The following is a 72,089-nucleotide window of genomic DNA, read 5'->3' as shown; positions in this document are numbered from 1 at the left end:
AGAGTTTTCCTGGAGGTAGCAGCCAGCGGGGACAGTCTGAGTGCAGTGCTGCTCCAGAAGCAGCACAGTTAGCTGAGACCAGTGGTTTACTCCTCCAGGATACTCACCGATGTAGAGAAGGGCTACTCCAACTGTGAGAGGCACCTCCTTGCCACTCACTGGGTTGTGAAAAGATCATTGATCTTCACAGGCACCTCGCCCATCATCCTCCTCACCCATCACATGCCCACCCAAATGCTCCTAGATGGGAGAATAAAAGATGGGACAGTGAGCAGTGCTCGCATTGCTCGCTGGACTCTGCTTCTCTCCCAGATGGAACTAAGGGTGAAAGGTCTCTGCGAGCCGAAGCTCGTGTTAGATACGAATTTTGGAGTATAACCAGACGGAGAGACGAAACTGCTGACAAAGTTAAAGTTTATTAGAAAATGGCCGGAAGACCTTGTGCACAAGGGAAAGGAGGGAGCCTCCTCAGACTCGCAACTGGCTCTCTAAGGAAATACAGCATACAAGCATTTTATATACCTTTCAATAAGCAACGCCTACTGGTTAGAAAAGTGGGCATACGCATACAGAGTTACTCTCTTATTGGTTGGGTGATTAGTCACTCAATGTCGGGAGCTGCCCTGAAGTGTTCTTTGACATTAAGCATAACACCTAGTTCTTAGACATCTAGGCCCCGATTTTCTGCCAGCCGTCAGGCAGCTTTTCAGGCAGCCGGGGGCCGAAAATCGCCGGAAAAGGGGGTCGCGACCCCACATGCCTGATTCCCCGCCCCGTCCGACTTTCGGACCACCGTTTCTCCGTGACCCGCTTCAGTCCCGCCCGCCGCTGGCGGGACTGGCTGTCGGAACACCAATGAGCAATTATCACCTTGTTTAACTCGATTTTCAGGGGCCGTTGCGATTTTGGGGCTTTCCCCACATCAAACACGCCTGCGGGGAACCCCGCTGACGAAACCTGGCGTGAAGCTTGCCGGCTTGCTTGCTGTCAGCTGCAGGTCATTCGGAAAAGCTGCAATTTAAAGGGACAGCACTTGTATGTTGAAGGACCTTGTTGCTGCAGGCTTGGGGCTACTTCTTCAAGGCTTTGGCACAGCTGTGGAAGGCTGGAGCCTCACACACTTCTCCAATGTGATCTCCTGGGAAGCCTCTCTCACCACCCTCACTCAGCGCTTCCTCAGCGGAGGCATCTACGAGAAGCATGGGACGCCTTTTTTTCCTTCCCTTCTTGCCATTAGAGGACCTCCAGCAGCAGAGGCGGCATCAGCAGAACCAGGAACAGCATGATGAGCACGAGGAGCACCAGGCTGCTGCTCACTCACCTGAAGCTGCACAGGCCAGAAGGGGCCAGCGCTTGGGAGTGGCTTGAGAGCACCTTGCAGCGCTTTAGGGGGCCATGGGGACCCGTATCTGCACTGGCAGTCCTACTCAGAAGGACTTCCATGAAGGCCTGGTTTCTCTGTTCAGTAGATGGCCAACGCTCCTCAAGAGATGTCATTCTCTTATGAGCACTCACCATGTTTTCCGTACCCTGGTGAGTTATCTCCTCCATGGAGGTTGCCAGCCTTTTCATGGTGATGCGTTCCTGCGGCAATGACTCCACAAAGGCTCTGCTCATGGTCGCTATGGACTCCTCCATTCACTCCACACTCGCAGCGACCCTGGAGACAAAACCTGCTAGAAACTCCTGCATCTGTGCATGGAGATCCATCACCTCTTCTCTTGCGGATGGAGTCAGAGGCAGAGGGTCGACATGCAGCGCAGCTGAGCTGGCAGAGTCCTGCGCCCTCCGACGAGGACTCTCCACTGCTGGCCCGAAGTGTGAGTGTCTGCGCTGGTGCTGGGTGCGCTTACTTCTGCTGATGCTGCGCCCTCAGATGTTGGAGCTTCCTCTGAGGAGTCTGGCTGCACAGCCTCTTCCTCCTCCACAGTGGGGACGGGGGCTCTGGATGGTCCTGTGGGGGAGTAGAGGAAGGAGTTAGAGATGTGATGCCAAGGTTACATGCACATTCGAGTTGACATCTGCTGACACCTGCTTCCATGCAGCCTTGGTCTCAGTGGGAGGCCTCTTCCTGCCTGACCTAGGGAAGAGGACCTCCTTGTGGGCCCTAACCCCATCCAATAATGTCTGCAGTGAAGCTTTGTCGAATTTGGAGGCAGCTCGGGGTCTGGCACTGGCCACAGCTGCTGTAGGCGCCTCTGCCATCCTGTATGGTTCGTTTGGAAGCCAACAGAGGAAGCAATGCTTGCTGTGGACCTTGAAAGCACCACGAATGATGACATCATACTGTGGGCCTTCCTGACTGGAAATGGACAATTAGCAAGGCTGCCCACACGCTGGAAATTAATTGGCCACTTGAAGGAAAATTGCGTCCAGCTGGCTGACCCATTTTTTTGTGTGTCAGAAACCCCACATTCGGTGAATCTGACCATTTCCCACACAATCCACAAAATTGGGCCCCTAGCTTCTGTTTGCAAGTTCGTTTAATTCTTGAGAAAAGCTTATTATAATAAACTTTATAATCAGCTTTTGGATGCGAGCAGACATTACGAAGGGAGATAAGGTGTTTGAGGCAAAGATAGAAATGGCCGACTCGCTATGAAATTCAGTTTCCCTTATCTCTCAGAAAACCAGCTGCATTAAACACTGCTTCTGTAACACTGATAACAACATTTTGGAATCAGTAAAGATGGAGACCAAGAGTCTAGTAAATATGCTGTGGTCTGCTATTTCTACAGTACTTAGTTAAAAAGGGTTAATGATGGTCAAGTGTCCCATCATGCTTTGCAGCTACCTAAATACTACATGTATGTTTTTAATACATATATTTCTTAATAAGTGAAGCTAATCATCCTTTAAATATGATTTCTAATACTACGGCCCTCCCTACAGCTTTGCTTAATATATTTAAAGACTAGAGAATTCAGGCTTTGGTTCACAGGCCTATTTTTGCAATCCAACAGGCCCCCTTCCAACCCCCCAAAAGGGAACCTTGAGGCGGGTTGTAAAGTGTGCACATCTACGAGAAGCTGGTATAGCATGCTGGGAAACCAAGAGCGTGAATGATTGAGGTTTCTTCCGGTTACCGGACCTACTTTGTTATACACCTCCCCCCTTAGACCTCTGGTTACTCCAGGAAGGCCACCCATTTGTTGCATAGGGCCTGGTGTGGATCCTGTCGAGGTGGGCACCAGGTATGCATCAGATGAGTATGGTTAATATTTAAATTTAAATTAAAGTGTTTCCCAATTCGTTATACTACCACCTCATACTTCATATGCTTGATATGTGTGATATCAGTCTGATCCATGGGCGTTCCGATTCTGCCCCGCCTGGGGTATCCTCTGTTTCTCTGTTTCTTCTATCTTTCTTGATGTTACCCCACCTGGGGTTTCCTCTACGTTGCTTTGGATCTTCTTTTTCGGTGTGCTCCATTAATTTGTTAGTCATGGGCGTGAGTACCCAATTGGCTTATGTATCAAAGCATGCTAACTACCAGACGTGTGAAATAATACAAACCTAAGGGTGTACTGATATGTGTTAAGCCCAATATCTCACCAGTGTGAGTTGTCCTCTATGCTGTCAATTTCAATATCCATTCTCGAGTTGTCTTACCCCAAAACATAAAAATGCTTTGGGGGCGGGGGGGGGGGAATTCAGTCGCATCATGAGCTCACTGAAACCCTCAAACAACAGGGGAATGTCATATCTGAGTATCCGAATTGCGCCACACAATTGTGCAGCTCTTACTTAAAAATGTGTTGGTTGATCACCTCATACTGGATTTGTTAAGTATGTGTATTGTATTGAACAATTAACACAAAGACTTAAACGTATAACTCAAACAGGTCTTTACTGGTTGGAGGTAGGGACTATACGTAGGTCTTTACTTCATGCCCACAGGCGGGAACTGAGGGGAGATCAGTACCCACAGTACTATTTATACCCCTATGGCCAGGAGTGGTACTGCGTATCACTACGCCCAACAAGTAGTGCAGTCCTGTCCATAGGTTCAAAGTAGCACACATATTACATACACAACATTCCTCCCTTCCTAGCTTTACAGTCATCTCCCCATTTAACATAACGTAATAACATATATACATATATAACTTCAGGTTTACATAACAGAATAACATAGATACATAGATAACTTCATGTCAAAACAGATCACAGATTCAGTCTCTGCGGAAAACAGTTCACAGATTCAATCTCTGTGGTGTAGTCGGTTCACGTTGCTGGAGTGACTCATTCAATAGTCCTTCCATGGATTTAACAGTTTGAACTTCCGAACTGAATTGGCTCCGTTCGGAGGGACCACGTGTGTGATCTGGTAGAGGTAATAATGGTTCAGATGGGTCATCTTCTGTTTCGACTTTTCCTTTTCTGCTTCTTGGAGACTCTCTGGGCTCCACTGTCAGCTGCCAGCTGCATGCGCAGTTCCTCCTTCTCTTCCTCCTTTTTCCGTAGTAGAGCCACCTTCTCCCGATGTTCCGTAGACTTTCGGTGCTCCTCCATGATTTCTGTATGGTGGGAGTCGAAGTTACAAGTTGGGCAGGACAGGACATAGTAATATTCGGTGTCGTCCTGATCTAGGCCAGCGAGAGGGTCTTCTATTTCCTCCATACCCAGCTGGGCGTTAGCCAGCTTTTGTTCCAAGTCCAGACATCTTTCCTGAAGAGACTTCTTCATGCGTACCTCTTCATCCAGCTTTTTCTGGGCTTTCAGCAAGTCGTTTACTAATGACCTCATTTGAGATTTTACTACTTCAACTTCTTTTGGAGATTGATTGATCGGACTATTCAATCCCTCTACCGGAGCAGCTGTTTCAGCGGTCTGTTGTTCTACGTTGACGTGAGTCAGCGTACTTTTGGCATCCAAGGGCTGCTCTGTTGCAGTCATCTCAGTCTGTGTTGCCACCTCAGCTCTTCCAATAACCTTTGAGAGCTCCGAACCCCTTTCGTTTGAATATTGAAGTCGTGTTCAAGTTTTTCCCATTTCAGAGTCCTGTCCTTCAGCATATGCAGGAGTTGGCTGACCGTTAACTCCTCTGACATCAGACGTTTTGTGTGCTCCTGCTCCATTTTCTCCATCAGCTGCTTCTGTTGTCTTTCCAGATTCTCCAACTCTATATCAAAGAACTCTTTCGTTGCATTCAACTCTTGCTTAAAACGGCGAAGCATTTGTTCTAATTGCTGTTGTAGTTTGAAATGGAGTTGAGTTCGAGCCCGGTGTCCCTCAGAAATGGGCACATCAGTAGACTTGCCAGACTCAGAATCCACAGTTAAACTATGTTGTTGTTGCTCAGTGGAATTCTGTGCTGAAACTTTGTCTTTTGCACCTGAGTTGGGCTTACCATCATCCGTTCCAGAGTCTGGGCCGACTATCTTCACCGAGTTCTCACTCGTTATTGTTTGTAGGAAATGCCAGTCCATATTCATTTTCCTAATCCACTCCCGTCCTAGTAGTGGAGAACCTCCTTCAGATATCACATATAAGTCCATTATTTGACTGTCTTCGCCCTTGTGGACCACTGCAACCTCTATTTTCCCGATGGGGTACACTCTTTGCCCCGTGTATGTTTTCAATATAATCCCCGTATCCTGTAGGGGAATATGTTGGAATAACTTTCCGTAATCTTTCTTATTTATGACCGTCAATGCCGATCCAGTGTCCAATTCCAGTTTTACTTGGACTCCTTCTATCTGAAGAGTGACCCAAATTGTCTGGAGGTCTGCACCCTTACCAGCGTTGAGTACTCTTAAGCTAGCCAGTTCATTACAGCTTAAGCTAGCCAGTTCAATACTGCTTGCGTCTGAATCGGACTCCTGTTCGGTCACCTTGTGTACCTTTGCGTATTTCCCTTGCGGTGACTTCTTGTTGCTGGTCTTCTTCCCTGACCTGCATACTCTAGCTATATGTCCAAGCCTACCACAAGTTCTACATTCTTGGTTTTTAAACCAACACTGGTTCTGATCATGCGTTGTCTTTCCACAACGATAACATTTGCCAGAACTCACACCCAATTTGTGTGCACTGAGCTCCGGTGACCGTAGCTGCATTACTGCCGTGCCTCTCGCTGCGGCTTCGTGTGCTGCTGCCATAGTGACCGCCTTCTCAAGCGTCAGCTCATTCTCCTCGAGCAGTCGCTTTTGTGTATCCTGTTTAAATAAACCACACACAAATTTGTCTCGTAGTGCATCTGTCAGTCCCGTTCGAAACTGGCAATATTTCGCTAATTTACGCAATTCCAGCAAATATTCAGCATTGCTTTCATGCTGTAGCTGCCTTCTGTCGTAAAATTTAAATCGTTCCGCTAGCATCAGCGGCGTGGGGTTTAGATGATCTTTCAGGACAGTAACAATCTCATCGAACGTCTTATCCGCCGGTTCATCTGGTGATAACAGGTGTTTCAATTGCCCGTATGTCTTCGCACCCATTAAATTTAATAATGTTAGAGCTTTATCTTGGTCACGAATTTTATTGGCCTTACAATAATTTTTTACTCTTTCAACATATATGGCCCAATCTTCGAGGTCACTATCAAAGGTGCTAATATTCCCGTGTTTAGGCATTGTAGATTTGCAATTTCTCAGATTTTATTTTGTTTACTTGTTATCAAAGATGGCGGCTTCCCGCTCTTGCCGTCGTCCTCCGCCCACAAAATGGCGGTTTTCCCGCGCTTGGCGGTTTTCACCCGTCCCCCGACGCCGTCTCCCTTCAGCCCCCGAGTGCGGCCCTTATCTTCGCCGCGATCGATAGCCCGCGCTGTGCACTGCGGCTCTCGCACCTTGAGCTTCTGCAGCCGCCGCGCCTTTCAGTCCGAGTGCGGCCCTTATCTTTGGTTCCGATCGCTGGCCCGCGCTGCGCCTCGCACTTGAAGCGGCTCCCGGCCTCTGGCTCACCCGCTCGCGCGGCTCTTGCTCGCTCCCTCCCGGGCTCTGGCTTACCCGCTCGCGTGTTTCACCGCGGCTCTTATCAGGGATTGCGATCGCCCTTATCTTCTCCAACTTCCCCAGCCCTGTCTTTGCAGCCAACACTGCACGGCTTACCCCACCACCTAGGTTGAACAAGGAAACTGCAGAAAGACTTCTGTCAGTCGCTGGAAGCTGTCAGGATGTTTGCTGCACTCCAGTGCTCAGTCGCTGATGGAGGCTTCAGAGTCCTAAAGCCTGTCGCTTCTAGTGGGGTGGTGATGTTTGAAACCTCTCTTCAACTGCCGCAGGGTAAGAACCTGACTCGTCGCCAGTGTTAAGTATGTGTATTGTATTGAACAATTAACACAAAGACTTAAACGTATAACTCAAACAGGTCTTTACTGGTTGGAGGTAGGGACTATACGTAGGTCTTTACTTCATGCCCACAGGCGGGAACTGAGGGGAGATCAGTACCCACAGTACTATTTATTCCCCTATGGCCAGGAGTGGTACTGCGTATCACTACGCCCAACAAGTAGTGCAGTCCTGTCCATAGGTTCAAAGTAGCACACATATTACATACACAACAGGATTCATACTGATTTCTCCCATGCTCTGTTACCTAATAACACAATTATTACAGTCACAGTTAAATTCAGTCTTACAATCATTTCAAGTGACATTACAGTTTAACATCTAATCAACAAATCATGGACTTAAAATGTTCTCCAGATCTCTCTTTTACTCGTATCCATCTTGTGGATAATTCTTACTAAACATGATTTCTCCTTAGCCCTCAATTGTCTCAATCCAAATTCTTCAGCCTCAATTTCAATCCCTCTAACAGATACCAGTGTATTTAACTCTATTCTGATTGTTTCATTAATTAGATAGTTTCTCGATGTGTCAATGCTTTAAAGGTTGTCTCGCTCTCCTGAACCACATTAACCATTTCATGTCTTGCTGTTGTCAAGTAACTGAGCAGACTGAGACTCGTTCTTCAGTGCAGATCCACCATACATTCCTGGATGGTAATTACCTCATATGTAACGAATCACATTTGCACACTCATACCTGTATCTCAATATCGTGCCACATGTGCCATCTGACACAAGCCTTTCTCAGGCTTTCAGGTGTCTTATCAAAACATTATAGTCATCTGGAGATCTTTGCTCATCTTCCTCTGCATGGTCCCCATGTCTTGGTTAGTGGCCAGACTATCAAATTCAGTTTTCTTAAAAGTTCATTAAAGGCAGGGATACAAATATCTCCAAGAGAAAGCTATCAATTTACAATTCTTAACTACACTTTCCTGACTTTCACAAGGACATTTTGAAAATTCCCATTCAGTAGTGTAATTTTCCTGTTTCAATTTAAACCCTCAATCAATTTGCTTTAATTACCATTCATATCTCATTCATGAGTCCTGGAGAAACTTTATTGTCCAGTGCAACATTTAAGATAGATCAAACGTTTTCACTTAATCCAAGTTATTAACACTTTTTTATTTATTGCTATTTTAGAGGATCTTTTATTTTCAAAAAAGTATCCCAATATATAGTGCCTTGTAGGGGTCGCAAAATCCCCTCAGCCCCCGAAGATCAGGAAATATTAATCCACATCGTGGACGAAGGCCTGTGTGATTTAAATTGTCTCTGGGTTGGACAATGTTTTAAAACATACCCAGAACCACAAAAGGCTGTGTTAAAAAGCTCGTAAGCTGGGCAGCACTTGGACACTGGAATCAAAGAACTTTGTGAAAATCGCACACTTTAAGATTGTACATTTTATTAAAAGATGTACTCTTGAGTTTTGGACTGTTTAAATTGCCCAGGGCATAAAAATGGCTGAACAGACCTCATGGAAACAGAATTATAAAAAGGCAGCAGAACAGGACAGGCAGGCTGTTAGCATATGAAAAAGCTCAGCGCTACCCTGTAGTGGGTTTGAATGGAGCCCAAGCTGTCAGTCACCCTGTGGTATTGGGTGGGTCCGGTAACCTACAAGCTGCTTGTTTACACTGGGGAGTAGCCCGTTTGAATCAGCCAATCATTGGACAGCAAGCACAATGGGTTGTTTACACACATCCATTCACTGTAATTGACTCTACTACGTGATGTCTCCATGTATGAATGGAGGAAGTTAAAAGCCCTTCTCTTGTGTATTCGGACTTTTTCAGCGCGAAATTGCACACGGACCTTTTCGGCGCGAAAACAGCAGGGACTCCCAGGGTATAAAGATTAAGCCCAGGAAGTCCTCTCTCTCTCTTCTCTTTTACTCTTTGGACTGCAGGTGAGCAAGGCTTCTGACCCACTAGCAAGACAATCTAGTGAGAAGTAAAAGGGTGGTAATTTAAGGGAAATGTTGCTAAGATTGTAAAATTTAAAATTGTAGCCACTTATCCCTCGTTTTTACCATCTGCCTTCCCCTGTTAAGCAATTTTACCGTGATTACTTTGATTGTGTGGTGTAGTTTCTTTAGTTTTAATAAAATTTGCATTTCTTGCATCCAGACCATTTGTCCGTTTTTAATATATCATTAATTATAAGTTCCTCCAGTCAGAACTGGAAGGAGCGTTTAGCGATTCGAAACTGCTGTTTGGAATTGGTCACAGAGCAGTGGCAAAAGGCTGCATGACCAGGTAAATTACCGTAAACCAGGTAAAGGATGCCCCCTACAAATTGACGACTGCGGCAGGACTGGAGGCAGTTTTTGATATGATAAGTGGTCTGGATCTGGAAAAAGCACCAGCTCTTGCTTTTCTTGCTTTCAGTCTGTGGGTAGCCCTGCAGAAGTTAGCGGCAGTGTGTCAGCTGACCTATTATAGTATAGGTGGCTGGGTTAAGAAGGGTGAGATGAGGGTGCGGGAGGAGGTTACAAAGGCCAAGAATTGGGAGTCAGAGTTTGAAAAATGCCAGGCGGAGGTAGAACGCCTCATAAGAGAGGTGAATGAGGCCAGAGATAGTGGGATGAGGGTGCGGGAAGAAAATGCACGCCTCACACTAGAGGTCATGAAATGCCAGGCAGAGATAGAGCGCCTTGTGCAGGAAGTCACAGAGGCTAGGGACAGTGACATGAGGCTACAGGAGGAAAACGCACACCTCACCCAAGAAGCTAGCGAGGTCAAAAGCCACGCGAGGCACAAGATAGAGTTCCTAAAGTGCTAAATTACAGAAGCAAAGAGTAATGAGATGAGACTGCGGGAAGAGAATGCTCGCCTCACCTCAGAAGTAACAGAGCAGGAGGAAAAGGTTAGGGAGGTAAAGGCAGCTTATAAGCTGGCCTGCGACCAAAGGTTTAGTGGAGTAGATCATACCCCATGTAACAGAAAGATAGAGAGTTTGGGTGTGGAGTTACTAAGGAAAGGGATGGTATGTCTCATAAGTCCGAAGGGAAGCCTGTCAGGCAGTACCAGCAGCCCAAATCAAACCGCCCCACAGGCAGCCCCCAGAATAGAGCTGGCTAGGGAATTAGAGATCCCAAGACTGCAGCCCACAGCTCCGAGTTTTGAGGAGCTCTGGCAGCAAGAAGGGGTGGACAATGGGGTGGTAGGAGAATGCCAGCAGGTCCCGCTAGACAGGCGGGGACCAGAACCAGTGTACCCCCTCCGACAACGGAGGCACGGTCCGCCCGTGAACGATAATGACCGAGGGGCTGTTCAGCACACCTATCTGGTACCCTATAATACCCAACAGCTCAGAGGCCTGGTGAAACATATTCCCCTGCTCTCCGAAAAGGGAGATCCCTCAACGCACTTCCAAGAAATAGAACAGGCAGCCTGTGTTAACGACTGTGATGACAAAGAGAAAGCCAAAATGTTGCTTTTCTCTGTAGATAGTAAGCTCTATCAGACCCTTTCGGATGAGGCTAAGAGAGGGCAAAAGGGTTTTGAGGACCTAAAGGAGGAAATACTGGAAGCCATGGGTGCGAACGACGGCAGTCTGTTCGATCGCATAGGGAAAACACTGCAGAAGGAAGGCGAGACCCCACATGCATTTGCAGACAGGCTGTGGCCAGTCTACAACAGCGCGTGTACAGGGGGACAAGATAGGGCACACCTGAACCAGCGGCAGCAGACCCAATGGCTTTGTTGCCTGGTGTCCAATTGCCTGACCCAGATAAAAGCAAAGGCTGATACTTGGTTTGACCACCGAGACCCCCTAGCAACCGAAGAGACTGTAATCTGGCAGCTCACTGTAACATATAGGAATGGTAGGAATAGTGGGACCCCCCAGAAAAAGGGAAAGGTCCACGAGGTTAAACCTGGGGCTCAATACAAGAAAGAGTGGCGTCCGGAGGGGAGCCATCCCTCCCAGAACAAGGTCACTTGTTACAGGTGCGGGGAGGATGGCCACTGGCGCAGGGATTGTGAAAAGCCTGGGAGAGACAATAAAGCCAGGACCCCCGCAGCCCCAACTCAGAAGGCAGAGTGTTCTGGACCGATGGACTTTTTACATGCAGTGAACATTTTATATGCAGATAGCACCCTCTGGTGGTGGTTATTGTGTTAGCAGTTTGTATGCTGGAAAGGTCATCTGACCTTTCTACCTTTCTTCCTGTGTGAGGTCATTTGACCTTTGTTCCTTTCTTCCTGTGAGAGGTCATTTGACCTTCGTTCCTTTCTTCCTGTGAGAGGTCATTTGACCTTCATACCTTTCTTCCTGTGTAACACAGGAAGTAGAATTCCAGGAAGAACCTGGCAGTAATGGAGGATTCCATAAGGGTTTCACAATCCAATGTAATCTGATTTCATATGTTAGGCCAAGCGCAATATCTGTGAGTACCTTTGTTTCTTAGCATAATAGCAACATTGTCAGAGTAGTATTTTGATAACACTAAGTTTATAAAAGGTTAATATTTGCTAGTTATAGAAGTTAGTCCAAATGTTAGTTAGTTATACAATTAGTCTATTCTACTGTTGTAAATATGTTTATATCTTATGTAATATTGAATGTATAGTACTCAGTTATGTACAAAACATACTTTGTCTTTGTTTACAGTTTCACAAATTTGTTCAAGTAAAGCTTCAAAACAGCAAACGGCTTCACGAAGAATTATTTTTGAATAAGTGTTTAACTTGCTGGATAACTAGATAGGAGCACGTCTAGCGTGGCCAGTACAGTGGAAAGATATCAGTGAAAAGATAGCAATACGGCTAGCTGAGAAGAGCGGAGCAGGAGGAACCCAGAGTAAGCCTTAACCTCGTAGAGCACATCTACCTCACATCAACATGTCAGAAGATAATAACGAAAATGCTTTGCAGCAAGTAGAAGACCTTAAACAGGCAGACGAAACTGTAGAACGTGACAATCGGTCTATAAGCTCCGGTTACTACAGATCACAAGTTGGTTCACGGTCATCGGGTGGTTCTAGAGTAAGCATAGCCATCGCCAAAGCACGGGCTAAGCTAGTAGCAGCTCAAGCCAGAGCTGCGCATGCAGACAGTGAAATAGAAATAAAAGTAAGACAGGCCCGTCTCCAAGCTGAATCACAAGCCGAACAGGCCCGATCCCAAGCCAAACACGCCTGACTCCAAGCTGACCTGGCCCGTCATCAGGTTGAATGACAAGCTGAACAGGCCCGTCTCCAAGCCACATTAGACGCTCTGCAGCAACAAAAAGAGATACATGCTGCATTAGCCAAGACACAAGTATTCGAGGCAATTTTGGAGGGAGCTGTTCCCGAGACAGCTTACAAACCTTTAATTCCCGTTCCATGGCAGAGTCCACGACAGCGCACCATAGATTACGTGAGCGACCATGCCGACATACAGTTTACAGGAGAAAGGGATGGAGGCCCGCACATCTCTACAGACGCAAGCACTTCGTATAACATGCCATAAGTTGCCAACCAAGGTCAAAGCAGAAGGCGTGCCTCAAGCCGCAGAGTCTCCCCCAGCAGAACGGAAGACACGGTGCAAAGGAATAGGATGCCAAATAGAGAAAGTCAGAGGCAAATCCCCTCTCGGTTCCTTGAGACCCCCAACAGAGCCCCTAGCCAAGGCAACCCTGGCATCAGTCCCAGCACCTACGACCTTGCCAAATACCTTGCACGCACCCAGCTGGTGACTTCGGGGTTAATCACGTTTGATGACAGGCCGGAGAATTATCGGGCTTGGAAGTCCTGCTTCCACGATGCCATATCGGGCTTAGACCTGTCGGCAGGAGAAGAGCTCGGCCTCCTTATCAAATGGCTCGGCCCAGAATCCGCTGGACAGGCCTGCAGGATAAAAGCGGCCAATGTGGGACAGCTGCCAGAGGGGTTGAAGAAGGCTTCGGCGAGGCTGGAAGAAAGCTACGGCTCACCCGAAGCCATTGAAAGGGCTCTCTTTGACAGGTTGGAGAACTTTCCGAGGTTGACGAGTAAGGAACCCCAGAAGCTCCGTGACCTTGGAGATCGGCTGTCGGAACTCGAAGCCGCAAAGCAGGACGGCTACCTACCCGGTCTATCGTACTTAGACACTTCCAGAGGGGTAAGTCCCATCATTGAGAAGCTTCCATTTAACCTGCAGGAGAAGTGGATAACGTTTGGATCAAAGTTCAAGCTAAAGCACAACGTGGCGTTCCCACCATTCTCTGCGTTCGTTAAATTCATCCGTAAAGAAGCCAAAGCCAGGAACGACCCCAGCTTCAACTTCTTCTCCGCCCACCCAGCACTTGCCAGAAGAGACAAGTTCGACAGACATGGAAAGACACCAATATCTGTCCACAAAATGCAAGTGTCCTCAACTGAGCACACAAAGATTCAGAAGAAACCTGAGGATATGAGCAAACAATGCCCTATCCACAACAAGTCCCATCCTTTAAAGAAGTGCAGAGGCTTCAGGGAGATGTCCCAGGAAGATCGGAAACAATATCTTAAAGAGAGCTCTGTATGTTTCAAGTGCTGCTCTTCCACGAGCCTTCTCACCAAGAACTGCAAGGTAGATGCAAAATGCACAGAATGTGAAAGGGATTGTCACGTTTCAGCACTACACCCAGGCCCAGCTCCTTGGGAGTCAGAGTTGCCTCCTCCCACTTCAGAGCATGGCGGGGAGAGAGAGGGAGCTGCTGGTCCAGAGATTACATCCAGGTGCATCAAGGTGTGTGGAGAAGGAGTGAGCGCAACAGCATGCTCCAAGATATGCCTCGTTAATGTGTACTCTGTAGGACGTCGCCAAGAATCTGAGAAGAAGCCATCTCAGTTGAGCACACTCAAGACTTCCATCTTGGAGAATGGTCATCCAAGCTACCTTACCCCATGCAGTAGGCAGATCCGCGTGGTGTTTGACTCCAGTGCACCATATCAGGGAGTCTCTCTCAATGACGTACTCCTCACAGGGCCCGATCTTAACAACAGCCTCTTGGGAGTGCTTATGAGATTCAGGAAAGAGCCCGTCGCCATCACTGCCGATATCCAGCATATGTTTCATTGCTTCGTGGTGAGAGAAGACCACAGAGACTTCCTCCGCTTCCTGTGGTATCGGGACAATGACCCCACTAGAGACATTGTGGACTACAGAATGCGTGTCCATGTCTTTGGGAATAGCCCATCCCCTGCTGTCGCCATATACGGACTAAGGAGGGCTGCCAAGGAAGAAGATGATGACTTTGGCAGCGATGTGAGAGGGTTCATCGAACGAGAGTCCTATGTCGACGATGCACTGAACTCATTCCCGACCGAAGCAGAGGCCATCAGTACCCTCGGACGAGCCCAGGAACTACTTGCACTATCCAACCTCAGGCTGCATAAGATAGCCTCTAACAGACCAGCAGTGATGGAGGCATTCCCCCCTGAAGATCGTGCTAAGGACGTCAAAGACCTAGACCTCTTCACTGATGACCTCCCCCTACAGCATAGCCTAGGGGTGTCGTGGAACATAGCAACAGACACGTTCACGTTCCAAGTCTTAGATGCCAAGAAACCCTTCACACGAAGAGGAGTGCTCTCTACAGTCAACAGCCTATACGACCCTCTCGGCTTCTTAGCCCCTGTCACCATACAAGGCAGGCTGCTCCTCAGGGAACTCTCCACACGCACTGAAGAGTGGGATTCACCTCTCCCTGAAGAGATGGAAGCAGAGTGGGACAGATGGAGAGACTCACTCCAAGACTTACAGGAGATCCGAATACCTCGCTGCTATTTGTCTTTCTCTCCCTTAAATGCCCAATTCAAAGAGCTTTGTGTCTTTGCAGATGCATCCGCTAAGGCCATTGCAAGTGTGGCTTATCTGAAGATCACCACTCAAGAAGGACAAAGCAAAATCGGCTTCGTCTTTGATAGAGGCAAGTTGGCGCCCCAGCCAGATCTCACCATACCCAGATTGGAATTGTGCGTAGCAGAACGCAACCTACCCCCTCACAGCAGTCTAATGAAGCTGCATCCTATCACCGACACCGACGGACTGTCTGCAAGGTGGTTCTTCTTTTGTCACCAGAGGACTCCAGTGACAAGTAGAGTTCGGACTATGTGGAGTCGTTAACGACCCCAGACAGGGAGTGTTCTGGACCAATGGGCTTTTTACATGCAGTGAACATTTTATATGCAGATAGCACCCTCTGGTGGTGGTTATTGTGTTAGCAGTTTGTATGCTGGAAAGGTCATCTGACTTTTCTACCTTTCTTCCTGTGTGAGGTCATTTGACCTTTGTTCCTTTCTTCCTGTGAGAGGTCATTTGACCTTCATACCTTTCTTCCTGTGTAACACAGGAAGTAGAATTCCAGGAAGAACCTGGCAGTAATGGAGGATTCCATAAGGGTTTCACAATCCAATGTAATCTGATTTCATATGTTAGGCCAAGCGCAATATCTGTGAGTATCTTTGTTTCTTAGCATAATAGCAACGTTGTCAGAGTAGTATTTTGATAACACTATGTTTATAAAAGGTTAATATTTGATAGTTATAGAAGTTAGTCCAAATGTTAGTTAGTTATACAATTAGTCTATTCTACTGTTGTAAGTATGTTTATATCTTATGTAATATCGAATGTATAGTACTCAGTTATGTACAAAACATACTTTGTCTTTGTTTACAGTTTCACAAATTTGTTCAAGTAAAGCTTCAAAACAGCAAACGGCTTCATGAAGAATTATTTTTGAATAAGTGTTTAACTTGCTGGATAACTAGATAGGAGCACGTCGAGCGTGGCCAGTACACAGAGACAGAAACTCCTCCCGATACAGTCGAGTCCGTCGTGGAGTCAATAAAATCTTTCCTCAGGGCCAATCAGGGAAAGGTAGCAGCCATCAGTGGTGCTGCAGCCCCCTCACCCACCTCTGCCTCCCCACTATGACTGGAGCCCGCGCAGCCTGTCCATCTGTGTAATCTCCGGTATGATGAATGGAAGAGACCACTGGTACAGATGGAGGTAGAGAAGGTTACAGGGACTTATCTATTGGATACGGGGGCATCATGCACCATGATCCATATGGATAATCCCATCACCTCACCTCTGTCTAACGGGGTTCCATACATACTATCGGGATTCACCGGTCAGGAGCAGGCGGGGGTATACTCCAGACCCCTCTCAGTCCGTCTGGGCATGCTCCAAACTAAGTGGACGTGCATCCTGGCAAAGTGGAATAAGGAGGAAGGAAAGGGGATCCTAGGGGCCGACTTCATGGTGAGCCATGTGATCCTCGTGGATCTCAGCAACCATTGCCTTTGGGGGGCTAGCACAGACAGGGAAGAAGGTGTAGTGGTCATCCCGGGCAAGGAGTGTAAGGGGACCTTGTGTACTGTGAAGCCCAAAGAAGGTTACGACCTCGGGCTCATGGTAAATGGTGTCCCGGAGGCACTGCAGTCAGTCGTGCAGGCAAACCTCACAGCGTTTGCCACCCATAAACATGACTGCGGGAGGATCCCACGGTTTGAGGTTGAAATAGATGGGGACCCCATGGCCCAACCACAGAAGCAGTACAATTTCCCCAAGGAGGCAGAACCCGACATGGAGGCAGCCATTACCTCCTTAGTTAAACAGGGAGTGTTGAGGCCCATAGCCACTCATGTTAATTCTCCACTTTGGCCAGTTAGGAAACCGAACAATTCATAGAGAGTCACGGTGGACTATCGGGTGCTTAACAGCAATATCCCCGCGTGTGCCCCCACAGTAGAAGCTGTATTCCAGCATCCGCGAACACATTCACGGTGCTGGACATTTCGAATGGGTTCCGGTCCATCCCTTTAAAACGGGAGGACCAATATAAGTTTGCCTTCACCTTTAAGGGACAGCAGTATACCTGGAACTGTCTGCCACAGGGTTTCCACAACAGCCCCAGCATCTTCCACCAATGCATGTAGGATAGTTTAAAAGAGTTCAGTCAGCCCACACAGTTACTACAGTATGTGGATGACCTGCTCTTATTTACCGACTCGGTCGGGGAGCATGGCCCACTACTGGCTGAGCTGCTGGAGCTGCTGCAGAGAAAAGGGTTTAAAGTCAACCCCAAGAAGGCGCAGATCGGTCAGCAAGAGGTTAAATTCCTGGGTCTGACTGTCCGCACAGGAGAGAAGGCCATAGGTAAGGCAAGGAGGGAAGCGGTCCAGGAGTTACCAATTCCCAATTCAGTAAGAGGGGTGAGGTCGTTCCTGGGATTGACGGGGTACTGCAGGGATTTTATAGAGGACTATGCAGCCACAGTGGCCCCTCTGCTCCGTCTCCTACACAAGGGAGTGGAGTGGTCCTGGGATGAGGGATGCCAGGCGGCATTTGTTAAGTTAAAGGGAGACCTGCAGACCGCACCAGCCCTAGGAGCGATAGATGGGAAAAGGGAGTTTTTTCTGGAGGTAGCAGCCAGTGGGGATAGCCTGAGTGCTGTGCTGCTCCAAGAGCGGCACGGTAGGCTGAGACCCGTGGTCTATTCCTCCAGAATACTCACCGATGTAGAGAGGAGCTACTCAATATGTGAAAGGCACCTTTTAGCCACATATTGGGCTGTGAAGAAATCCCGGATCTTCGCAGGCACCTCTCCCATCACCCTCCTCACACACCACACACCCACTCAGATGCTTTTGGATGGGAGGATTAAAGATGGGACAGTCAGCAGCATCCGCATTGCGCGCTGGACCCTTCTCCTCTCACAGATGGATCTGAAGGTAAAGGGCCTTTGCGAGCCAAAGCTTGCGGCCAATATGGTATACCCTGGAACAGCCCATCGATGTTCCATAGATGGGGTATGGGAAGTGAACATAGGTTTACGGGCTGGGATACATCCCACGGGCCGTGAGATCTATGTAGACGGTTCCAGCATGGTATCCGCTGGAGTACGACTCACGGGTTGCGGGATCTTTGACCCAACAGCAGACATTGCCTTGGCAATCAAGCTCCCTAACACCATGAGTGCCCAGCAGGCTGAAATGTCCGCGGTGATTTACGTGGTTACACACCCCAACAGCTTCCCTACCCTGTATACGATTTGCTCTGACAGTATGTTCACTTGCAACTCGTGTACGGAATACCTGGCCATCTGGTCTCGTCGTGGGTGTACCTCCGCCGACGGGAAACCATTGACAGTAAAGCCCCTGCTGGAGAAAATCCTGGCAGCTGTGGGGGAGGAAGGTGCAGTTTTCATCCATAAGCTGAAAGCCCATTCCTCCACAGAACCCCGCAGCCAGGGCAACCAGCAAGCCAATATGCTGGCCAAGGAGGGTGCATGTTCAGGGACTTTCTGGGACCCATATGAGTCCGGGCCAGTGGCAGCGATTACAGGCAGGGAAGGGATACAGGGAAAATCAGAAATAGTGTTGACCCTGGACCTTAAAACGGTCTAGGCACAGGACCCCGTCATAAAGGCAATAATTAGCGCAGTGATGGAGGGCAAAAGGATAGAGGGCCCCTGCAGCACAGCCCCTCTCACCGTAAGGGAGGGCATGCTGTTCAAGGCAGAACAGTGGGTAGTACCCCAGCAACACCGGAGGGAATTCCTTCAGCTGGCACATGAGGGGCCGGGAGCGGGACACCCCGGGCCTGAGACCACCTGGCAACGGGTGGAACAGGCGGGATAGTGGCCAGGACTCCGGGATGATGTCCGCGAGTTCTGTGCTAGCTGTCTTGTGTGTGCAGCAAATAATCCCGATCCCCACAAAAGGAAGGTGCCCATGGGACACATTAGGAGGGTGGAGGGACCATGGCAGTCGATCCAGATCGACTATATAGGGCCCTTGCCCACCACCCAGGGAGGCTACAAATACTGCCTCGTCCTGGTGGATGTGTTTTCCAAGTTGGTGGAAGCCTTCCCCTGCAGGACGGCCACAGCAATGTGGACTGCAAAGATCTTGGTGAAGGAGGTGTTCTCGCGGTGGGGACTGCCCCAGTTCGTGGAGTCTGACCAGGGAAGCCACTTCACTGGCCAAGTCATGCAGAACACCCTCATGCTGCTTGGTATCAAAGGGAAGTGGCACGTAGCCTACAACCTGCGGTCCTCAGGGATTGTGGAGCGTATGAACCGTACCCTTAAAGAAAGATTGAGGAAAGAGGCCGTGGGGTCACCCCAAAAATGGGCAGAGACCCTACCTCTGATCCTCATGGGGATCCAGGCCAGCCAGTCCAAAAGTACAGGGCATCCACCACATGAGCTCATGACCGGCAGAGTTATGAGGACCCCCACTCATGTCCTTGCCCCGGTCCTCACCGAAGGACAACTGCAGGAAATAAACCGGGATAAATTCACCCGAACCCTCCTAGAACACCTCTAACGAATTTATGGGCAGGCAGCAGATAGCATGGGGAAGCAGCATCGGAATAATCGGCTGCTGCTTGAGCCTAGCAAGAGCCACCAGTGGGAGATAGGAGACCTAGTGATGGTAAGAAACTATGCCCGGGTGGGAAGTTTAGAGCCACTCTACATGGGACCCTATAGTATAGTTGATAGGGCCAGCCCCATGGTCTATGCAGTAAAACTACCCCGGTGCATAAAGTGGTTCCTGTTTAAAGGGACAAGCTTCCCAGCCCACTTCTAGAGTGGTTCCCTCTATGGTGTGGGACTCAGGGGAGGAAGGGATAGCAATTCCTCTTGCAGGGGCCATATGGAAGGAGCTGGTGCCAGGTTTTGGACCTGGAGAGGAAGATTTTCAGCCACCAGCAGCAGGTGGTGAGGGGATACCTGCCCCCAGTACAGGAGTGGGTAGGGAAAAGGAGACAAACCCGGATTACTGTCAGGCTGCCAGGCATATTAAACTGTGCGGGCTGTTTGCATCAGGGGGAGAAGGTTCTCAGCCAGCTAGGGCTGTGACCCAGGCTCAGGGTCCGTCAGCCAAAGTTTCCCCCACAGAGACGCCCCTCAGGAGGCCTCAGCGGGTCCGCAAGCCCAAGATAAGATGGGCACCAGAGTACCCGCCACAAAGAGCAATCTCCCGAGCCCGGGAGGAAACAGATCACAGAGGTCCCCAACTAGCAGCCATAAGCTGCCAGGGACTAGTAGCAGGAGGCAGTCCAGCTTCGCTGCAGGCAGCAGTAATCTGCGACAGTGACAACAGAGATTAGCCTGGCCGTACGTAGACAGGCGGCATTTGTATTATAGCTTTGTGTTAAGAAACCAATGTTTATAGCATGCTTTTAAGGTGCTTAAATTTTAAGTTTAGAATGTAACTAGTAGTTTTGAGTTTAAGTTTAAAGTTTAAGTTTATAAGTGTGCCAAATGCTTGTATTTTGGTCCGAGGTCGAGGGACCCGACCATGTCTCCACCTAAGGCAACAGGTCAGTGAGAGACCTGGCTGCATGTCCTTTTAATTTCTTTTGCAGGAGAGTGGACAAAGGAGCAGCCCTGTTCGCCCAGCCTGAGCTGGGCATCGAATGAAGATATGGTTATACAGAATGTTGGGGACCACCACGCCACTGGACAAATCCAGGAGGAGGCCCTGCAGCGACCTTCGGGAGAAAATGGACAGGGTTCGGAGGAACCTGCCTACTCATCCTACGCGAAGAGATGGCCCCAGCTGGGTGGGGCACGGCCCCAACCCAGCACTATCCTGACCGAATTTCACTTGCGGGAGACCTCGCTATTGAGGAGTCATTGTGGGGAAGCGCGGGCGCCTTGTCAGATAGGGACGCGTTCCCCGGGAGTAGGTGGTGATGGCCCGGGAAAGATTGTAAAGGGGAGTGGGAGACCCAAGAGTCGCATGGGTGCATTCGGGAAAGGGAGGAACTCACCCGGGGTCCATGGGCAAAGTTAGAGTGTAAGTGTGGCTGGGAAGGATGAGTGGGTGGCCGGATCTGGGATCCAAGATTGAGTGTGGGGCCAGTGAGAGCCGCCACACAGGCACCCATCATTTTCTGCAGCTTATGTGCTATAAAAAGCAGGTTCTGGTACTGGACCACGCGGTGACCAGTAAGGAAACCAAAATTAAGCATTTGTCCCGGGAGCTGCAGGAAAAGGTTGCAGCGGAAGGGAAGGTGCTAGTGGCTCTGGAGGCCATAAGTCAAGAGAGGGCAGCGATGGTCCGGGACCATCGGGGGAAGGTAGAAAGGCTGGAGGGCAAGATAGCTGAGCTGGAGGGGAGCGCTAGGTTCAGGGTAGAACACGTAGAGTATCAGGCAAGAGAATCCAGGGAGAAAGAGAGGAGATTAAAAACAGAGATTAGCCGCCTTACAGGGGAACTGAAGGCACAGGAGGAAAAGGTAGGCGAAGTAAAAGCAGCCTATAAGCTGGCCTGCGCTCAAGGGTTTGAGGAGGCAGACCACGGCCCCTGTAGGCAGGAAATAGAAAGCCTGAATCTGGCATTGGCCAGGGCAAAGGGGATGATATGCCTCATTAGCCCCAAGGTCGGCCAGGCTGAGTTCAACGGTAACCCAAGCAGGGAAGTCCCGCAGGCAGCCCCCAGAACAAAACGGGTTAGGGAACCCAAGATTTCACAGCCACCACCCCTAGCCCCTAGTTTTCCAGAGGTCTGGGATCAGGAGGGGGTGGAGGATGAAGAATCCAAGGTAGACCAGGGTAGCCCGAGAGAGAATCAGGGACCGGGACCGGTGTACCCCGTGACACAACGGAGGTACGGACCACCCGGTGACGACGGGGAACCTGGGGACCTCCAGAACCAATTCCTGGTGCCACACGTTGCGCAACAATTGCGCTCCATGGTGAGCTGCATCCCCAAGCTCACCATGAAGGGGGACCCTTCTCTTCACTTTAGGGAGATAGAGCAGGCGGCCTCTGCTAACGACTGCGACGAGGCAGAGAAGGCCAAGATGATGTTGCTCTCCCTGGGTAGCGACCTCCTCCAGACGCTACCCGATGGGTGTAAGAGGGGTCAGGAAAATTATGGCAGGCTGAAGGACGAGATCCTGGAGGCCATGGGGATGAACGAGGGGAGTCCGTTCACCCGGGTGGAGAAAACAGTCCAGCTCCCCGGGGAATTCCCGCAGGTGTTCGCGGACAGGCTGTGGCCAGTCTACCAGGGTGTGTGCCCAGGAAGGCCGGCGCGAGCGAACCTGGACGGGGACCAGTTAGTCCACTGGCTCAGGTGCCTGATGAATAACTCCCTGCCCCGCATTCGAACGCAGGCAATGGCCTGGTTCGACCCCCGAAACCCTCTGGTCATGGAGGCGACGGTGATCCGCCAACTCACCGTCACCTTTAGAAACGGGAGGGATAGTGAGACACCCCAGCAAAACGGGAAGGTTTGTGAGGTCAGGCCTGGTGACCAGCCCCGTAAAGAGTGGCGCCAGGAAGGGAGCCGTCCCAACCAAAGCCGACAAACGTGCTACGGTTGCGGGAAGGAGGGGCATTGGCGCAGGGACTGTAAGAATCCCTGGAAGGACACAAGGGTAAAGGTCCCCACAGCCCCAGCCCGCACCCCGGCCGCACCCCCGACCTCTGCCCCAGAGAGAGAGACGGAGCCAACTGTCCCTCCAGAGCTGCTGGACGTGCTGCTGGCTTCAGTGAGGTCATTGGTCCTCACTAAGGGAAAGACAGCAGCCACCACCGGTCCAGCGGTTCCCCCAACCCCTTCCCAAAGTGGCCCGCAATGACTGGAGCCTGCGCAGCCCGTCTATTTATGTGCGCTCCAGTACAACAGATGGAAGAGACCGCTCCTGCAGATGGAGGTAGAGAAGGAAACGGGGACTTATCTGTTGGATACGGGAGCTTCATGCACCGTGATCCATACGGAGAATCCCACCACCTCACCTCTGTCTAACGGGGTTCCATACGTCCTATCGGGGTTCACAGGGGCGGAGCAGACGGGTGCGTTCTCCAGGCCGCTCTCGATCTGCCTGGGCACACTCCAGACAAAGTGGACATGTGTCCTGGCGAGATGGGATGCGGAGGGAGGGAAGGGGATCCTAGGGGCCGACTTCATCGTGGGCCATGGGATCCTCGTGGACCTCAGGAACCATTGCCTTTGGGGGGCCAACACCAGAAAGGAAAGTGGAGTGGTAGTAATCCCGGGAAAGGATGGGAAGGGAACCCTGTGTACCATGAAGCCGAAAGGGAGTTACGACCTCGGTGAAATGATGGAGGGTATCCCAGAAGTATTTCGAGCCGAGGTGCAGGCTCAGTTAGGTGCGTTCGCCACGCACAAACACGACTGTGGGAGGGATGCTAGCTTTGAGGTTAGGGTAGATGGGGATCCCTTGGCCCGGCCCCAAAGGCAGTACAACTTCCCAAAGGAAGCAGAGGCTGATATGGAGGTGGCCATATCAGCGCTGGTACAGCAGGGGGTGCTGAGGCCTATAGCCACCCATGTGAACTCTCCGCTTTGGCCGGTTAAGAAACCGGACAATTCTTGGAGAGCCACGGTGGACTATCGGGTGTTGAACAGCAACATCCCCGCATGTGCCCCCACAGTGGCAGCAGTGGCCGACCTCATTGGGAGTATCCCCGCATCCGCGACTACGTTCACGGTGCTGGATATTTCCAATGGGTTCTGGTCGATCCCTGTGCGGAGGGAGGACCAGAATAAATTTGCCTTTACTTTCAAAGGGCAACAGTATACCTGGAATTGCTTGCCACAAGGCTTCCACAATAGTCCCAGCATTTTCCACCAATGCATGGCGGACAGCCTGAAGGAGTTCAGTCAGCCCCTTCAGTTAGTACAGTACGTGGACGACCTGCTCCTGTTTACCGACACGGTCGGGGAGCATGGCCCACTGCTGGCTGAACTGTTGGAACTACTGACCAGAAGGGGGTTCAAAGTCAACCCAAAGAAAGCGCAGATCGGTCAAAAGGAAGTCAAGTTCCTGGGGCTGACCAGCCGCGCTGGAGAAAGGGCCATCGATAGGGCTAGGAGGGAGGCGGTACAGCAGTTACCGGTCCCCATCACCATTAAAGGTGTGAGGTCGTTTCTAGGGCTAACCGGGTACTGTCGAGACTTCATGGAGGACTATGCGGCCATGGCAGCCCCACTACTCCGAATCTTGCACAAGGGAGTGGAGTGGTCGTGGGATGAAGGATGCCAGGCCGCGTTCGAGCTCCTAAAAAGGAAGCTGCAGACCGCACCGGCCCTGGGAGCGATAGATAGGGGAAGGGAGTTCTTCCTGGAGGTGGCGGCCAGCGGGAACAGTCTGAGTGCTGTGTTGCTCCAGGAGCGACATGGCAAGCTGAGACCCATGGTTTACTCCTCCAGGGTGCTCACCGACGTGGAGAGGAGCTACTCGGTCTGTGAGCGGCACCTCTTGGCCACACACTGGGCTGTGAAAAGATCCACCATCTTCACAGGCACCTCCCCCATCACCCTCCTCACACACCACACACCCACCAAGATGCTTTTGGATGGGAGGATTAAGGATGGGACAGTAAGCAGTGCCCGCATTGCGCACTGGACCCTACTCCTCTCACAAATGGATCTGCGGGTACGAGGCCTGTGTGAGCCTAGATTAGCCACCAACCTGGCTTACCCTGGGACAGCCCATCAATGTTCCGTTGAAGGGGTATGGGAGGTCGACGTTGGTCTCCGGGCTGGGATACATCCCACCGGCCGTGAGATTTACGTGGATGGTTCCAGCACAGTATCACTGGAAAGCGGCTCACGGGGTTCGGAGTGTATGACCCAACGGCTGACATTGCGTTGGCGATTAAACTCCCCAGTACCATGAGCGCCCAGCAGGCAGAACTGTCTGCTGTGGCGTATGTGGTTACCCATCCAGAAGTTTTCCCTACCCCATACACGATTTGCTCAGGCAGCATGTTTACATGCAATTCGTCTACCGAATACCTGGCCATCTGGTCCCGTCGCGGATTCACTTCCGCGGATGGGAGACCCTTGGTGGTAAAGCCTCTGCTGGAGAAGATCCTGGCAGCCATGGGGGAGAAGGGTGAGGTCTTCATCCACAAGGTGAAGGCTCACTCCTCCACAGAACCTCGCGGTCAGGGGAACCACCGAGCTGACGCACTGGCGAGAGAGGGTGCCCAGACCGGCATTTTCTGGGACCCCTACGGGTCCGGACCAGTGGCAGCTGTAAAAGGCAGGGATGGGATCCAGAAGAGTGTAGGGGTAGCGCTAGCCCCGGACCTAAAATCGGTCCAATCTCAGGACCCTGCCCTGAGAGGGGTATTTAACGCGGTTAGCGAGGGGAAGAAAATGGCAGGACTGTACGGTGCAGCATCCCTGTCCATAAGAGAGGGAATGCTGTTTAAAGAAGAGCAGTGGGTGGTGCCTCAGCAGCAGCGGAGGGAATTCCTTCAACTGGCCCATGAGGGACCAGGAGCAGGGCACCCCGGGCCTGAGGTCACCTGGCAGCGGGTGGAACAAGCAGGATGGTGGCCAGGACTCCGGGAGGATGTCCGGGAGTTTTGCGCGAACTGTCTTGTGTGCGCGGCAAATAACCCCGATCCTCACAGGAGGAAAGTGCCGATGGGACACGTTAGGAGGGTAGAGGGACCATGGCAGTCAATCCAAATTGACTATATCGGACACTTACCCGCCACCCAGGGAGGCTATAAGTACTGCCTCGTTCTGGTGGACGTGTTCTCTAAATGGGTTGAAGCCTTCCCCTGCCGAACAGCCACAGCGTTAGGGACTGCGAGAATCTTGGTGCGGGAGGTGTTCTCGAGATGGGGACTGCCCCCGTTCGTGGAATGCGATCAGGGAAGCCAGTTTACCGGCCAAGTAATGCAGAACACCCTAATGTTGCTGGGCATTCAGGGGAAATGGCACGTAGCCTGCAATCCAGTCATCGGGGATTGTGGAGCGGATGAACCGCACCTTAAAAGAAAAAATGAGGAAAGAGACAATGGGTTCGCCCCAAAGGTGGGCAGAAGTCCTGCCTCTTGTCCTCATGGGGATCCACTCCAGCCAGTCGAAGAGTACGGGGTACTCTCCGCATGAGCTCATGACCGGGAGGGTCATGAGAACCCCCACCCATGTCCTGGCCCCAGTCCTAACGGAGGGGCAGCTAAGGGAGGTGAATCGGGACAAATTCACCCGCACGCTCCTTGAACGCCTCCAAAGGATCTATGAGGGGGCCGCAGGTAACATGGGGAGGCAGCACCAGGGAAATAGGATGCTGCTCGAGCCCAGTAAAACCCATCGCTGGGAGGTAGGGGATCTAGTGATGGTAAAGAACTTCGCCCGTGTGGGGAGTTTTGAGCCACTTCATGGATCCCTACAGCATCGTAGATCAGGCCAGCCCCATGGTGTATGCTGTGAAACTGCCCCGGCGCACAAAATGGTTTCACATCAATCAATGTAAGCTGTTTAAGCCGGAGGCAGGGAAGCAGGCAGCGGGGGCTGAAAAAGGCAGCAAAGAATTAAAAACTGCAGGGGAGCTGCAGCCGCAGGTCACACAGGCTGGACGAGCAGCCTGCGTGAGGGGAGGAGTTGTCCCGTCCACACGGGAGACCCCCCATTGTTCTGGGACCCAGAAGGGGAGGAGCCTGAGGTCCTAGGTCCTGTCCCTGATCACCCAGAAGGGGAGGAGCCTGAGGTCCTAGGTCCTGTCCCTGATCACCCAGAACGGGAGGAGCCTGAGGTCCTAGGTCCTGTCCCTGATCACCCAGAAGGGGAGGAGCCGGAGGTCCTAGGTCCTGTCCCTGGTCACAAGGAAGCCGAGTCGGAGGACGAAGGTCCCGCCCCCGACTGCGGTGAAGGGGAGGAGCCGGAGGTCTTAGGTCTTGCCCCTGAGTGCAGCATTAGAGAGGTGGCATCTGGGGACGGAGACTCTCAACCTGGAGTCCCAGGTAGCGGGGAGGTGCCTGCCGCTGACCCAGAGCCTAGGGAGGCGGAGCCTGCGGGAGGAAGCCCACAGCCGGCAGTCGTGGGGAAGCCACGGACTGCAGCCAGGGCCAAAACTCCAGCCAAGGGTCCGACCTACGAGGGAGCCTCATATGTGGTGACCCTTAGATGGTCAAATAGAAAAACGCAACCGAAGAAAGTTTGGTCGCCGGTTTTCACAAAAGGGACCCCCCGGAAGAAAGCTGCGAGAAGTTTAAACGGTCCACAGCCAGCAGCCACGGGCTGCCAGGGACCAGCAGCTGAGACCGATGTGGGAACGCAGCAGGGGGGGGCCTGCGACGGTCCCCGCAGATTATAAGCTGGCCGTCCGGAGACGGGCGGCAGATGTATATATTTATATAGTTTTGGGTAATAAGGTTTAGTTTATTGTAATTTTAGAAAATAAGTAGTGTGGTCTTCTGGAAGTATGGTAGCACTTTGGAGCGGTAGAATGTGGCAAGTTTTAAGTGAGCTAGGGTCGCGGGACCCACTCACCCGCACCCAAGCTGAGGAGCCCAGGGAGCCCGGCTCGAAACCTTTTTTATCTCTCCGCCAGATCACAACAAGATGATGCCAGTCGGAGGCATCATCCTCGCGGCCCTGGTGGGCCTCAACGTCGCCTGGAGAGGAGAAACGGAGGATCACCGTATCTTTGGATGCTCCGGGGAAACTGCGCCTCTGGCCCACGACGGGCAGGGCCTGCGCGAAGCAGAGGAAGTCGCTGGGTACACCCACGAGGGCAACTGGCCCGGATGGCTGGACTCGAACGCCACGAAATAGTCAAGCGAAACTGGCTTCACATACGGGGAGGTCTCTTTGTCGTGTCCTCGGATCAAGATCCAGGCCACGCGGATCAGTGTGACTGTGGGGAAACATATTTGCCTAACCTGCAGGGGGTACGTCCCCCTGGATAGGTGATGGTGGCTCAGGAAACTGAGCAGGGACATGGGGAACCCCAGAGGAAAGTGGGAAAGGTTAGGGAACAACACTCACCGGACTATCACAGGGACCCAGGGAGGGTTGACAGTGTGCTGGGATAAATGGTGGGAACCCAATCAGGGGATTTATGTGTGTATGTGGGGTTCAGAGAAAGTCTGCCCCACAGGTGTTTCCATCATTTTCCACAGCCAGTGGCAAGATAACGGGAGGGGGATAGACTGGGAATCGCGCTTGGACGCATGCACGGTCCCCTACTCCCCAATCGCGGTTAATGCCGCTGAGCTAGTGACTCGCCCCCGACAGCCCCTGCCCACGACCCAGACACCACGGACGGTAGCAGAGGGATGCCCCACCACCACCAAGGGACCAGGGAACGGGTTAGTATTAGTTCCCACTGACCAAATGGCCTATCAGGGGGTCCATTACGCGGTGGCCTCGGTCATCCTCAACCTGACCGAGGTGCACATGCCGGAATGGTGCCCCGTAGAAACGGCAAGGCTGTATCAGGCCCTGCTGAAAGAGACCCTGCAGAAGTTTTTCGAATTTGACTTCGCGGGGGTCAATAGAACCGAACTCTATACCGAGGGCCACAAGGAATGGGAGCAATTGGGGAGACAAAGAAGGAGCGCCGTGAACGACTGGTTCACAGGGTTTAACACTGGGTCGTCCATCATAAATAGTATGGACGACATCGAATTGCAACGGCAGGTTAACGGGTTAAAGACCCAGTTGAAGGGGATCCTCACGGACGCTATGTCAGCATAAACGGGGACTCGCCCGTGTAGCTAAATGTTTTTATTCCATCTGTTTTTGGTGTATTATAACAAAGATTGTGTTGCGTCGGGTTATGACTCTAAGGTGAGTCTGTACATAGCATAAATGTTTCTCCGGTAGGGGATATCTACTCAACTCCGTTTTCGGGATGAGGAAAGTGCGTGTGCGAGGTACACTCCATAGTCAGGTAAACTACGGGGAAGGTCAGTTGCGGGGGGGAACGGATTTATGCTCACCCTCAAACATTCATGATACAAAAGACGATTTGAGATGTCCATTGTATCACAGGGAGGACAGTAGGATTCGCAAAAATCCAGGAAAATACAGTCTACATTGTAAAACCCCTGAAATGGCCACATTTTATGAACACAAGATGGAGTTGGCAGAGCACATGACTCATTTCAGAAGGACATACCACTGCAGTATCTTAAAGAAACCTGAGTCACCACTGATTAGAAGATTCCAGAACTGACTGCAATTGATATGATAAAATGTTTACAGTAGTAACGAAGTCAAAACAAAAGTATTTACACCTCAAGGTGTGTTAATTGCTAGCAAAACGCAAACCCATCTCTGAAATCACAGAGCACAGACAAAACCTATTATCTGCACCAAAATCAGAGGGACACAGGACAGATCCCATTAGTTTCATTTACAAGACATTAAAATAAAGTACCCGCTTTTGTCAAAGCAGCCTGCCCATTACTTTAACAAAAGAAAACCCCTGATTTGGCGCCAAGATAAGGGCAAGAAAACAGTATAACTGTTGGGGGAAAAGAGACATTAAAAAAAGAAACACAGTTTCACACAGACATGAGAAAAAAAGGCAGAGCGAGTGGAGAGGTTCGATTACGGTTTGAGGAGCATGGAGGGCCTACAAGTTCGAGCAGGAGAGCAGGTTCAGGAGCCGGTCCCATAAGGAAGATTGGAGATCCTGGATGATACAGGAGCACCAAGGTCAAGGACAGTTTTAAAACCCTGGTGAGGTTCAGGGAGCACGGAGGGCCTACAAGTTCGAGCAGGAGAGCAGGTTCAGGAGCCGGTCCCATAAGGAAGATTGGAGATCCCGGACGATACAGGAGCACCAAGGTCAAGGACAGTTTTAAAAACCCTAATGAGCATAGAGGCCCAACTCCACCTAGCTGATCTAGTTGAGGTATACTTTAGACGGGAGGGTTTTTAATATTAAGGGCTTTGTAATTCGGGAGTGTTATTCATCCTTCGTTGTGCCGTGCGCTTTCTCCACCCCCGTTTTATTATATCGCTGATCTAGAATTGATGTATTATGATAGTCAAGGTAACTCTTGTATGTTAAATTTGAGTTCCCATTGAGAGGCGTGTTCATGATTTTTGTCTGCATTGTTTCTTCATTCTCTATGTTTTATTCTCCTTAAAAATAAAGATACCTTTGATTTAAAATTTCCCTTGTCTCACCTGATCCATTTGTCTTCCGAGTCACAAGTTGGGCCAACACATCAAGGTGGTCTGGCAATAAGCCCAGTTTCTAGAACCGGTGAGGGGGGAGCGCTTCGGAACCGCTCACGAGCAGTGTGAAATCAAAAACTGATCTCGCACACCACAAGCTCGTTAAAATGACCCCTTACAAAGGGACAGATTCCCCTGGATAGGTGGTGGTGGCTCAGGAAGCTCAGCAGGGACATAGGGGACCATACAGTCGACTGGGAATGATTGGGGAACGACATCCACCGTACGATCACAGGAACCCGAGGGGGCGTGAGTGTGTGTTGGGATAAGTAGTGAGTGTGTGTGGAAGTCGGAACAGGGAGTTTATATTTGTATGTGGGGGTCAGAGAAAGTCTGCCCCACAGGCATATCCATCAACTTCCACAGACAATGGCAAGATGCCGGGAAGGAGATGGGGTGGGATTCTAGCCTGCATGCATGCGCGGTCCCACGCTCCCCGATCCCAGTCAATGCCACCGAACTCATAGCATGCCCCGGAAAGCCCCTGCCCGTGACCACGACGTCACGGACCATAGTACAGAGGTGTCCTACCACCACAAAGGGACCAGGGAATGGGTTAGTGCTAGTGCCGACCGACAAGTTGCTGTACCAGGGGGTTCACTATGCAGTGACTTCAGTGATCCTGAACCTGACCGAGGTACACTTACCTGAATGGTGTCCTAAGGAGACAGAACAGCTATATCAGGCCCTGCTGAAGGAAATGTTTAGAAAATGTTATGAATCCGACTTTGTCAATGTAGACAAAGCGAAACTGTACAGTTTACACCCTGAGCATACTATGGGCACGGGGAGACAAAGAAGGGGAGCCTGGAATGATATTTTCACAACCTATAATACAGGATCCTCGGTAATAAATAGCCTGGATGATATAGATCTACAAACACAGCTAAATGGTCTAAAGACCCAATTAAGAAAGATCCTAACGGAAGAAAACACAGTGGTAGGCTCAAAGCTACACGAGGACCAAGCTATGACGGTCCATTTAAAAGAGATTATTGCTGATATAGAGAGACACGCTAAAACAGTAAATGCACTCATACGGGAGGACAGGAATGCTTCAGATCAGGCTGCACAGAATGAGGTGTGTGTGCTATATGGGGCATGGTTGCTGGGCGAGTGCCGCAGCAACCTGGAGAATTTAAAACAAGGTTTAGTCCCCTCCTGGATTAGCAACAAGCACCTCGCAGCCCTCCACCCATTTAGTAATTCGCTGAGCCCGTGTTAGCTCCGTCTAGCCTCTGAAGCCTACCCTGTCACAGTGGATTGCGGACATTCCAACCATGCTATCATGGGGATAGTAGTGAGGATGCCGGTCATGAATGGGACAACCCGACCCGCACCGGTATACAGGGTGGAGAACAGTGGAATCATTCAAGGGGGTGCACACGTCCGCTTTGCAGAGATCCCACCTTATGTCATAAAATGGGAGCACGCTATGACAGGTACAGACCTCTCCGGGTGCCGGAGCCGGGTTGCACACATAATACTGTGTCCCCAGCACTTGAACGCCTATTCGAGACCACAGTGCGGGTTTAAAGCTGCTGGCGCACAACCTGTGAACTGTACCATGGAGGTAATTGCACAAGGCCATGTTCCCCCACAGGTGGCATTCATAGGAGGTGGGACATATTGTGTCACCACAAGTATGGCCCACTACCAGCATGGACAGCACATCTGGTGTCCGGTAAGTGACAGCAGTTTCTGCTTTAAACCCGAGGCAGAAGTTCAAGTGGCCCAGGAACGGTTTGTCCCCATTCTTGAACCCTCGACCGTTCACCTCACTGTCAGGGAAAACATTACCAACCTGCAAGATTACATCACACATTTCGGCTATGAAATTCCCCCTCTACCCGAACATCTTACTGCCCTATTAAAAGCAGTGGTCATATCACAGAAATATTTCTATACATTAGAACAGAAGACAGTCGAGATGGGGGCCAAGATCTTGGATATCGTAGTTCCACCCTGGTGGGATATTTTTGAAAATATAGAGGTCCCTTCTTGGATCAGACTGGCTTCACACATTTTAGTAGTCTGCCAGCTTGGTATAGTTTTCTACTTACTGTACACAAAGTGCAAGGGGAGAGACAGGATGCTCCAATCTCAACATGAGAGAGCATGGGAGAAACATAAAAATAAAGTCTATGATCAAGTATAAAACAAACCGTAACCATTATTAAAATAAAGTTTCTTGACTATGTGTGAGTATTTTTCTTTCTATGTGTGTACTATGTTTCTCCAAGCGGTGCAGGGGTGTTGGACCCCCTCTGTGCTTGGATGTGAATGTAACCGGATTTTCGTACCTTGTATATATTTTGAACACTACACCAAAAAGGGGAATGTATGTGTTTTGGGGTTTTAGATAGATTAAAAGGGGAAGGTTAGCTCTCGGAGATCAGAAATTTTGCTCACCCAGTATGATAATCTAGAGGATAGAGTATCACAGAAGGGACTGTAAGATTTGCAAAATTCAGCAGATTCCCCAAAACCAAGACGATTACCCTAAAGAAGGGGATTTTTGGACTGTTAATAAACCATGTCAGAATGGTATAAGAATATTGGGCAAAAGGGAGATTTAAAAATCAAGGACCCCAGGATTTGGGTTTTTATTTTAAAAGCATGTTCGAGCCTGTGGAAGAAAAGGGAGCTGCAACAAAAGGAATTGGGATTGGCCTTTGTAAATGGACAGTTTTGGGTATTGGCATTAGCCAAGCTGTCTGAGGACTATCTGGACTGTCTCAGTCATTTTACATAATGACAATAGACCAACGGAAGAGCAGTTCCCACCCAAAATTACAGAGCCGTCCAAAGTATACATAATGCAGAACATGCCCCAACCAACAAAAGAACTTTGGCCCCCACAGGAAAAGACAAATGTTACTGCAATTAAACAAGAGGTTAAACAATCGCTTAAAACCAATTAAGAATCGATGGGACCACACCGAAGCCACTTAACACAATCTTAAATCCAATTAAGAATCGATGGGACCACCCCAAAACCACTTCACACAATCTTAAACCAATTAAGATCGATGGGACCATCCCGAAACCTATTTGAACCATCAATGTTAATGAGCCCACCAAAACTAACAGAGACAGAACTGATTTGGTGCGCAGATTAGCAGGCCTCAAACAGAATAATTGAGGGCCTGCTTTTACAACAGCAGTGCAAGGAGTCAATGGTGGTTTGAGTGAGAGGAAAGTTCAAAGGAGTTCAAAATGGTGAGAAGAGGGCAAACAGTGGAAGAAAAGAGTTCAAGAAAGCAGTGCTGGAGGAAGTTCGCTACATCATTCGTGTCAAATCAAATCACAAAGTTCAGTCCAAGAAGAAGCTCCCTCTCGAAGAAGTAACACACCGTCGGAGACCTCGCGGCAAACCAGGGCCCCACGAAACAAACAACCAAATATTACCAGCAACCGGGTAATATTGGGCCACCACGACCAACAGAACCCAACTCGGAAGAAAACCGAAGATCCACAAGTTTTTCCACTCTACAATCTATCCTGGCTTACCCTGGGTAAGGTTTTATCGAAAAGACTCTAAACCCTACTTCTAACCAAAAGAAATTGGGTACTCACCTGATAGGTCCAATACGCACCCTACCGCATCAGCGGACTCACGAAGACTGACCAACCACGCAGATGAAGTCCTCTACCGTGTCTGGGGTACAGCAGGCCCCAACTGACACATCTAGGGAACCGCAAAATCGCGAACCTCTACAACTGTCAAAAGAAGTTGTTTTGGTGAGCACTATCCCTGGTCCTCTGGAGCCAACTTAGCTAGTGAAGTGGGATTGGGAGGGGTGAAGTATTCTGTCGATTGTTATTTTCCCTCGTATATTCTGAAGTGTTCCCCCAATTTAGAGTGTTAAGATTATTGTGTTGTATATTTTCTTTCTCAAGGAGATCTTGCTTCTTTCACCAAGATTCAGTTGTCTGCTGCACTTTTCATCACAACCCCCCAAATAAGTCCCAGGTCTAGAACCAAGGGAGTGGGAGCGATTTGAACCGCTCATAATTCAGAGTCGAAGCTGACCCCAAACACCACCCCTTTACAGTTAACAAGGTTAATTTTAAGCTAACTTGCCAGATGGAAAATCCACAGGATCGGGTGAAATGTCGATTTTATAACCCGCCCAATATTACTCTACATTACTCCACTAAAATTGGGCTGGGTGTAAAACCAGCATTGCATCCATTCCAGCAGTTTCCCGATGGACGCGTTTGGTTACAATTGCCCTCAAAGTTTCAGGTCGATGACCTTTCATCAGAACTGGAAGATGTTAGAGATGATACAAAAGCAAAATACTGTGGATGCTGGCAATCTGAAATAAAAACAGAAAATGCTGGAAATATTCAACAGGTCAGGCAGCATCTGTGGAGAGAAAAATACAGTTAATGTTTCAGGTCGATGACCCTTTCATTAGATGTTAGACATGAACAGCTTTTAAGCAAGTGCAGAGCTAGGGAAAAGTGGTGGTTGGTGGGGACTGGAAAACAACAGAAGGGAGATAAGGTGAAGGGCAGGAGTGAATAAATGACAAAAGGGAATATGGTGCAAGGCAAAAGGGAATGGTAATTGGACAAGTAAAGAAACAAAAGATGGGTCTAGAGGAGGTGTAAATAGCAATAGCAGAACCATTACCAACAGCTGCTGTCCGAAAAAATGGGAGACTGTAAAGTGGCTAATCGAAAGGTAAGATGCTGTTCCTCGAGCTTCTGTTGTGCTTCATTAGAACAGTGTAGGAGGCTAAGGACAGAGAGATCAGAGTGGGAAATAAAATTATGGGTCCTGAGGAGTTGTAAATGGTTACAGCAGAATGGCAGAAAAAGAAAATAAATGAAAGAACTAGTTTTATATAGCACCTTTTCATGACCTCAGAATGTCCCAAAGCACTTTACAGCCAATTATGTACTTTAGGAATGTAATTAGTCACTGTTGTAATGTAGGAGGGAAGCATGCAAAATCTGGCAAAGAGAAAGCGCTAGTGGCCCAGAATGTGGAGGAAGAAAGGCAGGTTGACCCCATTTTGAGTAGCCGGATTCTGCTGATTTCCTCTGTTTGTTTCTTCTTGCACTTCAGTCTTTCTAATTAACCCTCCTTATTACTATCTCATTATATCTGCTTGTGTCTCACTCTCTAACTTGTTCCACTGAGCCCTAATTCCAATCTCATGCAGTGTGAAAGTCAGTGGGGGGAAAATTCAGTTGGTAGTGCCACCCATTAGTGCCTTAAGAGGGTGCAAAGTGGGGCGCAAACCAACTCGCGCCCGGGCGCGGCGATATCTGTGCTTCTCGCGAAATTGACCGGATATTTTGCGGTGGCGCTAAACAATACCGCCCGATCTCCTGCGCACGCAGATCTTGACGTCATTCGAGAGTGCAACGCCCTTGGGGCACCCCGGACTGGAAATTCAGTGGCGCCCCCTCCTTTCCGCCTGGTGCTACCAACGACAGTCGCTGTGGGGCTGGGGGGGGCACTATTTAAAGGGGGCCTCTTCCTGGCTTTTGTGTGGTAGCCATTTTTGCACCACTCGCTCTGAGAGAGAGAGAGAGGTTTGCAGAGAGACAAAGAGAGAAAGAGAGACTTCTGCATTGAGTCAAGGCTGTCTGAGGTAGTTTTGGCTTCTGACCATAACTTTGCAGGTACTTTGCTTTTTGACCTTCATAACTTTGATTGCCCAGATACTATGGGGGCTGCAATGGATGGGAATGTGGTCCTTCTCCATCACATTCGGAGAGCATAGAGACGCAGAGAGAGCGTGGCAATCAGGCCAGACAGAGGAGGGCCAACAGGCCTCGGTACAGGAGACCTTACCCTCCCAGGGTTTTTCGCCAACTGTTCTCCTACATTAATATGCCTGAGGAGCAGTGTTTGCAAAGGCTGCGATTCAGCAAGGAGGTGGTCATTGAGCTCTGCCACCTGCTTCAGCCAGATCTGCAGCCTCAACTAAGGAGCAGGACATCTCTGTCAGTGGCAGTGAAGATAACAGTGGCTCTCAACTTTTATGCCACCGGCTAATTTCAATCAGCTACTGGGGACATCGCCAATATCTCCCAGTTCGCGGTGCATTGCTGCATCCGTCAGGTAACAAATGCCCTCTTTAAAAGGAGATGAGAGTACATCTCTTTCCCCATGACCCCAGACAAGCAGCAAGAACGCACAACGGGCTTTGCGATGATAGCGGGCTTGCCCATGGTGCAGGGCACCATTGACTGCACGCATGTGGCTTTGCGGGCGCCGCAAGAGGATGCCGAGGATTTCCGCAACCGAAAGGGCTTCCATTCCTTAAACGTCCAGTTGGTCTGTGACCACAGACTGCTGATACTCGCTGTCAATGCCCACTTTCCAGGCAGCAGCCACGATGCCTTCATCCTGCGCCAGACTTCTGTGGCAGACCTTTTCCAGGCACCGCATTACCCAGGAGGTTGGCTTCTCGGGGACAAGGGATATCCTCTGTGCACCTGGCTGATGACACCGCTCCATTCGCCCAGCACCCCTGCTGAGCTACGATACAACGAGAGCCATCAAGCTACCAGGAACATCGTTGAGCACACAATCGGCGTGCTCAAGCAACAGTTCCGCTGTCTAGACCATTCTGGAGGAGCCGTACAGTACTCGCCTGAGCGAGTCTCCCACTTCGTTGTTGTGTGCTGCATGCTGCATAACCTTGCAATCCTCAGGACCCAGCCAATGCCACCAGACATTGGAGCACCACCAGAGGAGGAGGAGGAGGAGGAGGAGAAAGATGAGGAGGATGATCATCAGCAGCACCAAGGTGGGAGGGAGGCACAAAGTGGAAGGGCCGTCCGTTAAAGGCTCATAGCAAGTCACTTCTAGGCCCCCTCTGAGGAAATGGCTTCTGCCATTCAAACAACCTGAATGAAACCATCTTGCAACCCCTAAGCTGGTCAAGGCAACAATGAGTGCAAAGACCAAACATGTACATTTTGAATACAGACACTTCTTTATTTCACAAACTCTGTGTGTCTCATTTCCGCTTAACAAAGTAGTAGAAAGAAACACAAAAAAAAGCAGTCATTCACATAACTGGCTCTCACAACCTGGAGACAATGTCCAAAACAATAACAAAAATTTGACCATGAACTCGGCCTTCAATAAAACAATGAAAAATTTTTTGCCACACCTCCTACTTTTTGCCCTTCGAGGGTGATCTGCTTCCCTTGCGACCCTGCCACCCTGCAGCTCCTCCATAATGGGACCCCAGTGGCTGGAGCAAGGCTGGGGGAAGGCTGCTGAGTGTCAGAAACTGAGATTGCAGATGCCCTTGAGGGTCGGCCTGGACCAGCTCTGGGCCTGGAGGGATCGGCTGCTGACTGCACCAACTCTGCATGGGTGGCAGCAGTCTGTCCTACAGGTGGTGGCAACTGCAGTGGAGAAGTGCCAGTGGTGGCATCAGGAATGCAGTCATCTTGAGAGAGGACAGCAACTCCCTGCTCGACCGACACACTGGTACTCCCACGGGGCAGCACTTCAGCATCCGGTGGCATAGTGGTTAGCACTGTTGCCTCACAGCGCCAGGGACCCGGGTTCGAATCCGGCCTCGGGCGACTGTCTGTGTGGAGTTTGCACATTCTCCTCGTGTTTGCGTGGGTTTCCTCCGGGTGCTCCGGTTTCCTCCCACAGTCCAAAGATGTGCGGGTTAGGTTGATTGGCTATGATAAATTGACCCTTAGTGTTAGGGGGATTAAATACGTGGGGTTACGGGGATAGGGTGGGATATGTGTTGGTGTAGCGGTTACGGGGATTGGGTGGGATATGTGTCGGTGCAGGCTCGATGGGCCGAAATGGCCTCTATCTGCACTGTGGGGTTTCTGTGATTCTGTGATCCGGAGCAATCTGATGGAGCACAGATTGCTGGCCTGCTGCGGCGCGGTGAGAGCCCTGGGGAAATCTGCCTGATCCAGCGAGGGTGGCAGCAGTCAGTGCTCGCGTGGCCTCAATCTGCGTCTGCATGAGACCAGCCACTGACTGCATTGCAGCACTTAGCATTTGCGTGGCAGCCGCCTGTGCTACAGCGAAGTGCTCCACACTCCTTGCCAGTGATTCAATGAATTTGGGCAACCTTGCCACTGCAGCCATGAGCTCAGTGTGCCTTTGCTCCGCCTGGGCGCTCATTTCAGCGAGGACCCGCTCCTCGCCTGCGTCCAGTGCAGCAGGACTCGAGGCCATACTCTCCCTCCGGGGAGAAGGCCCCCGCGCTTCCCTACCCCCATCATGTTGCTGCAGTCCGCTGGGTCCTGGAGCTTCACCCTCATCAGACCATTCCCCCCTGCTCCCCTCCAGGGAAGGCGTGTCCCCAGTATGGGCATGGGCTGCCTCGGTAGAGGGTGGCACTGATGGTCCGGCTTCCTCTTCCTCCTCACCTTCACCTTCACTCTCACTGGCAGCTTGAGGGCCTGTCTCCTCACCTGGTGAATCACCATCTGAAAGCAGGGAGGTACAAGAGTGGCTTTAGCGTGAGGACAGGGTGGCAGCAAGGGAGGCATGAGTGCAGCGATTTAGTGATTTGGATTGAAAGTGTCAAAGGCAGCTGTTGTGAGGAACCAGTGGAAGGAGAGAGGAAAAAAGGTGATGACCTTACCATTCCTGTTCAGAATGGGGTCAGCGTCTCCAGTGGCGATGGGACCAATCACCCGGCTTGCCACAATCCTGTGGACGCGCTCCTCAAGATCGCTGAGGGGTTGAAGCTGAGGCCGCCCTCCACCGGTCCGTTGCTGCTGTCTCCTATTATGAGACAGCTTGGCCTGCAAGAAAAAGGACGGCGTCTGAGTAAATATACAGCCATGGTCTTGCCTGATGTGCCTCCCATAGTTGAATAGCCCTTACTGTATGCAGCCATGGTCTTGCCTGATGTGCCTCTCATAATTGAATAGCCCTTACTGTATGCAGCCATGTTCTTGCCTGATGTGCCTCCCATAGTTGAATAGCCCTTACTGTATGCAAAGTGTGGAATGTGCGTGTGTGTTTGATGAAAGGGCCATAGGTGTTGGATGAGTGTTGGGCCTTAGGGCTTTCAAGACCCTCTGGCCATAAAGTGAGGTTGCGATGGAGGGATGAAGAGGTTTTGAAAAAAAGGCACTCACCCTGACGACCCGAGTGAGGTCGTTGAACTTTTTCCTACATTGCATATGGGTCCTAGGCACTATGCTGCTTGAGGAAACGCTCTGAGCCACCACCCTCCACACTCTTCTGTACTCGTGTGGCAAAGGCCTCCTGCCACTCTCTGGGTACAGAATGGATCTTCTGCGCTCCACCCCGCGAACCAGAGCCTCCAAAGCCCGCTCACAGAAGTGTTGTGCTCGCTCCCTGGCCCTTTCCATCGTGTCTGGCTGCTAGATTTAGCCACAGGTCTGCCCAGGCCGAGATTCAAGGCTCCAGTGAGCAGGGTGTGGCTGCAGAGCAAGATCAACCCTCCCCTTTAAGAACTGACTGGCGCCAATGTGTCTGTGTTCAATCGCTAACTAACAGCGCCTGCGCTGCACCCGCCCTCTGAGGTAGCGCCTCGCTCCTCGGCCTTAGCGCCTAAAGAGAGTTGTGTAGTGCCTGATTTAGCGCTCCAATCACCTCCAGGGGCAATAAAAGCCAAGTTTGCTGTCGGAGGTGATAATTAGCGCCAGGCGTTAAACTTTGCACACCGCCAGTAATGGTGCCCCATATGGGGCGATACCGAATTTTCCCCCCAGTGTTTCTCAATATAGGAAAATTCTCTATGGTTGCAGAGGGATTTCATTTTGTGGAGTATGAGAAAAATCACCACCACCTTTTTCTTCCAAATTTCTTCCATCCTCTCCTGAAGCTTATGCCTTATGGTGTGGTTTGGTTCCACAGGCACTTGTGACCATCCAGTACATTGTCCAAGTGTGTATTCTTCATGAATAAGCTAAGGCATTGATTGTCAGCAGGCCACTGAATCTTTCAATCAGTACCTTTAAATCCTGCTTGGGCTGTGCAAAACCATATTACTGTACTTGGGGACAACTACAGCCATATGCCATATTCCTCTGGTTAGCTCCTTTATTAAAGATGGCAGATGGAGTGCCCTAATGCCGGGTCAATCAGCCAACAACACATTATCCTCTGTGAAACAGTATAACACAATATTTCAGAAATGACTGAAACAATTTTGTTGCTCACTATGCTATCTAACACATCATTGATGGAATCATTAAATACAACCTTGCCTTACTGCTCTTTCAAGAGAGGTAGGTTTTGTGAGTCTCTCATTTACAATTACATGGACCTTGGAGCTGGAGCATGCATCCCAGATAAAGAAACTAGATTTGACCACTATTCCAGAGGAACATATCAGCTATGATTGACAATATATTTCACCCAATGGACAAATAATGTGTAAATGTCCATCCTTGTGTAAATGAATGCAACCCATTGACCCTGCTTCATCTCCTGAGATGACGCTTCAGACCTCATGACTTGCTAAAGTTTAATCTACTTTTGCAGCAGTTCTCAATTGTTATGAAGAAGCTTCAAGTAGCACTTTAAAGGATTTCCACTTTTGTCAACAGCTCACCTTCCTTTTACAGTAACAACAATTTAGAATTATATATTGTCTTTAACATAGAAAAAACATCACAAGTCACATCGCAGTGGCATAAGGAAAACATGATTGCCAAGGCAAAGAAGGAGATAATAGGAGGGGTTGACAAAAAGCTTGGTAGAAGACGTGAATTTTAAGCAAGGTTCTAAAGGGGGAGAGAGAGGCAGAGAAGCTGCAGGGTTTACAGAGAAGAATTCCACAGCATAAGACCTAGGCAGATGAAGACATGGCCACCTATGGGGGAGGTCGTGAAGGGAGGAGATATGCACAAAAGGCCAGAGTTAGAAAAGTGGAGAGTTCGGGGAGGGAGTTGGGTGGCAGTTGTAGGGCTGGAAGAGGTAACAGAGATAGGGAGGAGTGAGGTCATGAAGGGATTTAAACACAAAGATTACATTTTCAAATTTGAGGTGCTGAGGGACCAAGAGCCAGTGCAGGTCAGCAAAAGCAGTGGTTGATGGGTGAGCGGGACTAGGATATAGGCAGCAGAGTTTGGAATAAAACTGAAGTTGATGAAAGGTGGAGGATGGAAGGCTGGCCAGAAGAGCATTGAAATAGTCGAGTCTAGAGATGACAGAGGCTTGGATGAAGTTTACAACAGCAAAGGCGTTGAGGCAGGGGCAGAAGCAGGCGATGTTACGAAGATGGAAGCAGGCAGTCTTTGTGATGGGGAGGATATGGGGTTGGAAACTCAATTCAGGGTTGACTAGGACACCATAGTTGTGAACAATCTGGTTCAGCCTTAGATAATGGCTGAGGAGGAGGAGGGAATGAGTGGTGAGGGAATGGAGTTTGTGGTGGAGCCCGAAGACTATGGGCTGGATTTTCCTAAGCCCCTGGAGTCGGGTTGCAGGCGTGCGAGCGATAAAAATCGGAGATCCGGGGGTCCCGACCCCATCGCGCCTCCAACCCGTCTCCATGTCAATTTCATAGGAGTCGGGTTCCCTACAAGTGCTGGAACCCGACTCCCAGAGGCGGGAAGGGATTAAAGGCAATTAAACTGCCTGTTAACAGGTAGTTAACAGGTAGTTTTTTGCCTATTCGCGATTTTTATTGCAGGTTTGTGGGTTTCCCGACAGCTCCAAACCACGAAAAGTTTTCGAGGCGGGACGTGGGTCAGGTCTTGGAGGGGTCGAGATGCCCAGTGTTCAGGTGAGTGAGGGGTGCAGGAGTGCAAAGGTAAGTGTTTTGCAAGTGTTTAAATAAGTTTAACTTACTTTTACTTACCTTTACAGGAGTCCTGCATTCCGGTGTCGGGAGCCGGCTGCAAGAACCACAGAAGCTCCGATTTTTAAAAAAAAAACAGCTTCTTTGTTTCTACAGCAAAATGATTTTAAAGTTATCCTGAGAAAGGACTGAGGCTGAATTAGCAGTTTTTCAGTGCTTGACAGCTTCAAACAGCTGTAAAACACTGATATTTCATCTGCCAAAAGCTTTTGACAGATGAAATGTCAATCTCTGACGTCACCTGTTGCCGGGTGGCCCTTAATTGGCCTGCTGAGCCCACAGGGCGGGCTCAACAAGGTCAATCAGAGGAAAATCCAGTGGGTTGGCCACATCTCCATGGAGGCGGGACAACAAGCCCGAATGTGGGTTTCCCACCTCCAACCCGCCCCCGTAGCAAAATCCAGCCCAATGGCTTTGACCTTCCAATGTGTAGTTGGAGGAAATTGTGGCTCATTCAAGGCTGGACATTAGACAAGCAGTCTGATAACACAAAGACAGTGGCAGGGTCAAGACTAGTGGTGGAGAGGTAGTGCTGAGTGTTGCCAGCATAAATGTGAAAGCTGACCCCGGGGGAAAAACTTGGCATCGACCATTTTGGGGTGCTAACATCGCCTGGCCACTAACTTTAGTGCCCGGTGCTAATTAATGCCAGCGACCGCAAAATTCAGTTTTAGTGCCCCAAGAGGAAAGTGGAGCGCTAAATTAACTACGCCATGCAGTGCTGCACTTAAAGGCTCCTTCCCTCCCTTAAAGGGAAGGGCCATCACTGCAAGCTCTGCAATTTAAAAATAACCTACCTGGACAACTAAGGCAGCCTCAATCCCACACGATCAGCCCCACACTCAATCCGAGTGCTGGGCTGATCAATTGCAGGCAGGAACCCACGAAAAAAACTAGAACAGGAAAGGTGAGTTATTTTCCCACTTGCCTCGGCCACCTCGCCTTTAATCATCGCCCCTGAAGCGGCCGGCCGCCTGATGCATGCCTCCTGCAGCTGTCGGTGTTTTCGACTGGCGCTGCTGCAGAGGGCGGAAGTCAATTTTGGGTCCGGGGCGCTACTGGGGTGATGCGCATGGCAATGATGTCACAATCTCCAGGCGAAAGAGATTGGAGCACAACGCCGTAGCGCCACCGCAAAATTCCCACCGAATATGGTGGGAGTCGATGTCAGCGCCGCACCCGGTCACAAAGCCATTTGTGTCACCCCCCCCCCATGTCTTTTAAATGTTACCAGCATGTAGATGAGGAAGAAGAAGGTGCCAAGGATACATCTTTGGGAGACTCCAGAGGTTATGGTGTGGGGCAGGTAGAAAAAGTATTGCTGGAGATGCTCTGGCTACAATCATATAGGTTAGAGTGGAACCAAATGAGTGTAGTCCCACTGACCTGAATAACGGAGGAGAGCCATTCCAGGAGGATGGTATGACCAACCGTGTCAAAGGCTGCAGAGATGTTGAGGAGGATGAGGATGGATACAATCACAGAGGATGTCATTTAATTAGGGCTGTATCAGTACTGTGGTGGGTGGAAACCTGACTAGAGAGATTCATGTTGTTTGTACATAATGGGGTGTTGTCTAGCGCCTTTGAAATATCTAGAAAGAAAACCCAGAAAACCCCTAAAATTTGTCTTTAAGCTATTTTTTAAACTATGCATGTTTGTAGAATTTACATACATCTGAGTTGTTTAGTAGTGATCATCTGCACAAAACCAATTTGTAATGTCAGTGGAATGGAGTAATATTAAAAATAACAGAGCATGTATTTGAAAATGTCTTAGATGCACGTATCTAATACTTAGTTATTTGGCATTTACAGTCTGTACCAAACTGTATTACTGAGGATATTAAATGTCAGGAAAATATTTTTTAGAATGGAATGAACATTCAGTACCTTAAAGAGTAATTTTAAATTCAGAGGAAGACAGTAAACAATTACTTAACAATTTGCAGTCAAACATCATAGTATTTATATACCCAATAAGCAGTCTGTTTACTGTCTTAGTCAATATGTTTTTAAAGAATAAATCTGAACTTAAACAGAGAAGGTGATTGCAAAAATGCTAAGTATACAAAACTTTACGGTATAATATGATTTTTATATCCATTTGTGTGATTGACCGAACAGCTTTGTGAGAAACTTGACATTAGAAGTGGAAATAAAGTTTGCATTAAACAGGAGGCAACATTCTGCTTATGTCTTAGTCATTGTGCCAGGCTGAGAAACAAGAGTAAACCTTTTTTTGTCATCACTATTGATTGTGATGTTACTAGTGTAAAAAATATGAAACTGTTTACAGATTAAGGACCACATGAGAGTTGTTTGCTCAGTAAAGCAATCACAGTTAAATGATCATCAAACTGGCAGAGATCCTGTGACATTGCTCATAGTGGGTCATGGAGGCATTATTTTATAATTCGGGGTGTTACACCATTAATGGCTATCACCACGTTTGATACATATCTTTCCTATCTCTTCAATTCTAATTTGTTGCTGTTTTGCTCTGAGCCAATTGGTTTCTAGATGTTTTTCTATTATGTCTTTGAGTAAAGGTTCCATTATCTTTCCTACCACCAACGTTAAGTTAAATACAGAAATAACATTAGCATTAGTGAACCTTTGGGGGTCCAAGCCATGTCCCAGGCCAGGACCTCCCAAGGTAAATACCTTGATCACCACTCCTGAGGCTCATTCTTTTGGGTGTACCAACCACCAATTCCCGAACCAGCATTTCCCAGGCCTTTGTTAATAACTTGGCACGAGGCCTGAGGCCTGAGGCAATTTTAACTCCTGGGCCTCAGGTGTGGGTGAACCTGGCGAGAGGTCACCACTGGGGACCCATGGGAATCTTCAGGTTAGGTCAGTCTGGAGGAGGCAGCGTGGGGCGTTCTGGATCAGAGTGAGGAGGTAGAGTACAAAAGCTAGGAAGTTATGCTAAAACTATATAAAACATTAGTCTGGCCCCAGCTGGAGTATTGTGTTTAATTCTGGACACCACGCTTTAGGAAGGATGTGAAGGCTTTGGATAGGGTACAGAAGAGATTTACTAGAATGGTTCCAGGGATGAGGGATTACAGTTACATGGATAGACTGAAGCAGCTGAGATTGTTCTACTTAGAACAGAGAAGGCTGATAGGAGGTTTGATAGAGGTGTTCAAAATCATGAAAGGTTTAGATGGAGTAAATAAAGAGAAACTGATTCTAATGGCTGAAGGGTTGATAATGAGAGAGCACAGATTTAAGGTGATTGGCAAAAGAACCAGAAGCGACTTGAGGAAAAATGTTTTTACACAACGAGTGGCTAGGATTTGGAATGCACTGCCTGATAGGGTGGTGGATATAGATTCAATAGTAGCCTTCAAAAGGGAATTAGATAAATACTTGAAGGAGAAAAAATTGCAGGGATATAGGGAAAGAGCAGGGGAGTGGGACCATCTGGATTGCTCTTTGAAAGAGCCAGCGCAGACTCGATGGGCCGAATGGCCTCCTTCTGCGCTGTTCTAGTCTATGATTCTATTAAATATTTAGTTAATGCCATTGAGTGCTTGTTAAATACCAACGTCAAATGACAACTTGCATTTAGATGGCACCTATAAAATAGATAAACATCACAGATATGCAAGTGAAAAAACAACATTAAAATTGCCCAATAAAAATGGCTGAATATAGAAAGTTCAGAGGGGAAGTGAAAAAGGAAATAAGAAGGGCAAAGAGAGAGTATGAGAATAGACTGGTAGCTAACATAAAAGGGAATCCAAAAGTCTTCTATAGGCATATAAATAATAAACGGGTAATAAGAGGAGGAGTGGAGCCGATTAGGGACCAGAAAGCAGACCTCTGCATGGGGGCAGAGGGCATGGCTGAGGTACTAAATGAATACTTTGCATCTGTCTTTACCAAGGAAGAAGATGCTGCCAAAGTCATAGTGAAAGAGGAGGTAGTTGAGATACTGGATGGGATAAAATTGATAGAGAAGGTACTAGAAAGGCTGGCTGTACTTTAAATAGATAAGTCACCAGGACTGGATGGGATGCAACCTAGGATGCTGAGGGATGTAAAGGTGGAAATTGTGGAGGTACTGGCCATAATCTTCCAATCCTCCTTAGATACAGGGGTGGTGCCAGAGGACTGGAGAACTGCAAATGCTACACCCTTGTTCAAAAAAGGGTGTAAGGATAAACCCAGCAACTACAGGCTAGTCAGTTTAACCTCAGTGGTGGGGAAACTTTTAGAAACAGTAATCATGGTCAAAATTAACAGTCACTCAGACAAGTGTGGATTAATTAAGGAAAGCCAGCAGAGATTTATTAAAAGCAAATCGTGTTTAACTAACTTGATTGAGTTTTTTGATGAGCTAACAGAGAGGATTGATGAGGGCAATGCGGTTGATGTGGTGTACATGGACTTCCAAAAGGTGTTTGATAAAGTGCCACATAATAGGCTTGCCAGCAAAGTTAAAGCTCATGGAATAAGAGGGACAGGTTCAGCATGGATATGGAATTGGCTAAGTGACAGGAAACAGAGAGTAGTGGTGAACGGTTGTTTTTCAGACTGGCCCCAGGGGTCGATACTAGGACCACTGCTTTTCTTGATATACATTAATGACTTCGACTTGGGTGTACAGGGCACAATTTCAAAGTTTGCAGATGACACAAATCTTAGAAGTATAGTGAAAAGTGAGGAGGATAGTGATAGATTTCAAGAGGACATAGACAGGCTGGTTGAATGGGCAGACAATATAAACTAAAGGGTACAATTCTAAAGGGGGTGCAGGAACAGAGAGACCTGGGGGTATATGTGCACAAATCATTGAAGGTGACAGGGCAGGTTGAGAAAGCGGTTAAAAAAGCATATGGGATACTGGGCTTCATAAATAAAGGCATACATGGGCTCGATTTTCATTGGGCCGTTGAGGCAGGATTGGAGGCGTGTGAGGGGTTAAAATTGCAAAATTGGGGGGCACGAACCCATCCCGCCCAACCCACCTCCATGCCAGTTTCAAAGGAGGTGGATACCCGACCTGTGCTGGGACCCGCTTGCCTGAGGTAGGAAGGGGATTAGTGCCAATTAACTGACTGTTAACAGGTAGTTAACAGGCAGTTTTTAGCCTAATCCCTATTTTTATCCCTGAAGTGTGGGATTCCTGACGGCTCCAAACCACGCCAAGTTAGCGAGGTGGACCATCGGGCTGAAGGGCTTGGAGGGTTCGAGATGTCCGGTGTTCAGGTGAGTGATGTGTGCATGTGGCCAGAGGTAAGTGTGTTTGGTGTGTGTAAAGTGTTTAAATAAGTTTAATTACCTTTACAGCCTTCCTTCCTTCAGGTCTCGGGAGTCCCTCATCTCACCGGCACAGAAAGCAGAATGGCCGCGAGCTGTCAAAAGTTGCAGCATTCAGCTTTCTGTTCTGGAGAGATCTCTAAATCAGCCTGAGAGGATGGAGTTAACTTAGTGTACAGTTTGTCAGTGTTTGACAGCTTCAAAGAGCTGTCAAACGCTGATATTTCATCTGTCAAAAGCTCTTGACAGATGAAATGTCAATCTGTGATGACACCTGTTGCCAGGTGGCCCTTAATTGGCCTGCTGAGCCCACTGGGCGGGCTCAACAAGGTCAATCAAGTGAAAATCGCGTGGGTTGGCCACAACTCGATGGAGGCAGGACTACAACCCCAAAAGTTGTAGTCCCGCCTCCTACATGCCTCCAGTATCAAAACCCAGCCCAAAGAGTACAAAAGCAAGGCAGTTATGATGAACCTTTATAAAACACTGGTTTGGCCTCAACTGGAGTATTGTGTCCAATTCTGGGCACCACACTTTAGGAAGGATGGTAAGGCCTTAGAGAGGGCACAGAAAAGATTTACAAGAATGGTTCTAGGATGAGAGACTTCAGCGACATGGATAGATTGGAGAACCTGGGGTTCTCCTTGGAGCAGAGCAGGTTCAGAGGAGAGTTGATAGAAGAGTTCAAAATTATGAGGGGTCTAGACAGTGTAGATAGGGAGTGACTGTTCCCCTTGGCACAAGGGTTGAGAACCAGAGGAGACAGATTTAAGGTGATTGGCAGAAGAACCAAAGGCGACATGAGGAAAAACTTTTTTACGCAGCAATTGGTTAGGATCTGGAATGCACTGCCTGAGATGGTGGTGGAGGCAGATTCAATTGTGCCTTTCAAAAGGGAATTGGATAAGAACCTGAAAGAAAAGAATTGCAGGGCTACAGGGAAAGGGTGGGGGAGTGGGACTAGCTGAAGTGTTCTTGCAGAGAGCCGGCACGGGCTCAACGGACCGAATGGCCTCCTTCTGTGCTGTAACCATTCTATGATTCATTTTATGAATAATTGCAGAATTGCTGCAATTATATTCTTCTGACAGCTGAGCATTCACACGCAGCTAGTTGCATATCTGAGAGCTGCAGGGTGAAGCGAATGAACATGACACATGACATAATTGATTTAGGTGAATTCACAATTACATTAGTTATTCAAACTATGCTGGTAACAGATCTGTTGGTGGCCAGATTCTCACTGCTGTTGCGCTGACCTCTGTTCATATTGCCCGGCTTCCAGCAGAATGACATTTTACTTTTATCTTTCACAAGTTTATAACCTTTAGTGCAATAACTTTCCTAGTAAAAGCTCCATTCAAACTGAGATTAGGGAGGTGGGTAAGAATATTGTTTTAATTTAGGATGATGTAAATTTTCTAACTATAAAGGGCAATTTTAGCTCAACCCGCCTGGTAGAAACAAGAGGGCAGGCAGTTTAAATTGGCCAGGTGACATACACGCCTACGTCCCGCACCAATCTCAATATTGTGGCCCAGAAATTCGAGTCTCCACGGGTGAGTACGCACGGGGTACTCACCCATAAGCCCAATGGAAGTGCCGGTTTCCTGCATGCACTGCACATGCAAGGGAAACCGGCACTTCCGTTCCCCTGAAAGCAGGGGTTAAGAGGTCGAACGCGTGCGCAGTAGAGGCTGCGCGTGCGCATCAAACTTATGTTATTTTTCCAGGTTGGTGAGGGTGAGAGAGGGGGTTGTGGTGCTCACTTGCCCCCCCATCCCATCTGATTCCTGCTCCTGGTTATAGTCGGGGCTAGTATGTGTGTTACTCTACATTTTAAGATTGTTTTGAATGATCAAGCAGCATTGTTTACACTCGTGTGAAAATTAATAGAAATTTAATAGAAAAACTACAGTGCTAAACCTTTATAAAGCACATCTTTAAAGTTCACATTTTTGTGTACTTCAGAAAGTGTTGAGTCATTTACAAGGCAACCGATTGGATAACTATTTATTTATCAAAGGAGTGAGACCAGCGTCCTTGGAACTTACATTGCAGAAAGTGCAGTGTGAAGTATCTGCTGCAGTTTATGGTGCTGGAGGCTCATTTGATTTAATGCCTTATTTTTACTAACTTTTTTTACTATTCCATTGTAACAGTAGGCAAAAAAAGAGCTGCCTTAATAGAAAACACTTGAGACTATTTTTGATGTGCAGCCAGGGAGAACAGTAAGCCAGGATAAATAAAATATTTCTACCATTTGGTTGCACACACAAGGGATTATGCAAAGGATATTTCGCTGGTGATAGTGAGTTACAGCCATTGTTTCACAAGCATGAAAGATCTATAACTCACTAGCACTGTGGTCGTACTCTGTTGCAGTGTGAGCTTTTGCCCAGAGGGACGAGCATGCTATAAATGATAATTTTAATTATCCAGACATGTATGAAAGGTGACATGATTATATCCTCATATAGTGAACCATTGACTAATTGCACACATCCATATTTACAACGAGGCAAGCAGTCTTGTGACACTTTCCTGCAAAATGATAAAGCCTCTTTAAGTAGAATGACAGTGTTCTGTTGCTTTTGTTCTACATGAACCACTAGAATGTACATACCCCTGATCAATATGCATAAAACAAGAAAATTAGTACAAGCGTATGGAACCACAGAAGAAGAGAGGGGAAAGAACTGCTACAGAGAGAGGCAAAAACCATCTACTATTTCTGTAGGAATCAAGCGTGTTTTCATTTGTTCTAAATTAACTGAACCATAGTAGGTTCTGGTGCATCAACTATTCTTCCTCCAAAATACCTTGTTACATTAAATGCATTGGGGGCAATTTTCAACTTGTAGGGGGGCATCTTTTAACTGGTTTATGGTAATTTACCTGGTCAGGCAGCTTTGCCTGCATTCTGACCAATTCCAACCTTTTACCTGGTTTACGGTAATTCACCTGGTCAGCAGCCTTTTGCTGCTACACTGTAAACCAATTTCCAAACAGCGGTTTTGAATCGCTACCCCACCTTCCAGTTCTGACTGGAGGGCTTATAATTCATGATATATTAAAATGAACAACTGGTCTGGGTGTGAGAAAGTCAAACTTTTATTAAACTAAAGAAACTATAATCAAATTTAAACTATACCACACGAACACAGGATTTACAGTAAAATTGCTTAAATGGGGGAAGGCAGACTGCAAAAACGAGGGGTAAGTGTCTACAATGTTAATTTAACAATCTTAACAATACCCCCTTAATTACCACCCCCTAACTCCTTGCTGAGGAGTCAGAAAACCTGCTCACCTGTGGTCCAGCGAAGTAAGAGAGAGATAGCTTCTCAGGAGCTATCTTTTATATCCTGCCAACTCCTGTTTGGCGCTGAAAAAGGTCTGTGTGCAAAACTCGCGCCCAAAAGTTCCAATACACAAAAGAAAGGCTGTGATTGGCTGATTCAAAGTGGTTAGAGTGATTTAATGTGTCTACACTCTGGGGCCGGAGTGTACCCACCCACATCCGGAGTTCACCTGGGCTAAAACAAAAGGGAATCCAACTGCCTTATTGTTTAGAATTGGGTGATTCAAAAACCCATTCATTCTTAAACTGTTGCATATCAAAAGTCCTTTTTCCAGAGTTTAGATGTATCCATTGTGTGTAAGTGCTTTGAATGGGTTTGGATTTCTGTGTAAATAGAAGCCGATTGTTCTGCGGTTTTGGTTCAAGTGGGCTAATTCCTTAAGTAAATAAACATCCTGCAGTTTTGTATAAACAAACCTTGCCTCTCCACAAAAGGGAAACTCCCTGGTTTGATTGACAGGTCTGACTGCCACTGTATCCTCCCACTTTATACACAGACATCACGGGCTGCTTATCGAAGCCCTATTGTTCTTGTCCAATGCTTTCTCTGACAGCCATTTTAAAATCTTTGTGATTGACCAAACTCCAGGGAACAATTTTATTAATAAAAGTACTGTTTTAAGGTGTGTGAATATTTTCCACAGAGCTCCTCAATTCCAGTGTTGTCCATGTGCTGTCCATCTCAGTGCAGCCTTTTTGCAGTTCTGGGCATGTTTTAAAACATTGTAGACAATTCACATCACCCAATTCTTCGTCCACGATGTGGACCAATATTTCCCGATCTTCAGGGAAAATAGGGGAATTTTGCGAACTCCTACAAACTCACATCCATTTGGTGCTGGAAAAATAGGTACACCCGGCCTCCGAATTCTGGGTGGTGATCTCGCTCAACTGATGTCTGCCAGGAGTGCGCACAATGTCATTTTGAGTTGGGCGCGATTTAGTCACCCAGTGCGCCTGCCCCAAACTGGCAGACACCCCATCAATATATGTGGCTCAGGACCCAACTGATATTTTCAACATCCTCAGTGCTGGATTGGCTAATTCTAAAACCCACCCACAATGAACCATCAGCAGGGGCACTGCAACAGCATTATTTAAAGGAATCCTCAGCTGCAGTTGGGCACGTACATGGTTAGCTGTTTTAAACTGATTGTGGGCTTTTGTGTCCAGTTCTAGCTGTCTTGGCTGCAAAAAAATTGAAGTAAGTTGTTTTTTTTGGAGTAGGGAGAGAATTTTTGCCCAGGGGCCTCTGCACAAACTTCCTCCGGCAACATGGGTGTGCTCCTCAGCTAGTAATAGCTGCAGCTGCCCTGAAGCAGGGGAGACAGCAGCAGGTATGCAGGAGTTTACAGGATAAGAACATCATACCTCCAGTTCAGTGAGGAGCAGTGGCCTAGAAATTCAGTGGGCTGCGCCACCCGTTAGCGCCTTAAGAGGGCGCTAAATGGGTCGGAAGCCACTGGCCACGCCTCCCGCTAAATTCAGCGGGACGCTAATCGCGGCGCTAGCCGTTTGTGCTGCGCCGCCACCGATGACATCATCGGTGTGCGCAGTGCCCCGCTAGTGCCCCGATCGCTATATTTAGATGCGCCCCCTGCTTTAACACCAGGCGCTACTTGCGACCGGTTCAGGGGGGCCTTACTGCGGTGGTAGAGGCACTAACTAAAGGAGAGGTGCGGGGCGGCCATTTTTTTTGCTGGCCGCCTGCCAGCACCTCTCCACGCTGCCATCCCCGGCCTCCTGAGCCCCACCCCCACGGAGTGCCGACTGCGTTCTAAGAGCCCGGCACTTCTCCTCGGTGCCGGGCTCTTTTGCCGGCACTCCCGATCCTCGATCGCACTGCACAAGGCCCCTCCCCTTTAAGAAGGGGAGGAAGACCTGCAGTACCGCAGCGTGCCATGTCGCAGCGTGTGGCACTGCGGCACGTTGCACAGCAATATTCAGCTGCAGCGCCCCAAGAGGGATGCGGGGTGCCTCCAGTAGCACCGCGCTTCCCTCTGGGGCGCGCAAACTGAATTTCCGGCGGGCAGCTGCGACTGCTTCCGGGGCGCTACTGAATTTCTAGGCCAGTGTGTCTGATGGCTGGAGAACCAGGAGGAACAAGAGCAGCAAACAAGACTGAGGAGGCCTTCCGCTGTAGTGGAGAAGAGGGCAAAGGAGGGGAGGGCACAGGAGGCCTAACCCTAAATGGATGTACAGGGTTAGAACATTGTCCCTCCAGTTCAGTGGGGAACAGTGTGTCCAGTGGCTCTGCTTCACTACGCAGGCTGTTAGAGAGCTATCTCACCTGCTCCAGCAGCAACTGTAGCTCAGCTTCAGGTCTTACATTTTATTGCTTGGGGCTCGAAAGCTAACTGTGGCCCTGAATGTCTACACTTCAGGATGCATCAGGTGACATAAGCACCATGTATCTATTTGTTGTGCATACCTGCATCAAGCAGGTGAAAGATGCACCCTTTGCAAAGTAAACAACTTCATCTTCTTCCCCGTGGAAACAGCAAAGCAGAAGGATAAGGCTCTAGGCTTCACAGGGGTCACAGTCTTTCCACAGGTGAAGGGCACTATTGACTGCACTCACATAGCCTTGCTTGCTCCATATCAAGACCCTGGAGTATACATGAACAGGAAAGGATCCACTGGCTGAACGTTTAGCTGGTGCATGACAGCAGAATGCACATCATTTAGTTCTGTACCCAGTTTTCTGGCAGTAGTCATGATGCCTTTATCTTGCATCAGGCCTCAACTCCCCCCGCCCTCTCTTCCACCTAGATCATCCAGTGACAGGCTGGCTGCTTGGAGATAAGGGTATCCCCATAACAAGTGACTCATCACACCTGTCAGAAACACTGCATAGTCAGAGAGGAGCGATACAATCAGTACCATGCCTCTAGCAGAGCTCTGATTGAACAAACCATTGGTATCCTAAAACAGAGACTTGGATAGGTCTGGAGTCCAATGCATCGATCAGTTGCTGGTGCACAGCTATTAGCCTTCTTTTATAGGATGGGCCATGGAGGCCTTCATCTGTGGCCTCTATAGCAAAACGAGGACCCAAGTTTGCCTTTTGAAGAGCTTGTTCCCGGGATGTCTTTTCCACCTGCCCAAGCTCCTGTGTGTGGGAGTGAAAGTCCGTATTACCCGAATACCTCGCTATTCTTTCTGCGCAGTCTGTGAGACCAGCACACCATGAGTTAAAAGTTAAAACAGCTTTCAAAAGAGCATGGGTTGTAAATTGTGTAAGGGGATTTTAAGTCAAATATGTCCTCACAGATCAGAGGGCTGACCTGCATGCCTATCAGGTCACTTGTGTTTATGGTAATAAAACAATTTGAAGAATTGGGTGCCTGGTTGTTTAGTTTATATTATTATTCTATTGGCATTTGTATGTATCTTTGATGTGCTATAATTTTATTGGTAGTATGCTTGAAATGTAGTAATCAAAAGTGAAAATTGGTATAGAAATGTAAGGGAACACTGTTTCGCAGCTCACACTGGAATCATGGATTGAGTGATGTCTCAACAGCAGCTGGCTCTCATACTGGAATGGTATAGTATGGAGAGACCTGAGCTCTCACACTGGTCTTGTGAAGTATGAAAAAACCTGTGCACTCATACTGGTTGTGGATAGTATGAGGTTTTAATAAGACCTGATCCTGCATTACTACAACTGAGTGTGTGTGTAATCTGGTATTAAAAGTAATGAAACGATAAAGAGCAAGAAAGCAGTCCAACATCTTGGTGACCGCGATGTGATTTTTTTCAAATTTCATTGTCTGAGTTGGTCTGAAGTGATATTTTTGAAGTTTGTTAAGTCGAGGTTGGTCCGACGTGACTTTTTCAAATTTCGTTAAAGTTGGAGTTGGTTTGAGAAAGTGTTTCCCACATGTCAGTTCGAGGGGTGAGTATTCTCTTAGTTGTTGCAACTTAAAGGGATCTCCAATTAGCAATGAAAGGATCAGGGAATATTCCGGATGAGGTCTGGTCATTTCTTAATAAATGGATTGAGTTTAAAGAGGGGCCATATGGGATAGGGCAGGAAACAATGACAGGAGGATAGCAGTCCTTAGTGGAGAGTGTCCGGTTAAAAAAGATTAAGGTGATAGGGTTAAAAAGGGAATAAAAGAGAAAGGCGTTAGTGTTACAGGGGAGAAATTCATTATAGCCCCGTTTGGGGCGTTAACTTTTAAAAGTTGAAAAAATTAGCGCCAGGCGCTAATGCTTCTCAACTTTTAAAACATTTGCAGGCAGCAGGCAGGGTGGTAGGTGAGCAGCGCCGTACAGTGCTGCTGCGTTGGAGGGCTCCTTCCCTCCCTTAAAGGGAAGGGCCATCGCTGCAGGCTCTGCAAGGGCAAGACTTACCTGGTCCCCGACGGCAGCCACGATCCGGCTCGATCAGCCCGATGCACTGCAGCAGAGTACCGGGCTGATCAATTGCTGGGGAAAAAAGGATTAAAAACACAAAACGAGCATTTGATTATTTTTTTCCCTACCTCGGCCAGCTCGCCTTCAAGTATCGCCCCCGAAGCGCCCGGCTTCCCGATGAATGCCTCCTGCAGCTGCCGGTGTTGTCGCCCGGCGATGCTGCAGTGGGCAAAACCAAAGTTCGGGTCTGGGGAGCAACCAGGGCAATGCGCACGGCGATGATGTCACAATCTCCGGGCGAAGGAGATCGGGGCGTAACGCTATATCGCTGCCGCAATCCTCCCGTCAAATTTAGCGGCAGGCGTTATTCTCGCTGTGCCCGGGCGGTAAGTGGTTAATGCCCCATTATTGCCCCACAGGAGGCGATAACGGGAGGTGCGAAGGTACCCAATTTCTCCCCCATGGTGTCTGACGCTGGCGATTCAGAAGTTAGGAGAAGAGGCTGAGGCCAGAGATAAACAAGTCTCAAAACTTATAGAGCAGTGAGCAGAACTTACAGAGCAGTGAGCAGCAGTCAGGAAAGACATAGAAAACTGGCAATTCCAGGCACTCAGAGCAGCCAGGACTGTTCTGATGCTGGATCAGCATCTTGCCGATGAACAAAACAGGAATCAAGAGCTAGAGAAAGGAATATCTAAGTTGGAGCAGGTGGCGATTTTAGCTTGCCCAGCCGAGACAGAAATTGATGAAGCCTGCTGGTGTTTGGAGGATTGTTGAAAAGGGGATTAAGGAACAGTGAGTATGGCCATTGTTCCCTTCTGCACTCCCTCTGCCCTCACGGAGCCCCATGGTTCGAATGGTGACGTTAGGTACGGAGGAGGAACAGTTAGATGCCTCTTCAGCTCCTCAGATACTTGTCATCCTGCATGTCATGAATTTTGCACTTCCTATGGAGGTCGTGAAGGGAATGCTATCTTTAGTGGTTTTGGAGATTCCTGGTATGAGCGAGGAATGGTACAGTTACAAGACATGAGAGCTATCTTTGGTGAAGTGGGATCTACACCGCTTCAGGATCTTAATAATTTTTCACAATGTTGGTGTAATATTCTGGGAGACATATCAGAGAAACAGAAGGTTCATATGATTCTATGAGCTTCAGGGAATCACCGGGGAAAGGTGGTTGATTTTGAAACAAACCCCAGGTTCCTGCTCAGTAGAATAATAGTTTAGATCTTCGGTGTTCACTCAGGGCCATAGTTGATAAAGTGCCTTGCATTATTACCAGGGGAAGGACCCAGGGAAACGAGGGAATGTATATCCCAGTTGTGTAAAAGCTTGGGAACAAATTGGATTGACATCAGTTATTATGGAGATGATACACATAGAGAGATTATTTGGACTCTTCTACTCCCCTCAGTAGTGCTGGAAGTAGATGCCTGGGGTGGGGATGAGAGATTTGATAAATGAATGAATGGCAAGGGTGGAAAGCCTATATCAGAAAGCTGTAGGTATTCCGGTCATGGAAGTGAGGCAGGAGTTACAGCGATGGAAGGCAGAAGGGCCTGAGTGGATAAATCCCGGGAGGGGCTCCATGAAGGGAACGGGACCAGGCGGTGCATGGATCCCGACCCGTCAGTTGATAGAACACAGGGATAAATTGGCTAAAGAATTTAAAAAGTTTAAACAAAAGCTGAGGGAATCGCTATAGGGAGGCCGCGCCTCAACCACACACATTGCTTTCTTAGGACCCTTACTTCAGGATAGGGGTGGCCATCCCACTATCAAGGCATGTGTGGAAGGGCAGCGGGAAATATCTTCGATTGACAAATGAAGGTTGAGGTGGTCCTGGAGGAAGGGGACCCCACCCCTCTGAGACAGTACCCCATCACCCCAGATACGTGAGGAGCAGTTACTGAGAAATTGATGCAGGTACAGTTCGAGATGAAAGCAGTGAGAGAAGCTTGCTCAGAAGCACTTAAAGTTTCTGTAGGAATGGGCTGTCTCAGAACTGATGGAATGTTCAGTGAAAAGCTAAAGTGTGGGAGTTGTAAGCATAGTCTAAAGGGATATGGAATGTAACTTGGGGAGGCAGTTACAGCAGTTCCGAAGGGTGAACTGAGAGAAGGACTGGAACTCTCCCCTGAATCTTCAGTGCTCCCGTTACCCTTTACTCTATGTCGTTACACTCCTCCCATATACAGAGAAAAGTGTTAAGAATTATGCAGGAGGTAATATGCTTGGTTGAGGACACAGAATGTGAGTTTAAGATTTTGAATCAGTTCAGAATAGGATTCAATAGGAAGCATCAGAAATTGAAAATTGGTTTAAGGAGAAATGGATAAAGGCCTAGAAATTCAGTTGGTAGTTTTGGATCTGTGGTTCAGTGGATATACTCTTATTAAATAATCACACGGATGCTGTACATTAACAAATAACAGGCCTTTACTGGAGGAGGGTAGTCTCTAGGCTGGGGGTACAGAGGCATGTGCAAAGCTTATATACCGGTGTGGTCACTGCAGGTACTACAGTATACAGGAGCTGTAAAAGTAGTTCTGACTTAAAGGCACATACACTACAATTCCTCCCCTTTTAGATTAGTAATACCCCTAATATTCAAATAACAATTAACATTCCAACATGTACATTAAACAACAAAAGTCCATTTATAGATTCAGTCTTTGGGGCGGCTTCCTGACCCTTTCGGGATAGCGCCTTTCCAGAGGTTCTTGTTCTTGGTGCAGAGGCGATTCTGACCCCTTTTCCTCGGGTAGTTCATCGGGTTCCACTGCTACTGGGTGTGAAGTAGATGCTACCGGTATGTCGGGTTCATCCCCAGGTACTCGAGACATGGGGTTGACGCGTTCCTGTGACACTAAGATCTGATCGACGTGGCGTCTCACAATGTTCTCCCCGACATCCACTGTGTACATTAATGGCCCCTGCCTTGCACATATCGCTCCGGGTTGCCACTTCTCTGTTCGATAGTCACGGGCCAAGACTGGTTGCCCTACATTGAAGCTCATTCTCGGCTTGTCATTGATGTGCTGGAATTGTTTGCCCTCAACATTTCTTCGCACATTTGGTCTGAGCAAGTCCAGATGAGATCTCAACCTTCATTTAAAGAACATCATGGCCGGGGTCTGGTTGGTAACTGCATGTGTCGCGTTTCGGTAGGCTAATAAGAAATTGTCCATCTTATGCTGTAGTGGAATTTCATCGTCGCACATGGCCTTTATCGCCTTCTTAAAGGTTTGTACGAACGTCTCAGCCAATCCATTTGTGGCTGGATGATACGGGGCGGATGTGTAATGCCTTACCCCATTCCTTTTCATGAATTTTTGAAACTCGTCGGAAACAAACTGTGGTCCATTATCAGAGCAAATCTGCTCTGGCAAACCGTTTCTGGCAAATATGGTCCGTAGGACTGCAATTGTTTTCTCTGTGGTGGTTGAAGACATTTTTATCACCTCAGGCCACTTTGAATGAGCATCCACTGCTATTAAGAACATTGAGTCCATGAATGGACCAGCGAAATCAATATGCACCCGTTGCCATGGAGAGGAGGGCCACTCCCATGGCTGTAGAGGGGCATGTGGTGGTGCATTTTGGACCTTCTGGCATCCTAAGCAGCTCTTAGTTAGGTCTTCGATTTGTTGATCGATTCCTGGCCACCACACATAAGCCCTAGCAAGGCTTATCATTTTCACTCCCCCCAGATGACCTTCATGTAGCTCATTTAGCACTCTCTCCCTTAACTTGGGTGGAATCACCACTCTGGATCCACACATCACTGTCCCCTGGCATACTGACAGCAGTTCTCTTCTGGATGAGAATGCTGGCAACAGTGAGTCGCCATGTGTTGGCCATCCCCTCACCGTCAATTCATATACCCGTTACAGCATTGGATCATTGCGGGTCTCCTTCTCTATATCCGCGTTTGTTGCTGACAATCGTTCAATTATTGATGAATAAAATATCTCGATAGGGTCCACTGCTGGTGCTTCCTCCACAGTAGGCAGTGGCAGGCGCGATAGCCCATCAGCTTTCCTATGCTGTTTCGTGCCTTTATATTCTATTTCATATTGATTCGCCCCTAGAAACAGGGACCATCTTTGTAACCGCTGTGCAGTCATCACTGGAACGCCCTTCTTAGGATTAAAGATGGAGACAAGTGATTGGTGGTCAGTCAGCAAAGTGAACTTCTGCCCAAGCAGATAGTGGTTGAATTTTTTTACTCCACATACTAGGCTGAGGGCCTCCCTGTCAATCTGGGCATAGTTGCGCTCGGCTGAGGTTAGTGACCGAGACGCAAAGGCTACTGGCCTCTCCAACCCATCTGGGAATTTGTGCGACAGCACCGCTCCAATACAGTAGGGTGATGCATCACATGCCAAATGAATTGGTAGTGCTGGGTTGAAATGGGCCAACACCTCTTTTGATGTGATCAATTCTTTACACTTCTGGAAAGCTCGTCTACATTCGTCATCCCACTTCCATGGTACCCCTGTTTGCAGTAGGGTGTTCAGCGGGTGTAATACCTAGAAAATTTGGTAAGAACTTGTGGTAGTAGTTTACCAGCCTGACGAACGACCTCAGTTGTGACACATTTTCCGGTGCTGGAGCCTTGACTACTGCCTCAATCTTGTCAGGGGACTTATGTAACCCCTCTTCATCGATGACGTGGCCACAATACGAGATCTGTTTCTGGAAAAACTCGCACTTGTGGCGATTAGCTCGTAGCCCATACTCCTTTAATCTGGTGAGCACCTTCTCCAAGTTGGCGAGGTGATCACCGTCATTTTCTCCGTGACCAAGATGTCGTCCAAATAACACTGGGTCCCTGGAATCCCTTGCAGGACCTGATCCATCGCCCTTTGCCAGATAGCCGGAGCCGAGGCTACTCCAAACACAAGCCGGTTGTATTGATAGAGACCTTTATGAGTGTTGATCGTAAGCTAATGTTTCGAAGCTTCTTCTACCTCCATTTGCAAGTACGCCTGGGCTAGATCAATTTTGGTGAAGCGTTTACCTCCAGATAGCGAGGCAAAAATATCCTCAATTCGTGGAAGCGGATATTGCACCATGTGAAGGACTGGGTTCACTGTCACCTTAAAATCCCCACAGATGCGGACATTCTTTTGTTCCCCAGGCGTATTACTCAACGACCTCATCATTACAGGAACGATGGGTGTAGCCCACTCGCTCAAGTCCACTTTGGACAGTATTCCTGAACGTTCCAACCCTTCCAGCTCTGCTTCAACAGCTGGTCTGATCGCATAAGGCACTGGTCTGGCCTTAAGAAACTTTGGGCTTGCATTTTCCTCTATTTTAATCGTTGCTGTTATTCCTTTTAGTGTTCCTAGTCCCTCCTGGAACACTTCTTTTGCGTCAGTTAGCATTTTTGACAGTCGTCCAGGTGTGACGTCGTCATCCTTTTTGGCCTCCACCTTCAGTGCCTGTATGGAATACCAATCTAATTGTAGCTTCCGGATCCATTCACATCCTAGCAGTGGTGGTCCTCCATTTGGCAATACATATATATCCATTTTAGGTATTTCCTGGCCTTTATATGTCACTTTCACCCTTATTTTTCCTTTGGAGTAGACTTTTTGCCCGGTATACGTCTTCAAGACAATCTCTGTAGCTTTCAAGGGTATGTGCGAAAATAGCCGCTTGTAGTCTCTTTGATTTATGACTGTTAGAGCTGACCCTGTGTCCAATTCCATTTCCACTTGGACTCCGTCTATCTTGAGTGTAACCCAGATAGTCTGGTGATCCTTCACTTTGGTTACCTTATGTAGTTTCAGACAACCCAGCTCCTTGCTTCCGGAGTCTGTGTCACTTTTCTGTTCGTCTGAACCACTGTCCATCACCTGGTGTACATTTTTGTACTTCTCCTGTGGAGATTTCTTACTGTTGGTTTTCATCCCAGACCTGCAGACTCTTGCTATGTGTCCTGCTTTCCCACACTGTCTGCACACTTGGTCCTTGAACCAACAACTTTCTGGTCATGTGTTGTTCTGCCGCAGCGATAGCACTTCCCTGTTCCATAGGACATTTCATTGGTGCCATATTCTTGCGGTCTCCATTGTATCTCTGCAGCACCCCTTGCAGCTGCTTCGTGTGATACTGCCATACTGAAAGCTTTGTCCAGCGTAAGGTCCTTTTCTGATGGAAGCCGTTTCTGGGTTCCTTCACTTTGTAGCCCACACACAAACTTGTCCCTTAACGTGTCTGCTAGTCCTGCTCCAAACTGGCAGTGTTTCGATAGCTTGTGCAGTTCTGTTAGGTACTCAGCATTGCTTTCCTCTTTGTGTTGGTTCCTTTTATGGAACTTAAATCGTTCTGCTATCAGCAGCGGTGCGGGATTTAAGTGGTCCTGTAGGATTTCTACTATGCTTTCAAACTTCTTGTTTACCGGCTTCTCTGGGGTTATTAGATTTTGCAGAAACCCATAAGTTTTTGCACCCATGGAATTTAACAGAACCAGTGCTTTATTAGCATCTGGCACTTCATTCACCCTGCAGTACACCTCAATACGTTCCACATATGTCGCCCAATCTTCGACTTCATTGTCGAATGTAGAGATACTGCCATTCTTCGGCATCCTTGGGTGTGCGTTAACTATCACAAATGGTGCCTCCCGCGCTTCCCCTTCTTCTCCGCTGGCACAAAATGGCGTCTCCCGCGCTTTCCTTCCTTCCCGCGCTCGCCCTTCTTCTCCACTGCGGGTTCTAAAAATGGCGTCTCCCGCGCTCTTCCTTCTTCTCCGCGGCTCAATGGCGTCTCCCGCGCTCTCCCTTCTTCTCCGTGGCTCAATGGCACCTCCCGCGCTCTTCCTTCTTCTCCACGGCTCAATGGCGTCTCCCCTTTCTTTGCCCCGCGGACCCTGTTCAGCACGTGAGCACTGGCTGTTCTCTGCGCGTTCTTCTTTTCATATTTTTCGACGCCGCTCAGTCTAGAACCCGGCTGTTTCTTACCCTCTCTCTCTCCGGTTTGTTTTATTTTCCTCGACGCCGCTCAGTGTTCTACCCCCGGCTGCGCCCTGTGCTCTTCACCCTCTGTCTTACCCCGTCGACGCTGCTCGGCTCTCTCTCTGCCATCGGTCGGCTCCAGCCGCCGCTGCTCGGGAATGGTCTGCGCTGGACCTGTCATCGGTCTCTTACTGCTCGTTGTGGCTGGGGAACCAAGCCCGGCTCTCCACAGCCTCCCCTGCGAAGTTGGATCTCTGCCTGACTGCTGGGCGGTTGCTCGTGGTCGACGCCCGTGTTCCTGGCCTCGACTTTTTTTTATTGTTGCAGGTAGATTCGAATCGACACTCGTCGCCACTGTTGGATCCGTGGTTCAGTGGATATGCTCTTATTAAATAATCACACAGATGCTGTACATTAACAAATAACAGGCCTTTACTGGAGGAGGGTAGTCTCTAGACTGGGGGTACAGAGGCATGCGCAAAGCTTATATACCGGTGTGGTCACTGCCGGTACTACAGTATACAGGAGCTGTAAAAGTAGTTCTGACTTAAAGGCACATATACTACAGGTAGCGCCAGCCGCTAGCACCTTAAGAGGGCGATAAGTGGGGTGCGAAGCGGCTAGCGCCCGGGCGCAGCGCGATCTGCGCCTCTCGCTAACTTGAGTGAAGTTTTAGCGGTGGCGCGAAACCACAACGACCGCTCAGCTGCGCGTGCAGATCCTGATGTCATTTCATGATGCAACACCCTTGGTGCGCCCCGAACCGGAACTTCAGTGGCGTCCCCCTTCTTTCCGCCTGGCGCTCGCAGTGACTGGTTGAGTGGAACGGTTCCCAGTTGCTGTGGGGCTGAGGGGGCGCTATTTAAAGGGGACTCTTCCTGCATTCTTTGTGGTAGCCATTTTGGACCACACCTTCTGTGTGAGAGAGAGAGAGATTTGCAGAGAGGTAAAGGGAGAGAGCTTTCTGCTTTGACTCAGCGCTCGCACAGGTACTTCTGGCTTCAGCCCAGAGCTTTGCAGTTGGATAGATTTTTCAGTGCCATAGCCTTGAGTGGCCACATATAATGGGGGCTGCAATGGGTGGAAACGTCGAGAGAGAGTGCCAATCGTGGCCAGACGGAGGAGGGCCAACAGGCGTCGACACAGGAGGCCTTACCCTCCCAGGGTATACCGCCAGCTCTTCTCCTACCTCAACATGTCTGAGGAGCAGTGCATTTGGAGGCTTCGACTCAGAAGGGAGGTGGTCACTGAGATCTGCCACCTGCTTCAGAGAGATCTGCAGCCTCAGCTGAGGAGCAGGACGTCTCTGTCGGTGGCAGTGAAGGTAACAGTGGCTCTCAACTTCAATGCCACCGGCTCCTTCCAATCCGCTGCTGGGGACATTGCCAATGTCTCCCAGTTCGCGGTGCATTGATGCATCTGCCAGGTCACGAATGCCCTCTTCAAAAGGAGACGTCAGTACATTTCCTTCCCCATGAACCTGGACAAGCAGCAAGAGCATGCAATGGGATATGCAAGAATAGCGGCTTCCCCATGGTCCAGGGCGCCATTGACTGCACGCGTGTGGCTTTGTGGGCGCCTCTAGAGAATGCCGAGGATAACCGCAAATGGAAGGGGTTCCATTCGTTGAACCTGCAGTTGGTGTGTGACCACAGGCAGCTGATACTAGCTGTCAATGCCCGCTTTCCAGGCAGCAGCCAGGACGCCTTCAACCTGCGCCAGACTTCTGTGGCAGACATTTTCGAAGCCCCGGCTCACCCAGGAGGCTGGCTTCTTGGGGACAAGGGCTATCCTTTGTGCACCTGGCTGATGACCCCACTCCGTGTGCCCACCACCCCTGCTGAAGAACGATACAATGACAGCCATCAAGCGACCAGGAACATCATTGAGCACACAATCGGCGTGCTAAAGCAACGGTTCCACTGTCTGGACCATTCCGGGGGAGCCCTACAGTATTCGCCTGAGCGAGTCTCCCATTTCGTTGTAGTGAGCTGCATGCTGCACAATCTGGCTATCCTCAGGACTCAGCCACTGCCAGCAGACATTGGAGGACCACCAGAGGAGGAGGAGGAGGAGGAGGAGCATCAAGTCAGGAGGGAGGCACAAAGTGCAAGGGCCATCCGTCAGCGGCTTATTGCAAGTCGGTTCTAGGCCCACTCTCAGGGAATGGCTTGTGCCATTGAAAGTACATGAATGGATCCGCTCTGCAAACCCTGAGCCGGACAAGGCAACAAATAGTTCAAAGTGCAAACATGCACAATCTGAATAAAAACAATTATTTATTTAACAAACTCTGTGCCCTTCTCGCATGACAAACAAATACAGAGAAACCCCAAAAAAAACAGTCAGACACATAACTGGCTCTCACAACCTGGAGACAATGAACAAAAGAGTTAAACAAAAATGACCATGATCCTCGGCCTTCACAAAAAAGATACACAACATTTTGCCACACCTCCTACTTTTTGGCCTGCGAGGGTGATCTGCCTCGCTTGCGAGATTGGCCCCTTCCCGCCCTGCAGCTCCTCTGCAATGGGACCCCAGTGGCTGCAGCAAGGCTGGGGGAAGGCTGCTGAGGGTCAGATAGTGAGTCGGAAGATGCCCTTGGGGGACAGCCTGGACCAGCTCTGGGCCTGGAGGCTCGGGCTGCTGACTGCTCGAACTCTGCTTGGGAGGCAGCAGTCTGTCCTACGGGTGGTGGCAGCTGCAATGGAGGAGTAACAGTGTTGGCAGCAGGATGCTGCCAACCTGACAGAGCACAGGCACTCCCTGGTCGGACGAGACAATGGCACTCGCACGGGGCAGCACTGAAGCATGCGCAGCAATCTGCTGAAGCACAGACTGCTGGCCTGCTGCGGCGCGGCGAGGGCCTCAGCGAATCCTGGCCGATCCAGCAAGGGTGGCAACAGTTAGTGCTCGTGTGGCCCTGATCTGTGTCTGCATCAGACCAGCCAGTGACTGCATGGCACGACTAAGCACTTGGCTGGAAGCTGCGTGTGCTGCACCAAAGTCCTGCAGACTCCTTGCCTGTGCTGCACCGACATCCTGCTGACTCCTTGCCTGTGCTGCCCCGAAGACCTGCAGACTCCTTGCCTGTGCTGCCCCGAATTCATGTACACTCCTTGCCAGTGACTCTATGGAGTCAGGCATCCTTGCCACTGCAGCCATGAGCTCAGTGTGCCTGCGCTCCGCCTGGGCACCCATTTCACCAAGGAGCCACACCTCCTCTGCGCTCACTGTAGCAGGTCTGGAGGCCACGCTCACCTTCCGGGGAGAAGGCTGCCGAGCTTCCCTGCCCACCCCCTGGGTTGCTGCAGCCCGCTGGGCCCCGGAGCTTCACCCTCCTCAGACCCTTCCCCCCTGCTCCCCTCCAGGGAAGACGTGTCTCCATCATGGCCATGGGCTGCCTCGGCTGAGGGTGGCACTGATGTTCTGGCTTCCTCTTCCTCCTCCTCGCCTTCCAATTTACTCACAGTGCCAGCTTGAGGGCCCGCCTCCTCACCTGGCGAATCAGCGTCTGAAAGCAGGGAGGTACAAGAGTTGCTTTAGTGTGAGGACAGGGCGGCAGCGAGGGAGGCATGAGTGCTGCAATACACTGCATTAGTTCGATAGTGGCAGAGGATGCTGGGTGAGGCTCAAGTGGAAAGAGAGAGGTCAAAAAGGTGATGACCTTACCATTGCTGTCCAGAACGGGGTCGGCATCTCCAGTGGCGACGGGGCCAATCAGCCGGCCTGCCATAATCCGTTCCACTCGCTGCTCCAGATCGCTGAGGTCTTTAAGTTCAGGACGGCCTCCCTCGGTCCGTTGCTGCCGCCTCCTATTATGGGCCAGCTTGCCCTGCAAGAGAAAGGACGGGCTCTGAGTACAGTCTCAAGCCCTGATCTTGCCTGCACTGCCTCCCATGGTCGAATAGCCCTGACAGTGTGAAGCCCTGATCTTGCCTGCACTGCCTCCTATGGTCGAATAGCCCTGACAGTGTGAAGCCCTGATCTTGGCTGCACTGCCTCCCATGGTCGAATAGCCCTGACAGTGTGTAAAGTGGTGAATGTGCATGTGATTTTGATGAGAGTCCCATAGGTGTTGGATGAGGGCTGGGCATTGGGGCTTTCAGGACCCTTTGGCCATAAAGTGAGGTGCACATGCAGGGATGAAGAGGATACTGGAAAGGGTACTCACCCTGACAACCCGAGTGAAGTCGTTGAACTTCTTCCTGCATTGCGTTGGGATCCTAGGGACCATGCTGCTGGAGGTCACTCTATGTGCCACCTCCCTCCAACCTTTTCTTTATTTGCTGGGCAGCGGCCTCCTGCCACTGTCAGGAAAAAGGATAGGTCGCCTGCGCACCACTGCGCCAACCAGAACCTTCAGGGCCCCCTCACTGAAGCGCTGCGCTCGCTGCCTGGCCTTCTCCATGGTCGTAGGCGTAACGATGTCGCAGCAGGTCTGTCCAGACCTAGAATCAGGACTCCAATGTGCAGGGCATGGCTGCAAGCCAAATCGACCCTCCCCCTTTAAGAGGTGACCGGCGCCAGCATGTCTGCCTGCAATCGCTAACTCGCCGCCCCTGCGCTGCGCCCGCCCTCGGTGGTAACGCCTCGGCTCGCCGGCTTAGCGCCTTAGGATAGTCGTACACTGCCTGCTTTAGCGCAGCAGCAACCTCTTGGGGCAATGCAACTCAATTTCGGTGAAGGTGGCTCTACCAAGGATTCCCCTCTACCATGGTTGACACGGCCCTTGACCGTGTCCGTTCTATTTCCCGCACTTCTGCCCTCACCCCTGCCCCTCCCTCCTGGAACCACGATAGGGTTCCCCTTGTCCTCACCTTTCACCCCACCAGCCTCCACATTCAACGGATCATCCTCCGCCATTTTCGCCACCTCCAACGTGATCCCACCACCAAACACATCTTCCCCTCACCTCCCCTTTCAGCATTCCGAAGGGACCGCTCCCTCCGCGACACCCTGGTCCACTCCTCAATCACCCCCAACAGCCCATCTCCTTCACCTGGCACCTTCCTGTGCAAGCGGAGGAGATGCAACACATGCCCTTTTACCTCCTCCCTTCCCACTGTCCAGGGCCCCAAACACCCCTTCCAGGTGAAACAGTGATTTACGTGTACTTCTTGCAATTTAATATACTGTATTCGCTGCTCACGATGCGGTCTCCTCTACATTGGGGAGACCAAACGCAGATTGGGTGACCGCTTTGCGGAACACCTCCGTTCAGTCCGTAAGGGTGACCCTGAACTTCCGGTCGCCTGTCACTTTAATTCACCGCTTCACTCCCACTCTGATCTCTCTGTCCTCGGGCTATTGCATTGCTGCAATGAAGCTCAACGTAAGCTCGAGGAACAGCACCTCATCTTTCGATTGGGCACTTTGCAGCCTGCCGGACTCAACGTTCAGTTTAACAATTTCAGATAATTATCCCTGCCCCCATTTTTCATGCAGTATGATTTTTGCCATTCCCATTTGCAACATTTTATCTTTCCTGCCTCTTACAAAAGCACAGGGTGTTCTTTCTATTTCTTCCTCCCCTCCTAAACCCCCCGCCCCCCCGCCCACTGTTTCTGCACCTGCTTAATATCTGTTAATCTCCAGCTTTTTCCAGTTCTGATGAAGGGTCCCAGACCTGAAACATTAACTCTGTTTCTCTCTCCACAGATGCTGCCTGGCCTGCTGAGTATTTCCAGGTTTTTTTTAGTGTTCAGTGTGAATGTTATTGTGGCAGTGGCCCCTCCCTCTTTTTCAAAGTGGTACTAGTTACTTTAAGATATTGGTCTGAATTAAATTGGAGTTATTGAGATTAACTAACCTATTAAATTGTGAAAAACAGACTTTTATTATGGCCATGGTGAAATTCTGGTGGTGTAAATTGTGCGAAAGCCTTTTGTTCCATACATGAGACAATCACATCAACAATTGGCATTAAAAGAAAAATTCTGACTCATTGCAAGTACTCAATGTTGAGGTGATTGTTTATTCATCTTAATGGTACTGGAATGTGTGACCAAGGGGGGAAAAGGGGAATGCTATTGCTATGTGTATGATAATGAAGTCTGATGTTTTTACCTGCTTGATTGGCACCCCATCCACCACCTTAAACATTCACTCCCTCCACCACCGGCGTACCGTGGCTGCAGTGTGTACTATCTACAAGATGCACTGCAGCAACTCGCCAAGACTTCTTCGGCAGCACCTCCCAAACTCACGACTTCTTCCACCTAGAAGGACAAAGGCAGCAGGCGCATGGGAACACCATCACCTCCAAGTTGCCCTCCAAGTCACACACCATCCTGACTTAGAAGTATATTGCCGATCGTTCATCATCGCTGGGTCAAAATCGTGGAACTTCCTCCCTAACAGCACTGTGGGAGGATCTTCACCACACGGACTGCAGCAGTTCAAGAAGGCGGCTCACCACCACCTTCTCAAGGGCAAATAGGGATGGGTAATAAATGCTGGCCTTGCCAGCGACGCCCACATCCCATAAACAAATTTTAAAAAATTGAATTGATTCGGATTTTTGTAAGTTTTAAAGGCACAAAGACTTTGCAAAAGTAACAGTCTAGTTTTTTTTATTTGGCAGAAGTTTCTAAATTTACTAGAAAGCTGTGAGAAGCTGTGTGACAGATTGATGATGCCTGGGTTTGTCTTCTGTTGAAATGCAAAAATAAAGTTAACTCTTTTCACAAGCAGCTGTGAACTCTGTTTTAATTCACTAACAACTTTTGTATTACTGAAGGTAAACATTTTGGACATTGTTAAATTTTAAGTTTGTTAATTTGAGTGGATGTTTCCCCACAGTGACAGAAGGGAATCAGGAATTGACAAATGAACCCATTGGGCTCACGGAAAAGCCACAATGGATTTTCTGTTTTTTTCCTTTAAGCAGAGGACCATATGTGTGTTGATGGTGCAAGATTACCAAGAGTGGTTCTTTGCAGACTTTTAGGGCGTGATCTTGCCAGCCTTGGGGAGGCGGGTTTGGAGGTGGGACTGCCACCCCCGGCCCGCCTCTGTGCCATCTTCCCAGGAGGCTGGTAGCCAACCTGCGCCGGGTCCCGTCTCATGGAGGCAGGAAGGGGATTACAGCCACTTAACTGTACAGACAGATAAGAGGATTATCCCCATTTTACCCACACAACTGCGGGCTTCCCGAAGGCAGCGAACCCCGCCAGGGTCACCGAGGCGAGCAGTGGGTCTGTGGGGGTCGGAGGGGTGCAAAAGTGCGCTGTGAAGGTAAGTGATGGGTGCAAGTGTGGAGAGGTGAGTATGTGGAGGTAAGTGGAAAGTGTTAGAAAAAGTTTACTTACCTTTGTTTCTTCCTGCAGGCTTCAATCGTCGGGGATGCGGAGAGTCTTGCATCTCCACAGCAGAGATGACAGATGGCTTGAAGGGATAATTACTAGTCCTAGCCCCTTTAGGGCTACCCCGGATCAGGCGTATTTCTCAGATGTTCACTTTCAACTAAAGTTTGAGGTAGTCGAATCCTAAAGACGCTTAATTGGGTCTAAAGGTCCGGACTATCTCTCCCTAAAGGAAAGGAACAACCTGAAAATGTTACCATCCTCCAGATAGCACTTTTAATAAGTTTAGCTAGACTGTAACATTCCGGATATTATGAGGATCTGGAAAACTCCCCCAGAATTCTGCAACTCCTCACCAAAGAGTGTACAGAGATTGAGTTTGCGAGTTTTTGACACAGAAGTCTTATGTGAGATTATTCTAAAAATATATAGATTTATTAAAGAACCGACATGTTATTTACAGTTGGTGAGTCAATCGCAACATTAGCTGTTCCAAAAAGAGAAAGCTTACAATCTTATTATCTGAGAACCTTACTCTCAAATCTTAACTTCCCTACAGTTTTACAGTTCTTAACGTCAACAAGATATCCATCAAAATCAAATACCTTTGATCCCCGAGGTACAAGGAATGGTAGACTACAGAGCTGCCTCTGAAGCCGAGAATCGCTCTGCCCGATTAAAGCAAGTCTGTTATCCCATTTGAGAGTTCAATATTTATACCCTTTTCCAGTGGTATTTCCTTTAAGGTTTTCTGCTGATGCAAGCTAATAATCGCTGGTCATTTTTCTGCTGACCATTGCAATTCTTACTGCCAACTCAGCCAGACTCGAGTCTCATCTCTAGGTGTTCTAAGTTTACCATATAAAAACGATGTGCCAGCAGGTGTTCCTTACTTGATGTCATCTTTACGAGGGCAGATGTTCCTTACTTTACATGCTTCTTTACGAAGTGTAAATTAGAACACCTTATCCAGGGTGAACCATTGTTTCATTTCAAAAAGTTCAGCCTGTCGGAGCCCTTAACCTTCTGTTTCAGTAAGGTTATTTATTCAGGGTCAACAACTACCTTATCTCAATAGCCAGAATGCTTTCATAGCTATTTCATAGTTAGGTTTCTAGATTTCCAAACCCAGTTTGTCATGTTTTAATAAGGCCATAATTCTTTCATAAAATAGTGTATTTTTCTGAATAGGTTATATGGCTTATTCCTTCACAGGCTGCCGCATTCTCCAATGCAACAACCATCTAATTTCTGCTAAAGAAAGAAAGTTTGATGAGTCTTGAATACAAGAACTCATCAAACTACAGAGCTGTCAAATGATGACAATTCATCTGCCAAAAATTTTGACAGATAAACGTCATATGCTGACGTTCTCTGTAACCGGCTTCCCCTTAATTGGCCTGCTAAGCCCGCTGGGCTTCAATCAAGGGAAAATAGCGTGAGTTGGCCAGAAGTCGATGGAGGCGGGACTAAAACCCGACAAATGGGAGACCTGCCTCCAATAGCTCCCCATTGGCAAAATCCAGCCCTTTCTTCTTATCTGTAGACATTGCTGGATCTCGAATGTCACAGCATGGTGACAAAAGTTGGACTTTAAACTTTGCCTTTCCAATGCTTGGATGTAACACATTGCTCAATGGGGAAGATATAAGACTTATATCCAAACATGATTGCAACTACTTTTGTCTCTTTTGTGAAACCACCAAGCCTGGGCATAATTTGTTTATGAAATTAAAATTGATTTGATAAGTCGATAAGGGGAAGGAAAATTTATTTGAAATTTAAGGGGATAATCAAATTTTGTTTTGACAAGATCCAGTCTACATGGTTCCATCTAAACTGTGTATTCAGTAAGACGTTTTTTGTGAGGAGACTGTTGTGTTAAGGGTAACTGACATCCCTCATCTTGCAGACTGTAAGGCTCTCTGGAATGACAATATTTTGAGGAATATATGTTCCAATAAGAGTTTAAGTGATAATGATCATATTGTATTGGATAGTAAAGTTTCTCCAGGGCTTATGAATGAGATGAAATAATAATATAATGGGAATTTTTCTAAATCATTTTCCTAGGTGATTATGGGTGAGATTCAGGAACTCAAACGGGTGTTAGAAAAAGATGTGTGAGTGCATCCCGAAGTAAACATAGAAACATAGAAGGTAGGAGCAGGAGTAGGCCATTCGGCCCCTCGAGCCTGCTCTGCCATTCAATGTGATCATGGCTGATCATCCAAATTCAGTACCCTGTCCCTGCTTTCTCCCCATACCCCTTGATCTCTTTAGCCTTAAGAAATATATCCAACTCCTTCTTGAATATATTTAATGAATTGGCCTTTACTGCCTTCTGTGGTAGAGAATTCCACAGGTTCACCACTCTCTGGGTGAAGAAATTCCTCCTCATTTCTGTCCTAAATGGCTTACCCCTTATCCTTAGAATGTGACCCCTGGTTCTGGACTCCCCGACCATCGGGAACATCCTTCCTGCATCTAGTCTGTCCAGTCTGTTAAATCCATGAATCTTAAGGTATGGTGTTCTTCAACAAATAGACGGAGACTGCAGATGAACAATCAACAGGTGTTTACTGGATGAGGGTATTCTAAAAACTAACAGTACAGCTCCCTACTCAGGGTTTATAGACAGGTGTGGTCACTGCCGGTACTACAGTATACAGGTGCTGTAAAAGTAGTTCTCCTCTTAAAGGTACATACACTACAATTCCTCCCCTTTTAGATTAACAGTATCATAAAATTCAATTA

At 48.9% G+C, this 72,089-nt stretch overlaps 1 pseudogene; it reads left to right on the top strand.

The window, feature by feature from the left end:
• Positions 1-30,939: 30,939 nt before the first annotated feature.
• Positions 30,940-48,458, top strand: LOC147109400 (uncharacterized; annotated as a pseudogene).
• Positions 48,459-72,089: the final 23,631 nt, after the last annotated feature.

Source organism: Somniosus microcephalus, chromosome 12, assembly GCF_052327205.1.
Source record: "Somniosus microcephalus isolate GS21.2 chromosome 12, FLI_Smic_1.0, whole genome shotgun sequence".
NCBI classification, from domain to species: domain Eukaryota; kingdom Metazoa; phylum Chordata; class Chondrichthyes; order Squaliformes; family Somniosidae; genus Somniosus; species Somniosus microcephalus.
This window is presented reverse-complemented; position numbering and strand designations above follow the sequence as displayed.